Source organism: Peromyscus leucopus, chromosome 11, assembly GCF_004664715.2.
Source record: "Peromyscus leucopus breed LL Stock chromosome 11, UCI_PerLeu_2.1, whole genome shotgun sequence".
In the NCBI taxonomy this organism is placed as follows: domain Eukaryota; kingdom Metazoa; phylum Chordata; class Mammalia; order Rodentia; family Cricetidae; genus Peromyscus; species Peromyscus leucopus.
In genome coordinates, this window is record NC_051072.1 from 42,745,413 (window position 1) to 42,817,501 (window position 72,089).

Sequence of the window (72,089 nt, forward strand, 5' to 3'; positions counted from 1 at the left end):
GCTTTACTTGGGAATGCACTATGTAAGATTCAGCAATGAAGATACCAAACATTTAGCACCGAGACAAGTTATTTTCCTGGAAACATCCTAATTTCTCTCAGAGTGTGATGACCATTCCCATATCTTGTTTTCATTTTCCTCATCTAATGCTTAAGGTTAACAGTTATTGCTTTCCCCTGGAATTCCTCATTGTTGCACTATAGATCTAAATTCAAAATAGAAGCATATGGGGAATTCTGTTTTCTGTACTCCATATGTTTACGCTGCATTTAAAGTCTTATCCAGATGATTATACCTTAACACAAACAGTTTGCCTTGGCAAAAATAGTTTTAAAAGACAATTGGCTTGTATCTAGACTAAAATCTTGGAACAAAATTTGTCAAGAATGAAGATGGGTGCTTTGGTTTCTTCTTTCTTTGCTCCCCTCTTCCTAAGTGGCTTTATCCAAAGCCATTTGTTAAGACTCAGTAAAGCAATCAGCAATTCAGTTGGAGGTATAGGAGCTGTAATAGCCTAGGCAAAGCATTTAATAAAGCTGTGTTGAAGTTAAGGGCTCTGTGTCTATTTCTCTCTCTATATATATATATGTTGTTAGTGAAATGCTGGCACTTGGTGTGGGAGCCTAAGTAGTGTGAGGGTGGCCAGTCTGGTGAAGGTACCAGGAGCCCAACTGTGATGGAGCAAATTCCTGTCTAGGCTGGGCTGTGGGAAGAGAGCATTTGTACATGTGTTCTATATAGCAGTAAGCATTATAAATAGTGAGTAGAAATAAGGAGGACCCAACCTGGAATTTTGAAACATTAAGAAGGATTAACAGAAAGAAGTTCATTCAGAGATGAGGGTGTGAGAACAGCTGTTGGCACAGTGTCAGAAGTATGATAAGGGTGTCCTTTCACTAGATAAGATTTATTCAGAGGAGTGTGTCACAGTAGATATGTTTCACACATGATCAGATTATGGTACTGTAAGCACAGTAACATTTGTAGTAATGATAAAGAGGATCATTTCATAATGATAAAAGTATTTTTTTTTAGTTAGGGGATGTAACAATCATAAAGGTTTATGCACTAATAAAAGAGTTGTTGAATACGTGAAGGAATTATAGTGAGAGATCCTAATGCTACCTCTGAAAAACTGACAGAGAAATATTGAAGAAAGCAGGAAGCCCATAGACAATGTGAAAAATACCACTTGCCAAAACTAGTTGGCATCTTCTGTAGAAGAGTCCCCCCTGATATTAGCAGGATGCAAATTTTTTCAAATGCACAGGGAGTAATTTATCAATTTAGTGCATGTTCTAGCCATCAAACAAGTTTGTATAAATTAGAATTATTCAATTCATAAAATAAATTTCTTTGATTAAAATGTCATTAGATTAGAAATTTACTTTTGAGAAAAAGGTAATTGAGAAGTCTTCAAATATTTGGAAATAAAATATCATATTCAAATAATACATAGGGAAATAGAAATCAAAGAAAAAATAGGTATTTTTAGCTAAAAGAGATAATGAAAGACTACCAAGGGATTCACTGTGGCTAGTTGAGTATTTATAGTACTAAATATCTACATTACAAATAACAAAGATCTCTGTGATGGTTAATTTTGTTTTAAGTTTGATCAAACCTGAAATTGAGTAAGAGACATACCCATATCAATGGGCAGGTTTGTGAGTGCACATCCTGGAAAGATCAACTGGACATATAAACCCTTCCTCAGAATGGGTGGCAATTACTGATGGCTCAGACATAAGAAAGTCCAAGGGAGAAGCAATGGTAGTATTCTGGTTTAAAAAAAAAATCAATAAAGCAAACAAAAAATCCCAAGAGAAAAATCAACAAAACTAAATGTGGTATTTGAAAGCATCAATAATATGGATACATTTCCAGCAAGACCGACAAGAAAAAAAAAAAGACAAATTATTAAGGATCATAAAATGCTACACTTACAACCATGATGATAGATTCAATATCAGATGAAATACATTCCCTGACAAACAATAACACATTTCACTAAAGGAGAAATAGAGATGCTGAAACCTGCTATTTTGCAAAATTAGTAGGTGTTAAAAAGAAAAATAAAGATGGATAGCTATGCAACTGAAAAAGAAATTTAAACTATGAGAGAAATTGAAATTGTAGGTAAAACTTTCCAACAATGTAAACTACAGATGCAGAAAGCATCAATGGTGAATTATAACAGCTTCTTAATTAAATAAATTGAAATACTCGAAGCATTTCAGAAAATTGAAGAGAATTGCTTACTTCCCAGGCATATCAGGAGGCTAATAATGTGCTGCTATCAAAAACAAACAGCCATTAAAAGAAATAAAATCTGTGAAACCATGTCTCCAATGATTTTTTGAACAAACATCATAATTAGATTTTTAAATGTTAGATCCAATAATGTATAACACATCTTTGCCATTTAAGAATTTATTACTGGAGTATAAATTTACTTTTCTGTTTGGATATCCTTCATCATAATGTTAGAAATGAAAAAGAAATATATAATTATTTGAATGCAAACCTAAAATGCAATGAAAAACTGAACATAGTTTTCTGTAGTTCTGTAGTTGCTTTAGGAAGGGAGAGTATTTTTTTTATAGGGGGAGAACTAGGACATGACAGAGTTTATGAAGAACAATGAGAAACTTTCAAGCATGGTATACATGTTCACTCTCTTGATTGTGATGATGGCCTCATTGACTTGTACATATACATCAAGACATACCAGAGCATACAATTCTTACAAAAGTAGTGTTTTACATGCCTATTATACAGAAATAAATGTTAATATTTTTAGGATGATCAGGAAAAATTGGATAATATCTGTAGATTAGGTGGCAGTAATATATTAACATTAACTTTCCAATATTGATGATTGTATAAGAGTGTTTTGAGACACTGAATGTATACTGAAATTATCTCTGTAAGACTGTATTTTTGATGTCTGCTTATGATTGAAGACTTAGACTTACTAAATTATCTACTTAATTGCCACAGAGATTTGTTTTCTCATTAAAACTTTTCTTTCAATTCATTTACAACATTCAGAAGGGTCATCTGAGCTCAAGGGCAAGTTATCTCCTATTAAGCAAAGCCGAAGCAAATTGGAGACTGGGGTCATTTAGAAAAACAATATAGAGACTTTGCATCCCCTACAGCCACATTTCTTGTAATGGTCACCACAGGTCATCCTGGAAAGTGTTCATTTATGTTCTACAAGAAATGCATTTTTCCTTCAACTTCTCTTTGGCAGTAGGTGCTTTGTGTGCATAATACCAATGAAAACTCATCACAAACTAAGGGCATAGCTGTTTTACATTTAATTTGCAGGGTAGGAAAATGTGGCTAAGGGAGGGATGAATTTTGCTAAAGGCTATAAAATTATTAAACAAAAACTCAAGGTGCAAACCAAGATGTCCTTTCCCAAGGCCAAAATGCTTGTAAGGAAATTTCCAAAACGTTGCTTGAAAACCAAAAGAAGAATGTGCTGTATTTTTTAAAGAATGAAATTAATGTCAGAAGATTTAAGTTAGCTAATTTTTTTTTACACTCAGGGCATTGCTACAGTAAACTTAGATGTCCTCTAGTCCCACCCTTGCCTTTTAAAAGACATGTCCTGGTGTTTTGAAGGAAAGGGAACAAAAATGCTTTATTGATTAAAAAAAATCCCTTATTTTTTAAAATTTATACAATGAAACATGATATATACCCTCAATTTTGTCTCCTTTAACTTCCACAATATCCTCCCCAACATGCCATCCCAACTTCATGACTCCTTTATTCTGGTGACTAATCAAATCTGTAAGTAATGCCTATATGTGCACTATAATGCATAGGGTATGGCATTCACTATTTCATAGGAAACCTACCAGTGGCCACATTATGAAAACACAGTGTAACTTCCATAAGCAACTATTAACTGGAATGTGGAGGCCAATAGAGGTTTCTTAGTGAGATCTGAGCTTGCTTCACCCAGCAGTGCTGCATTAGAGGATTGCTTGACCACATGTGTGGTTACCAGGTGATTGGAAAGAGTCTGCACTTGGCTGAGCTAGGGGAAGTCTTTTGCTCCACCTCTTGGCTTTTCTATAAATAGTCCTTTAGATAAGACAAGAGGGGCTGGTAGATATGGATCCAGGCCCTCCTGAGGCTATCCTGTTTCTATTTGTTTCTCTCCCCTCTATCCTTCTATCTAAATCTCTTATCCCTCTCTCCTCAAGAATACCCTGGGGTAAAATGCGTGAGCTGGTCCCAGCTGATCTCCCACACTTGGAAATAGCTTTTCAGTCCTCAGTTAGTGTCTAGAGACCATCTGCACCATCTGTGCTGCGATTGTTAGTGCTGGTCTGATCTTGTTTGGGTCTTGTGCAGGTAACACAACGCTTGTGAGTTCATGATTTCAAAAGTTATGTCATTCCAGTTGTTGGCACTATTTGGGTAGGTTTGGATGGTATGGCCTTGCAGGAAGAAGTATGTTAGGGGGAAGGCTTGGGGTTTAAAAGCCTCATATCATTCCCAAGGCACTCTCCACTCTCCATGTATGCACTTCAAGTTATGAGCCGTAATGTCTCAGCTTCCAGTTCTAGTTGCTATGTCTACTACACGAGGACATCCTTCTCTACCATTATGTACCCTAAGCCTCTGGAACTATGATCCCAAATGAACACTTACTTCTATGAATTGGGTTGGCCATGACATTTATCACAGTGGTGGAAACATAAGTAATACATTCCAGCTCTTACATTTTTCAACCTCATCTTCCATAATGTTCCCTGAGTCTTGTTTGCAGTAGTGGGGTTATTCTTATTCTTAATAAGAAAACTGGGGGCAGTTTCTTATTCTTAGCACTTGATCAATTATGCTCTCTCCATTAACTACCACATTGCAGAAAAAAATCTTTCCTTTAACTCTGAGAGCAGCTCAGGTTTATGGTTATAAACATGGGTATTTATAAGGCATTTTGACAGCATGACTATATAGTAAAATAAAAATATCATATTTTGACTATAATATAGTAATGGGCATGAAATTTTTTCCTGTGAAGCAGGTCTCAAATCCAACCGGAAGGTATGTAGCTTTGTTGTACCATTATTGCGTCTGTAGGTATATCTTCCCTCTGAGGCCAATTCTGCAGTATTCAGCATTCAGCACTGGGTAAGGCCATTGATGTCTCTTGTGCTTCGGCAGTCTGTGTAGCACCTTCAGTATCTATGAATGCTATATATTGGGAAGGAAGTTTCCTGGTAGGTTTGAGATTGATTTCTATTTGTCCTGAAATCAAAGTGCATGGTATCTTTAGCAATTGGTATTTATCATATAGTAATAGTGAATAACCAAGGAAAATGCCAATAGTTTGTGTTATTTTAGAGATTTCTGAGGCCTCCTACAAATAACTCATAAGAGATAGCTCATGCTTTGTTCTGCAATTTCCATTTAATAACGTCTTCTGAGGGGCAATATTTCCCATCCACACAGAGTAATTGTGTTTGAACACCCAACCCATTTCTAAATTGTATGTTAAAATTAGTCTACTAATTTAGTGAGATTAATTATTCTTGAGCCAATGGCACATTTCCAGCACTTTGACATCTCTTCATTCTCTGCTGATAATCCTGTGTAATCTCCAAGCAGTTACTTGCATTCTACTGTATTAGTGCCTTTAAATTGGTGTCTAAACAGGGGAGACTTTGTGGAGATTTCTACCTTATTCTCTGCGATGGTTTATTTGATTGTCAACCTGATAGGATACAGAATCACCTTGAAGACAAATATCTGTACACATCTATAAGGGATTTCCTAGATGAAATTAGTTAAGGTGGGAAGTCCCATTCTAAATGTGAGTGGCACCATTCTGTCGGGTTGGGACCTGGACTGAATAAGAAGAAAACAAACTTAGGCCAAGAAAGTCATGCTCTCTGCTTCCTGAATGTGGAGACAGTGTGAGTTGGTCCCCCAAGATCCTGTCATTTTGACTCCTCAACATTACTTACTATACCCTCAAATCACTGTGGTAACAAGATGAGTAACCAGTACAGAAAACTGGCGTGTACAAGTAGGGCCATAGCTGTGAAAAACCTGCCTATCATTCATAGGACTTTGAAACTGGTTTGCTAGAGGAATGTGGAAGACTTTGGAGCTTATAGCTAAAAAACAACAACAACAACAAAAACCACTAGCCATTGTAAGCATAATTTAATGAGCAATTCTGGTGAGAGCTTTGAAGACAAGCAAGAAAGAAGAGGCCCAAATCGTAAGATTTCAGAGGGTAACAAGAACTTTATCAAGAACTGGGTTACAGGTCATTTGGGTTTTATTCAAACAATATGGATGCATTCTGCACATGCCTTCAGAACTTATATGAGCTGAATTTTAGAAGTAATGAATGAATATATTCGGTGGAGGAAATTTCAAAATATGATAGCAGTCAGGGCTGTGGCATGGTTAATGCTCACCATACTTAGCTAAGTCTAAAGAGACAGAGTAATACATGGAACAGAAAGACATAAAATGTTCTGTTTGTTAAGGCAAAGTGATCCAGAAAGTTTAAAACTACAGCCTAGGTGGTTCTGATAAAAGGAACTGAAAGAACTAGAGACAGACATCCTATTCTGTACAGGGAATTGCTGCTCTTTGGACACAACCTTACCTACCAAAAGCTTCAAGTTGGCAAAATGCAAATCAGTTTAAAAGGACAGAGTCTACACCGAGAATGCTTTCTGGTTGTGGAAAGATTTTACCCAAGGAAGCATTTCCCAGGGTCAGCACATAGAGGCTGTTGTCCAAGAGGACTAGGTTCTATCTCCAGCTGACAAAAGAACTTGGAAGTGTAGTTCATGTTCTACTGTTTCTACACTCATCAAAGATGCACGATTGAAGACATCTAGATTATCAGAGCATAACTCAAGAGTGCTACTGAGACAAGCAATACTTAGCAGGGTCAGAATGTCTGGAAGGGGAACATATGAGGCCACTATGTAAAACTGTGATGGTCAAAGCTAAGTTGCAATGAAGATCTCAGGATGTGATTTGTACTAGAAGATGAGATATCCATCGAGAGACATTGAATGCATAAAGTGAAGCTTACTCAAGAGACTCTTGTGAGTGCAGCAGGCAGCAGAGCTAGGCAGGGTGGGGCGAGGAAAGTAAAAGATGTGTTCTGTCACAAGCTAGAGATGCCATACATGGAGTTTCAGGATTTGCATTTCTCTTGCTGGGTTATGGTCTTGCTTCAGTCAGACCGGACGCATCTTTCCTTGATATTCCCTAAAATTGGCTCTTTTGGAATGAGAATGTTTACTATACACTGCTGTATATTGGATGCCTGAAAATTGTTTGTTTTTTTAGGGGGTGGTGGTGGTGTTTCCAAACAAGCATATAAGTAACATTACACTGACTGGAGAAGTTGTATTTAGGGATATGACTTATGGAGGGTTTTGAGGAAGGAAAGAGAAGGGGAAATGTTGCAATTATATTTTAATCTCAAACATTAAAAAAAAGCACCCAGAAAACAACAATTAAAGAGAGATTGCCAGAGTCTCAGAAGAGACTCTGCATGTGTATTTTTAGACATGTTGGAACTATTAAAGACTATGGGGACTTTTGAATTTGTACTGAATGCCTTTTTGTAGTATGAGACAGCTATGAGTCTGCTGAGGACAAGAAGCGGGAGATTAAGTCTCAAAATGATATATTTGGGTGTTTAGCTGGCAAGGGTGGATTCCAATGATTTATATTAATTATCAACTTGAAAGGATTGAGATTCAACCCAGAGACAAACTTTGTGGGATGTCTTGGAGGGGTTTTACTGATATGTTAATTGAAGTAGGAAAATGTACCCAAACTATCAAACTGAATAAAAAAAGAGAGATATGATCATAAATATCCACCACTCTTCTTCCTAAATGCCAATGCAAAATCAATAGCCTCCATCAACTACTGCAACCAAGCTTCCCCACTGTGATAGGCTGTACCCTTGAACATGAGTAGTGAACAAAAATGAACAAAAATTTTATTTCCACAATTAGCTTTCACTTGGGTATTTTGTCACAAGAAACAAGACACATTCTTTATCTACATTCTCTGTTGTACGACCACTGAGATATAAACTCTGTATCTAAAATTGGATTAAATAAGTGTTCTCACTAATAAGTCCTTTCATTAAGTAAATAAATAAATGAGTCAATAATTTCAAGCCCCTAGCATAGTACCTGCTCATAATATAGCTTCTAAAAACATCAATATTATTAGTGTTTATGGTAGTTCATAGACTCATATCTTTGAATATTTGGTCCCCACTTCGTAGAGGTCTTTGGGAGGATTAGGAGGGATGGCATTTTTGGAGCAGGTCTGTGTCACACACACACACACACACACACACACACACACACACACCATCACATGAATAAAAACAATTTTTAAAACAATGTATGTAAAAATTGAAAATTTTACATTTTAATTTCTTTGACTATTTCTTTCCTAAAAAGTCTTCTCTGGCCTAATTAGTTTATTAAAGGGCTCAGGATCTAGGTTATGAGGCTTGTCACTCATTTCTTGACATTTTAGTTCAGCCTTTCCTCTCCCTTTTCTGCATTAACTATTCCTTTAATTTCAATTAAAGGGAAATTTGGTTTCCTTCTTTGCTTAATTGTCTACGAGTAATCCACACCAAAGCACAATGCCTTTACCCCTCAAAAGATAGTGAGGCCTTAAGTAAAGTAAAATACCAACCCCAAAGAAAACTCTAGTACTAGCTATCTTTCCCCAGATCCCAATACACTTATTTAATATTTTCCTTCATAAAATGATTTTCTTTGTAGTATCCTTGTCCAAGAGATTGAAACATAAAAGAACCTGGGTTTCTAATTATTTGTTTGCTAAGGTAGTTTCCAAGTGGTATGAAGGTACTGTATAATTCATTTTATAGAATAAAGTGCCATGTGCCAAGTTGTAGATTAAGGACACTTAACATATGTGTCCATGTTCTCAGTAGGAGTATGGACGTACTTATCCATGGGAAGATGTAGGAGGTTAAACTAGCAACTTACGTGAGTTTTAAAGCAAAAATGGCAAAAAAAAAATCAAACAAAAAATATTTTCTGCAACTACAAAGGACACAGTAATTAGGTAATAGTCTGTATCTAGCAAAATACACTTTATAGTTAACTTTTAATATTTACATAGTAAATTTCTTTTATTTCAAACAATCCTTATTATATAAATCTGACATGAGGACAGAGAGAGACATTATAAAGGACAATTAGGACTAAAAAAGATAAATTAACTTTCTGTCTTCTACTATTTAAAAACAGGGATATAAAAACAGTGTCTTCATTGATAATTAACCTCCATATCGCATCTTGGCAACCTGAAGCATACAGAGTCTCCGTGACCTGTTCTTCTCAATCCCTGAAGTTTTATTGGGGAAGTTCTGTGGTTCTGGCACTCCAATATCCCAGAGTCTCTGCTGCGGCTGGAGCTTCATCTCCACAGCTCTCACAATGATATCTCATGGCCTCCTTCCAGGAACTCTGATCTTATCACACTCTGTGTATTGCTGTCTGAGACGACAGAGCAAGACTCCATGATCTCCACAAATTTTCATTTTCTATGCCTGAAAAACTAGCACCCAAAGGATATCTGTACCTAATTCTGCTGTTGACTGGAGGTGTAGCCTAGCCTCCTTGAACTGCATCAACTTATGTGTGCTAACTATGGGGAAACTCTTCCAGGACAGTTCTTTATTTTGAGGAATAGGGAACCCTTCATCCTATGCTTTCATCTTTCATGTGCATGATCTTCATAACATGAAGCCTCAGGAAACCTTTACTGTTGTCTTAGTGCAACACAAGATGCTACCATTCAGTGATACTCTTCTAAATACTTAGAGTTGCTTTCTTAGCACCATCCTGAGGCTTTCCCATTTTGAAATTTCCTCTGGAAAAAAAAAAAGGTCTATTACTTTTATTTACATTTAAACTTCACTCACATTCTTAGAACACAACCAGAATAAAGATTCTTGGTCAACATATCACATGAATAGACCTTATTCCAGTCCCATAAAGTTGCTGTTAATTCAGCCTTTACTGTATGTGTTTCTCTCAGTATTCCTGTCTTCCATGTATCTTTCAGAAGAACCCATTAATCTCTGCTTCCAGAATGTCATGGTCTTTCTAGTCCAAAGTACTCTGCCTCTCGAGTGCTGGGATTAAAGGCGTGTACCACCACCACCACCACCACCACCACCACCACCACCACCACCACCACCACCAATATCATGATTTTTTATGAATACCACTTTTCTTTTACTTGTATACACAGTGGTGAATCCTAGTGAGTATCTGGTGTTCTAGTTGCAACCTTTGTCTTAACCTCTAAAACATTCCTGCAATTCTGAACAAAGCTATGGCAATACAAATGAAAATGTCTAATATTGTTCTGTCCAGGTCATCAAAGGCACAGTAGACATCACACATAAGAGTTGTCATAAGATTTTGTATTATTTTTAGCATATGTTATTATGAAAAGTTTCTCTTTGATGGAATATTAGACTAACACACAAATTGTTCTTCAGCTCTCAAATAGTATCAGTGGTTAGCTGATAAGAAAGAAAAATATTAGTTTGATTAAGATAAATGCTGGAGGTGATATATCATATACATCGAAATGAAATCAACAAGTTTTATACCATTGAACATTTAAATTCTCAATATTAATTAGCAGAGCAACTATTGATTTATTGACTATATTAGAGCTATCATTTCTATAACTGTAACACCCGACATAACTTAAGGGATGGATATACCTACTCTACAAAGATAAGGTGACCATATGTCTCTACCAAGAAAGAATATTTTGGCTCTGGGTTTGAAAGCATTCAGCCTATAGTTCTTGGCTCCTTACACTTCAGTAGAACATCATGGCAACAGTAATGTGTGGCAGAAGAGCTTATTTACATGGTTGTAGACAGGAAGCAGAGAGCAAGAAAAAGGCAAAGAATGAACAAGGGACAAGACACACCCAAGGATTTATACCTACTTACCCACTCTTCCCACTTGAACACTACCTCCAAAAGCCTGGAGAACCTTCCCAACAATGTCACAGCAACCAATTTCAACACATGGATGTTTTGTGGGAAACACACACAAACCACAGGTTTTGTAGATACATTTCTGTGAGTGAGCATTAAACTTTAGTTTTTAGTTGATTCTATGGGCATAGTTGGAACTCAGAAACATGAGGTGTTAAAAATATCTGCCACATTCCCTTTTCTGATTATAATAGTTAAATGACCTAGAAATATATCTTGACTTTTTAAAATTTCATCCTAATGCCACATATAACTTTGAAAGGCGTCTTTATTTTATTTCATGTGTAAGAGTGTCTTGCCTTTGTGGCTGTGTACACCAACTGTGTGTCTGGTGCTCATAGGAGCCAGAAGAGTGTGTGCTAGATCACTTGGTCTTGGAGTTGCAGCCTATGGGAGCTGGAAACTGAATCAGTTTCTCTGCCAGGGCAGTAAATGCTCTTAACTGCTGAGCCATCTTTCCAACCTATGCCATAATCATATTATACCACTATCACACAGGAAGTGTTTCTAGCTATTGTATTACCATGAAAAAGCCACTCTCAATGGCTTATTTCACAGTATGTAATCTGTACCATCATAAATTATAAAATAAGGCAATGCTTTTAACTGAGTTACTTGAATATCTAAAAATAGAGTAGTATTCCTTGTTGTGACTAGCAGTGATTAACAAAGTCATTATTGGTTAGAAAAACCTAAGAATTCTCTATAAATTACTTTAGTTAAGGGACATGTCTTTGCATCATGCGATTATAATGTTTAAACATTAATGAATACTATTATAAGAATAAAATAAAAGAAGAATTCAAAGTAGATCTGGCTGTAGGTAGCTTAATGAAGCATTTCCAATCTAGTCATAAATAATTAGAAAAATTACAGGAATTTAATAGCTTGGGTATCACATATACAGATGTGATTTTTAAGAAATACTAGACTTTTATATTTTAAGTATTTTCATTCGTAATTTGACACTTGAAAGATATAAAATTGATTATATTAGTCACACCAAAATTTAAAATAAACAATAAGATATTTCTAAAGAACATATATCCTTCATGGTTGCCTTAATTATAAAATTTTCTATTTTAAATTTCAAGAAATGTTTTTAATTAATGTTATTTTTCTCTCTTGAGTCCACAAATTATACATTAATTTTCTTTAAAATAATATAACAGCAGCCTAGCATCAATAGTTATGTATAGGCTTAAATACTTGGACAAATGGTCAAAATATGTGCATAATAGTGATAACCTCAAGACTACAAGTTTTCATAGAAAATCAACACATCATCATTTAGAGATAGGGATTCTATGATAAAAACAAGAAAATCCCTTGTATTTTCAGATATGTTCCAATACATACAGAGATGAATGATCCCAACTCTCAAATCCCAAACCATCAACACGCTTTAATCATCCAAGCATCTCTCACTAAGACTCCACCATAGTAACTATGCAATTAAGATTCTCATTAGCTAATAGTTTTTGAAATAAATTCAGGTTCATTATTCTTTTTCTTGGGGTGATATTGCGAGTGCCACCGCTGAGCCCTATGCTAAGCATCTCCTATATGTCTCTAGAAGCTACCCAAGTATTTCTCAAAATGTTCATTCAACTTTGCCTTGCCGCTTGTGGTCTCTGAGTTTCAGTTGTTTGTCAACACTATGTTCTCTGCAACCCATTACTTTTGTTGTGTAGTATTTTAACTTAATCAAATTACATTTTTTTTTATTTTTCTCCTTCTTATAGCACAGGTTATTTAGAAATATTGTTACTTTCCGAACATATGAAGACTCTCAAAATACTGCTCTGTTATTGACTTGATTTGACACACTATCCCTGAGAACATAGTTTGCTTCATAAATTTTTTAAATGAGTTAAGTGGGGTACAGCATGACTGAAAATTTACAATGAATTTTGGAAGGCTGGAGAAATGGCTAAGAGGTTAAGAACACTGACAGCTCTTCCAGAGGTCCTGAGTTCAATTCCTAGCAACCATATGGTAGATCACAACCATCTATAATGAGATCTGGCGCCCTCTTCTGGCAGAACGTTGTATACATAATGCATAAATAAATTGCCAGGCAGTGGTGGTGCATGCCTTCTATTCCAGCACTCGGGAGGCAGAGCCAGGCAGATCTCTGTGAGTTCGAGGCCAGCCTGGTCTACTGAGTGAGATCCAGGAAAAGTACAAAGCTACACAGAGAAACCCTGTCTCCAAAAACTAAAACCAAACCAAACCAAACCAAAACAACAACAACAAAACTCAATAAATTTTGGAACTAGGATAATATATTATTACAGTAAACTGGAAACAAGTGACATATGCTGTATACTGATTAACTAAATGGATAATTCAATTTTGGTTGTCTGAAAACAATAAGTTTACCTATTAAAGTTTTTAAAACTGTGAAAGATTTTAAGGAAAACTATTCTAAATGTATGTAGTCATGTTAATAACAAACATACTTGACAAGCTAAAATCCAAAGAAGGCAATAAATGTATAAATAGTTCTGGAGTCTAACCAATTTAAAGAGAGAATACAGTTATGCAGAAAATTCTGAAGAAGAAGGAGGAGGAGGAGAAGGAGAAGAAGAAAAGGAGGAGAAAAAAGGAAAAGGAGGAGAAAGGGAAAGAAGAAGGAGGAGAAGGGAGATAAAGAAGAGAAGGAGAAGAAAAGGAACTTTTGCACACATCACAAATGTGTCTATTAAAATACAACCATCAGATGTTTTAAACCAAATCAAAGATGTTGCTATCATGTCTTTTTTTTTTTTTTTTTTAATAAACGCCTCTCAAAGGATCAAGATGACACCTTAAACATAGATACTTCTAAAGAGTTTGGGCATGGTCTGCCATCTTACTGTAGTGCTCAAATATGTAAAGTCAAGTATAGAAAGAGATGCAAATCTAGTAGAGAATCCAGTCACTGGTCTTTCAAGAATTGAAATTAAATACGTGGAAAACTAGCAACGTTTTTGAGCACACCATAATGGCAAACATGTGATGTGATGAGACCAACAGAGGCTAGGATTGCACAAAATGTAAAACAAACCTCTGCCCCTTTAATCATCTGTAGCTAGAAATCGAGGAGGTAGCTTTCTCCCAGGAACCAAGAGCTCTTTCGGCAATGCTCTGTTCACAAGTATGAAGAGGGAGAAGAGAAAGGAAGGATTGCCAAAGAGCACACCCGAGAGTTTGGAAAATAGTAAAAGAACACGGGAAGTGACTAACAAAGAAAGAAACTAAGCTTTGCTGTAAACTATCACTGTAAGAAAAATCATTTAGTCTTAAGAGAAATCAGACGCATTAAAGCTAAAACAGTAAGATAGTCTGCTGTGGGATGGTCTGTATGGCAAATTGCCCTGATTGGTCAATAAATAAAACACTGATTGGCCAGTGGTCAGGCAGGAAGTAGGTGGGACAAGGAGAGAGGAGAATTCTGGGAAGCAGAAGGCTGAAGAGGAGAGACACTGCCAGCTGCCGCCATGACCAGCAGCATGTGAAGACGCCGGTAAGCCACCAGCCACGTGACAAGGTATAGATTAATGGAAATGGATTAATTTAAGCTATAAGAACAGTTAGCAAGAAGCCTGTCATGGCCCATACAGTTTGTAAGCAATATAAGTCTCTGTGTTTACTTGGTTGGGTCTGAGCGGCTGTGGGACTGGCGGGTGACAAAGATTTGTTCTGACTGTGGGCAAGGCAGGAAAACTCTAGTTACAATAGTTACATATAAATCATTTGAAAATACGTCTTATGATACTATATATTGTTAAGAATGTTGGGAAACAGGCACTTCTATTCAATACTGCTTATAGTTTGAATTTTTACTTAGTATTTAGCAGAAATTTATATATTTTAAAATGTTCATAATCCATTCGTGTGTACCTATAGAATGTCTCAAATGCATCCCATATTCAAGGTGCTCAAATTTGCTTTTTTATTCTATTTTCATAAACTAAATTTTGAAAATTCATGGGTGAAATAATGTGGTGAATAGACTAGATATAAACTGGTGCATTTGTAAAATACTATATAGAAAATTATGTAAACCAAAACTGTATTTCATTTTCAGGATTGTAGCCTAAACTGTAATAAAGAAAGTTAAAAGGGTTGGGTTTTATAGTTATATTTTATAACAATTTATTCAATTTGAATACACAGAGAAAATTGACACAGGCATATTGGTATTTGATTATTTTCTGTGGCAAGTATTGATATATTTCCTATGTAATGCTCCACTCCTCTGTATGTTTAATATAGATTAGCTAAAATTATAACTGCAAATAAAATGAAGAGTAATATTGTGGCATGGTGAGAACTTTAAATCATTAGAAAGCAGTGTTTGTTTAATAGAATTTTACTGAATTTGCAAATAGAAGGTACTTTAACAGGAAAAATAAACTATATAAGGAAGATCTCTGAATATTTTATTTCTAAGTCTTTAATATATAGAAAACATAAGGGACTTAGAGCCAGCAGTCTTGATTACAGTCTTAGCACCATTTATTAAGAATAGGATATGGAGGATTCCAACACACCTCTATGGAACTGTCAGTGTTCTTACCAACCAAAAGAGGAAACTATCCATACTTTGAGGAATGCTTCCAAACCTAACTAGTAGGTGAAATAAGGTAGCAATTATGCACTCTGTGGTGTGACATGTGTTTCCCATAGAAATATATGTATGGCTAAGGGAAATTAACAAATCAATTCAATTACACTGGTTTAAAATCTCTTAAGACTTGGTTAGGCTGACAATTATACAAGATCGTACTAGCTTGTGTCAAGCTGACATCAAAAAGTAGCCAGCACAATTGAGCCTATGTCAACTTGACACACAAACACATCACTGTCAAACCCTAACCTCTCCTTTTTTACTTATCCACAAGATTTCATATTAATATCAATATGACAATGTGAAGCATTCCATAGTGTAAAGTCCCATAGCCTTTAAAAATTCAAACACTTGATAAGTTCATTCTCTTTAAAATATCCACCTTGCACAGCCTTGATGCAGGCGGGGCTTAGACCTGCCTTTACTGAATGTGCCAGGTTCTGGTGACTCCCCATGGGAGGCCTTACCTTGTTGGTTGAGGGAATGGGAGGTTGGGGGTGAGGACTGGAGGGGTGGTAGAAGGGAAGAGAGGGAGACCTGTAGTTGATGTGTAAAATGAATGGAAAATTCCTTAAAAATAAAAATAAATAAAATATTCAGCATATCTATAAAATTCCAAAAATCTCTGTAAAATTCCCAAGACTTTCTAAAATTCTTGCAAAGTTCAAAGTATCTTCATTGTGGGCTATCATATGAAAATCAAGATAAATTATATACTTTCTTTTCTAAGAAGAATGAATGGGGCATAGTCATGACCAAATCAAAGGAAAACTAAAATTCAAGTGCAAAATATTCAGTGCGTGAAGTATGAAACACATTTATGATCCTCTGGATTCCATACAGTTTCATTTCCTGAGTTCTGCAGTTCACAGTTCACAGTACGTGGAGCTTGTCTAATGGTCTCATGCCAGCTTCACTCCCTATCTGCTGCTGTTCTTGACTATCATTCAGTACTACTGGCATCTGGAAATACTGCAGCTGGACTGCGTCTCCATTAATAGCCCCTCTTCAGGGGCTCCGACCCTGTTACATATGCCAAGCTTCAACTTCTCTCCACCATCTCATCATGTTTTCAAATCCATGCAACCTGGGAAACTTACAAGTGTGGCTGACAACACAAGAAAAAATGCTGGGCCTCTCTGGATGCAGCTTCTGTGTGCTTACTCTGAGGAAACACTTTCTAGAAGAGTTCACCTCAGCAATCTTGGTTTCTTCTCAATCATCACTGTTTTTGTTTGTTTGTTTGTTTGTTTGTTTGTTTGTTTGTTTGTTTTCAGCTCCAGCTGAACAGCATCCATTGTCCCAGCAAAGCAAAGGTTTCACTTTAGTGGTTCTGGTCTCTTGTTAATACTACTGACTCTTCAGAGCCAACTGACCAGAGCTACATATTCTTAACTCAAAATATCATATAAATGACTTTGATAGTCTTTGCTTCCCTCTGAAACTTGACAGGACAGGTCTCCACCATCTACATCTCTTTCAGCATCCTCTTCTCAAAGCTCCACAGAACAGCTCAGTAATCTCTGATTACTCAAGCTTTTCCAGTAAAAAAAAAATTGCAAACACCTCAACAATTCTTCCCAAAACAACATAGTTGCATCTGTTATAGCAATATCCCACAATTGGTATCAACTTAGTAGCAACTTGGGAAGGAAAGGGTTTATTTCCACTGCCAATTCCCTACCACAGTCCATCGTCACGGGAAATCAGTGCATGGATTCAAGACAGCAATCTGTAGGCAGGAACTGACACAGGTCATGGAGTATCACTGCTCACTGACTTGCTCCAGATTCTGTACATGGGAAAATTTGAAGTAAAATTCCATTTGGCTACTTGTTTTTTTTTTATTTTTAATGTCTAAGCGTATTTTCTTTACTCTAGTATGTGGAAATAACACCAAACTTGTATGTATGCTGACAGGATTTGAAGTAACACACTTGAGAGATGTCACTAATTATCTGTGTGATGATTTGGAGATATGCAACTTTTATTAACTAGCTCTTTTATTAAGTTATTTCATATTGCCATATCAAAGTTCCTCATCTAAAAAAATAAAATATAGGGATATATTATCTATGTATGATAGCACAAATAATTTAATAAAAATTCAGTAAGTTTAATTTGTTTACTGAATGCCACATTAATGACTCAAATTAGTGAGGGGTAGATATTTAGAAGAGTATCTCTTGCAATAGTCTAGTGAAACTCTGTAAATAAATCAACGATTCTGTGAGAGCACATTCCAGACTTGAAGCTTTTAAAAACTAAATCAGCCATTGTTTCATTAATTCAGATGAAAATATTATTATTTATCAGTATTAAATTAATATCATATTGAGGGGAATCTGTCAAAATTAAAGTGAGCACACTGAAGTACTGTTAAAAAATTGTCAAGGACCTTTCTATTCATCAGTGTAGGAAAGCACTCAGCTGATTTAATCCTTTTGCATATCATTAAATTCACAGTAAGAAGTCTTACAATAAAGGAGTTATTATCATCTTATAGAAACTCTTTCATTACAAAATATTATCTTTGAAAGACTGAGTCCAACTTAATTATTATCATTTAATAACGTTGTTAATGGCAGTGTCATAAAACAGAAGATAGAGTAATAATGTGTGGGCTCTCTAAATGTTTTCTTTCACTGAGATTTTTTTAATAAGGCTATGGTGTCTTAGTCACTGTTCTATTGCTGTAAGAAACTCCATGACCAAGGCAACTCTCATAAAAGGATGTACTAAATTGTGTGCTTGCTTAAAATTTCAGAGGGTTAATACATTATTATCATGATGAAGAGCATGGCGATGGACTGGTGTGGTGCTCAAAAAATAGCAGATTGCTTTATCCTGCCTAATCTGTAAGCAGAGATAGATAGATAGATAGATAGATAGATAGATAGATAGATAGATGGATGGATAGGATAGATGGAGGAGAGAGAGACAGAGAGAGAGAGAGAGAGAGAGAGAGAGAGAGAGAGAGAGAAGAGAGAGAGAGTCTGGGTCTAAGGTGGGTTTTTGAAACCTTCAAGTCCACCCCCAGTGAAGCACTTCCTCCAACAAGGCCACACCCTCTAATCCTTCTAGGTGGGTGACTAAGCACATGCAAACATATGAGCCTATAGGGGCCATTGTCATTCAAACCACTATGCATGGCATATGATAATTTTGCTTCATGATTACTGGGCTTTTAAAATTATCCTGGTAGGTTCCTGATCTTTTATCTGTGGAGATACATGAAATGAGACACTAATAAGTTTGGGCTTACTGCAGTAGTAACAGAAACTTTCTGTGTACTGAATGAGTCTCATGCTTAGGCACTTGGCATACATGGTAGTTATCCCTATACTAGTCATGCAAAGATAATATTATCCTCTTACTATAGAGAAAATGAAGGCTTGGGTGTATTTTCTCTCTCTAACTGATTAATAAGTAGTTGCATACAATAGAAAACCAGTTTTTGCTTTGTGGTGATATTATTGAAATTTCATGTTGTTTCTATGCTCTCATACAATTTCAACAAGAAAACAACTTAAATGCAGATGCAGTTTTTCCAGAGGTTGTATGGGTTTGAGAAAGTAGAATGAGAAGAGACTTATTATAAAAACTTATCCTTGGAATTCTGATCTGGTTTTTACTTGGTCTCTTCTTAACAGTCCATTTTGATTGGTGTCTAAATGTACATGGGACATACTAAATAATGTTTCACATTTAGGAACAAGTCAATCCTAAAGAGATATTGAAGCAAAGACATACTTAACCCCAAATAATATATTGAAATTTATCCTTAAGTAACAAGCACAGGGCTATCTTTCCAGATCCTGGGAGGATAAAATGTTTCTTTGTCCTCGAATCATCCTCAACTCCTCACTCAGAACAGTGACAACCAGGGGATATTTGACAGTCGGCATCTCTCACATCTGTCACCCAGCTCCTGTCTGTTTTTTCTCAGCCTCCCAAAGCTGAAGGAGGTATAATTTTGTTTTATCCACCATCTCTTGCATGCCCAACATTTCAATTATCCCCAACTAATTTATTATGTCTTCAATCTATTCAATGAGAGAGTTAAAACTTAGAAAATTATTTTTCTTTGAAAGTTGCCTTATTTTCAAGCCAATGAAGTCTATAGAAAAGTGATATCTTTTAATACAAACACTTTTCTTTCTTTTCATATTCCTTCTGCAAAATCCCCAATCCACTTCATTTACCTAGGTCTCCACAAAGATATATCTCCACAAAGATACATTGGAGTAAGACAAAAGTTACATATATGAAAATATAAGATCATATGTTTCACATGCACACACACACATGCTCTTTCTGAAAGTATCATCCTCGTTAATTAACACATAGCATTATCATGTTGACACAAAAGTACTTGATTTTCTTTCCCCTTACCAATATAAATGGGCATGTAAGTGTTGCAATCAAAATCAGTATTGTTATGACTTAATGAGTTCCATATGCATTTCATAACACTTATGTTTCATTATCTCATATCCAGTTACTAAAGTTTATTCATTTTCTACACATTTTAGGTCCTTCTAAATAAGTAGATTTTTGAGAAATGGGAAAAGCATACAATGTGTAGTGACTAACTCCAAGATGAATCAGTTCAGTAAAGATGACTGATTTAAAAAGTCTTTCAATTTGGACTTGTGCCATTTTACTGTTTTCTTTGTCATCTGCAAGGCTTAATGGGGACAAGGAAGATAGCTTTCAAAAAATTCATCCCTAAACATCTTTAATGCTAAACTTCTGTTAAGCACAATCTTGGATCGTGAAGCTCTGACATCAAAGCATTGAGAACAGGTGTTCATGACTCCTCATAATTCTTTTGAAGATTCTGGTAAAGCACATCTGGTTGGTTTGATAGGCATTTATGCACACACATTTGTTAGATGAGAGAATGAGACAGGTGTGTGTCTGAAGCTCTGAGCACATTCGTGGTTAATGGGCTTAATTTTCTGCTATCCATAATACCACCCTTTCAGGAAAACTGATGAAAGGAACACACTCTTTCAGAGGGTCTAGTTTAAGGGAAAAATAATGTTTGTCTCCAAGATGGATTCACTGAGCTATTAAAATGTTCATCATTATGCAAAATGCTAATTTCACTTCAGCATGCAAGTTGCTTTTCCATTTTGATTATGCTTACAGTTGCCATCTAGCCAAGGATTCTCAAAACATTTTTACTCTTTGGTGTGTTACTTTGGAAGCCAAGAACAGTATTTTCTGTTCAGAGATGTTCATTCCTACTTGAGATAGAACATAGGAGTTAACTCTTAAGAGGTTTTGAAACAGTTGGTACTAGGATATTAGTCTGAGAAATCTAATATTTTTTCTAAACTGATTGCTTCAAGACAATCACAAATGCAAAATGTTAAAATTCAAAAGGATAAAGGGATAACAAAGGTGAATTTCTACATTGATTCTTCCTATAAAGGAAAACAGCACAAAAACATTAGAAGGAATTTTACTCACAGGGAAAACTGAAACCAAGTCAAGCCCCTCTTCTGCCTAACCCCACACAACTGACTTTCACTTTGTGAGTTCTATACCTTGAACTGTGTCCGTCTACAAAAATGTGTGACTAATTCCCACTGCCACTGTATTGGGAAGAAAGAGCATAATTAGGGCCAAGTGAATCATACCCTGAGGTCACAATGAGAGGAATCATTTTTCTCTGAGTATATACACAACAGAATAGTGCACAGAGTGAAATGAAAGTTGCCTGTTAGCCAGAAAGATCGACCTTATCAGAAACTAACTATGGTAGTTCACTGACTTTTCACTCCTAGCTTCCTGAATTATAAAACTGAAGATAAATCCGGTTAAAGACATGAAAACTATTACATTTAGCTATGACAACTGAACAGATTTGCATTGTGAACAAGGTCATTTTGTTTTTGTTTTAGCTTTGGAAAAATATAATGGCATGCAGTCAGAAAGTAAACTGAAGCAAATTCTTTTAAAAATACATATTTTTTGTTTTCATTTATGTGTAAGTGTATGCATGTGTTTCTCTGTGTATGCAGCGTGTGTGGGTAACCACGGAGGCCAGAGGAAGGCATCAGATCCCCTCCAGCAGCAGTTATAGACAGCTGTGAGTCACCCAACAAGGATGCTGGGAACTGAACTGGGAACTGAAAAAGCAGTCAGCATCCTTTACCACTGAGCCATCTCTCCAGTCCTAGCAAGTCTTTAATGCATAGAAGTTTGTTTAATAAATGAAAAATATGCATGAAGTTATCTTCTGAGTAAAACCTGGTAGGCATGTTCAACCTGTGGCCTGCAGTCATGTGTATCTCGGTAATATGAGTGAAGCTTAATGCAAAAATAACAAGCTTACTTAAAGCATGATTGTTTTCTTAGTATTTTTTTAACTTAGCAATGAGGTTTCTAAGGATGAACTTCGTAGATGACAACATTTGTCCTACAATGCCAGGAGATCGGACATACCTGAAAAGTTTCTAACTTATAGGTTATCTTATATCTTCAGCATAACATGGCTTTTAGCTTATTTGACTTAAAGACATTCCCTGAGCAGAAGCCTGTAGTAAAACCTGAGAGCTGTAGAGGTATTTCTGTGAGTTTCATCCAAGAGGGGTGTAAACCCAAGCACTCTTCCAAAGTCTCCATTTCAGAGATCCTCTGCTTTGTAACAGAGTGACTCTATAATGGCCATCGTTTCTTGGTTCCTACATTCCTTCAGAAGTTTGGTTTTTTATTTTTTATTTTATATTTTTATTTTTTATTTTCCACCTCAAGAAATGAATGTAGATTGTCGACCTTCAATTTTAATAAGCATAAAATATTTTATTGCTCAATGTACTAAGTCATTCTGATAGCAGCAGGGGATTCGTTTTGAAAAAGATCTTATCAGGTACATGGAGGGCACTTGGGGACAAAGGTAGATAGATGCTCAGTAATTGAGTTTGAGTAGTGTTACAAAAACCTCATCCACCAGCTGACTGCTTTTAATGTGAATAATTTCATGAGTTAACAACTGGTAAGATTTGAAAAATAGTTAAAGCCATCTAATTTTCATGAAGGAAAAATGTAGAAAGGAAATAAGGAAAGATGAGGTAATGAACTAAAGTTAAACAATATGTGGGGAACATGCAAGTTTCCAGCCATGTTCAGGAGAACAGAAAGGACAAGGAAACTGTACAACCAGGTCAGCATTATTGGCTCTTCATGAAGCAGAACCCGGAAGTCACTGTGCAGAAATTCTGCTCAGTGACAAAAAATAAAATTGTTTTCCATCTGTTTTATAGCATTCATTGGTTTATTCATCCGAAGATATTTGCTTATTGTTGACTATATGCCTGGAATAAGTCCAGGTGATTGGGATATTGCAGTGATATCAAGAACATGTCTGTGAGACATTAGTAAAAATGTATACACCTGATTGAAAGAGAGTCAGCACATTAGTGGATGAAATGTGAAAAAAAAAACATCATTTAAGCTGGCTTATCTGCCATCATAACAAAAACAAAGAAAGAAAATATACAATGAAACAACATCTACATGTTTCTCTGGGTTCTACCTTTATCTTTGCCAGACTAATTTTTGAGTATTGCATTAGTATTTATTTAAGTCATTGAATTATGATTTTATTTCTTTTGTTCTAATGGTTCAATAGCTACCCAATGGACCACAATAAAATTCTGCACACATCATATTAGTTTACGATAAGCTGGCTGACTTGTCACCCTGCTTCTTATCAAATCTCTTCTTTCATTGCTTATCTTCACATAATTAGTTCCAATTTCTTCATCCTCATCTTGGGTCCTGACAAACTCATTTCTTTGCAGAGTTCTTAATATCTTCTGACTTAATCCAGGACCTTTGAAAGAGTTGTCTCTTATTTTTCAGAGCTCAAGCAGATGTTGCTTCTACAAAGATATTCTAGAAGAGAAAAATATCCTTCATTATATCCACTTTTTTTTAACACTTTATCATTATATTCTTCTAAACTTCTTCCTAGAATTTGATTACTTAAGATTCATTATTATATTTATTATTTCATTTTTCTCATTGCAAAAGTTCTACAAAGACCAAAGTGTCTCCTCATACATAGTACTCTGTCTTCTGAACCAAAGATGGTGTTGATACATTAATCAAATGAGAAGCAGGAAAAAAACGATGAATAAGGCAATGTACTCATATGCCATATTATTGTTTTCCAGTGGAGAGACTCAAGGTTTAAAGAGACCTACAAATGTTGTATTATTATGTGTTATCTATCTATCTATCTATCTATCTATCTATCTATCTATCTATCTATCTATCTATCTATCATCTAGCTATCTCTTTATCTATCTGTCTTATTTGTAGCACTAAAGTTTACTGGGGCATCCTAGCCCAGGCACTGGGCTTATTGGTGGTGTTCTTGATGTACAAAGCCCAGATATTTTGCCAGATCTTCTTGAGCAAGAACACTAAGAAATTGACAGCCAGGTGGGTGTTGTAGATCAACTCATCACTAGTCATCCTCATGTGGCTGACAGCAACAGCCAGACACAGCACCTTCTTCATCTGCAACTTGATCATGGAGTTCACCTCATTGATTCTTGACACCATGTTTTTACTGTGTGTCAACAGGGACAGGAACTTGCCAGCCTTCTTTAGGCCTAGGCTTAGGATACACCGGTTCTGCTTGATCAGAGACTCGGAGGCCAAAATGGCATCATACTTCTCGGTCAGCTTTTTGAACAACTTCTTGTTCTTATTAAGCTTCTTCAGCACCTCAAAATCCATCCACAGCCTTGGCTTCATCACAGTGTTGCTGGTCCCCCAGTATGCACACCGAGAACATGGGACTAGTAGTAGAATTAAGCCTAGTGTTGCCCAAGAAGCGTTTGTCCTTCTGAGGGGCATAGTGTCCATCTTTAGGGTGGTCCTCAACTCCACCATTTCAAGAAACTGTGCTGCTTACATTGGCCTATGTGGGCAATTTCCTGTACCACCTCAGTTTTTCCCAAGAGACTTTGCTGCTTGTGGCTGTTCAATCATGGAAAACCAGAAATGAGTGAGATATATTTAAAAACATCTTGGAAATAGCTCAATGAATTCCAATCTCTCTTACCCACTCAATAGTTACCTAGTGCATTTCTTCAAATAGAATTATCCATATGCAAAACTCAAAAACATGCTATATTTTAAACTAATATTTCCAAATAAATAATTTGACATCATCAGTTTATTTCAGACTCTAACTAACAGTTTATTTCAGACTCAGTATCCAGTATATTAATTTATTAAAAATCTACTAAGTACTAAGCTCCACTCACTAATTTTTATTTAGAATCTTAAAAGATTTCACATTCATATTTTTCAATTTTATTCAATTAGCAAAATACAACCAAAAATGCATTCAATTGAGTGAGTATATTAATATTTTTAAAATTTTATTTACCACAAAAAGAAATTTATTTTACATTGATCGTAATATACCTATGAATATATTTTCTTATTCTTATACTCAAAACTTTAATATATTTTATGAGTTCCTTTGGTATGTTATGATATAATTTATCCTATTATAATTTCCATCTCATATAAAATTACAGAAATATAATAACTTGGTTTTGTGACCCACAAGTAGGTCACAACCTACAATTGAAATATAATGACAAATGGAATCCAAACATTTAGAAATACATGTCTACTTGGAAATGTGTATGTGTGTGTGTGTGTCTGTGTGTGTATGTATGTGTGTGTGTGTATGTAACATGTGATGTTTTTGGTGTCTGTGATGATTGCTAATTCAGTTATTACCTTAGGTTTGATTGCTTGGTAAGAAAATACAAAGGCAAGACTTCAGTATTGAGTTGACTATATTACTATAGTACCTATTTTTTTCCAGAAGCTTGAATACATGCATATGTGCAACCATATATATGACATGGTTATAAAGTACTCCTGAAAAAAAATTAAGGTATGAAATTTGCCCAGATCTATCTCTCTCTCTCTCTCTTCTCTCTCTCTCTCTCTCTCTCTCTCTCTCTCTCTCTCTCTCTCTTTTATACACACACACACACACACACACACACACACACACACACACACACCAGACTCAGCTGAGTTAACTCTTAAAAAGGGAAAATAACATATAATTGTTGAGGTAATTTAGAACTTCATTTCTCCACCCAGGGCAAGAGATAGAACTCGGATTCTATAATTTTAATCGAGAAGAAGTAGCTGTGTCTCAGTGGTTCTACACAAAGCCTATGGAAAATCTTCCTTTTCTAGTGTTACAGTCCAAAGTTAAACAAGGGGGCAGGGTCCATTCTCGATGTCCACCAAGGCTGTTAATTTTTACAGCATTTCCCCTCCAGAGTTGAAGTCCTTAAATCATTGAGCAACCGGACAAAGGAGCAGAGGCTCCAAATACTCTGGCATTTCTGGCCTCTACCCAAACAACAGGGACAAGGGCATTCTGGCTCCTGACCAAAGACATGAATTGAGGTCCATACCATTAAACTCTCTGACCAGTTTTAATCTCCTTCTCTCATCTGCTCCCTGAAGAGGTGACTCTATGTTGTCAGGAAATTTGGACAATGACTGATCTTGCTGCTTACTGCTGTGTAGTCATTGGATATGTCAGCTGGGAGACCTCTACAGTGAGCCTATCAAAGGGATCTCAGAAGTGTATCAGTGGTTCCATTTGTACAACAGGTGAAGTAAGGGGAGGAAGTCTTTGATTGACACCTGGATAGAAAAAAAAAAAAAAGAAAAGGAATAAAAAACAAATAGGATATTAAGGAAACTGGTGTGGTAAAAATAAGCAGACTTTCAGGCCTTGGAGCATAAAACTGGGGTCCCAGGTAGATGGAATTAAATTGTCACAGAACCATAGGAGTGTGAATTGACTGTAAATATAGGTTATATATGTAGTCAGTCTGGGAATTTTGCAAATATTTTGCAAGTACAGGAAAAACTTTTAAGGCTTCTTTTTAATGGTTTTATAGGTAAACTGTGATTTATTTTAAATTATAGCATTCATGACATCAAAGCTTAATGTTTATGAGAGCCTTTTGTATATATATATATAAAACGTTTTGTATATCACACATTTTATTTGTCTATTAAGAAGTCTGAAATTCTGTGGTTTCTAAATTTTTTCAAATTTAAATTTTTATGATAAAATCTTATTTTTCTATATTCTTAAACTTGTCAAATTGATTATAATAGTTTCTAGTCTACAAATGTTCAAGTCTTTAAAATATACAGCAGATTTGCAAAAAATGATCCATCAAACCATGTAACCATTAAATTTATATATTACAATTAGGAAAGTTAACATATTATATGACAGTTATATTGTACATTCCCAAATGTGTACAACAGCCTTAATCAATTGTAAAATATTTCTTTCAATTTTTTCTGGGTTTTCTTGATTAAAATGAAATTAATTAGAAGCTACTAGAAAATGTCTGTTGTAAATCAAGTCAATATGGAGTCCCTCTTGGGCCCTTTTTAAGTTTTGCTTTTTCATTATGGCAATATAATGCAGTTGATATAACAGGAAGTTTTTCAAAACTTGTGGGTACACATAACAACAATATAAAGTATGTGCCAGGTAGAACATGTTATAATCTCATTGCACAGTGTGCTACTTTATAAAGACTTCCTCATCCAGTTTCTCATCAGGAAAAGCAGTTTTCCGGCATTTCAGGTTAGAAGGACATGTCTCAATGATATGAAAAGGAACCACTTGGAAACACTGAAAAGAAGACAAGTAAAAAAGTAAGGTTAACCCAGATGAACCATTAAAGCAAATGGTTTACTTTACATCTTTATATTAAAGCAAATGATTTTTCACAGCATCACTTCTGGAGTAATGAGGTATAAAGCCTCTGAAGATTTACCTCCCTGAAAACAATGAGAATGCTGGCGAGAATGTTAAAACCAAATCAATTCTTTTTAGTAGAACAGTGATTTTTAATAATTTTGCTTTCTCTCCTTTTGTTGCCATTAATTTTTTTAAAAACAAACTTAAAATTATTTATTTATTTATTTATTTATTTTACATCTCAACCCCAGTTTCCCCTCCCTCCTCTCTTCCCATTCCCTCCCCCCACCTCCCCTTTGCTCCTGCCAATCCACTCCTCCTCCATTTCTGTTCAGAAAGAGGCGGGCCTCCCATGAATATCAATGAAACATGGCCTATCAAGTGGAAGTTAAACTAAGGGTCAAGAAAGAAACAAAGAAAGAAATTAAAGACTTCCTACAATTCAATGAAAATGAATGCACAACATAATCAAACTTATGGGACACAAAGAAAGTGGTGCTAAGAGGAAAATTCATGGCTCTAATTGCCTGACTAAAGAATTTGGAGAAATCTCATACCAGCAACTTAACAGCACACCTGAAAGCTCTAGAACTGAAAGAAGCAAACACACCCAAGAGGAGTAGTCGGCAGGAAATAATCAAACTAAGGGCAGAAATCAATAAAATAGAAACAGAACAATGCAAAGAATCAATGAAACAAGAGTTGGTTCTTTGAGAAAGTCAACAAGATAGAAAAACCCTTATCAAAACTAAAAGGCAGAGAGGGAATAGCCAAATTAACAAAATCAGAAATGAAAAGGGGTACATAGCAAAACATACTGTGGAAATTTAGAGAATCATTAGGTCATTCTTCAAAAACTTGTACTCCACTAAATTGGAAAATTGAAAACAATTGGGCAAATTTCTTGATAAATACCACATACCAAAATTAAATCAAGATCAGATAAACAAATTAAATAGACCTATAACTCCTAAGGAAACAGAAGCAGTCATTAAAAGTCTCCCAACCCAAACAAGACCAGGGCCAGATGATTTTAGCACAGAATTCTACCAGACTTGCAAAGAAGCAATAATACTAATATTCTTCAAATTAGTCCATAAAATAGAAACAGAAGAAACATTGCCAAATTCTTTTTACGAGGCCATATTTTTTTTCCAGGATTTTAGAAATAGCAAAGGCCTTCTGAGGAGTTGTTTTTGTTGTTGTTGTTGTTTGCTTTTCTTTTTTTAAGTAAAGTCTGATTCTGGCAAAAACTGAATTTTGTAGAATTTTAACATGTTCAAATGAATATTATTCTCTCCCTCCATGGTGACTTTAAATGGAGCAGCATCAGTATGCTGTTAGCTACTGAGGAGCTAACAAACATCAGAGCAAATGAGTTTGAAGCTTCTGAGGAGGCTTGTTTGCATTGCTATGTTGAAATTCCATTCATACATTTCATTCAGACCACTTGTCTAGTAAGAGTTGCTACACTTGTCTTGCTCCAATTGTTAGATGAAAAGCTTAAATCTCCTTCCTGCTTGGTAATAACTTGGGCTTGTCCTGTGTAGCCTGTTGTTTGAATAAGAAATGTCCCTTGTAGGCTAATGTATTTGAATATTGGTCTCTAGTTAGTGGCTATGTTTGGGAGGATATAGAACTTGGATAACAAAGAGGTGGTGAATGGGCTTCAGGAGTTTATAGCCCCATCTACTTCCAGTCCATGCTGTCTGCCTTCTGGGTAGAGTTGAGATGTGGCCTCTCAGCTTCCTGTGCTCATGCCCTCCTCGTCCTTATGGACATCTAGCTCCCTGGAGCCATAAGCCAAAATAAACTCTTACTTAAGTTGCCTCTTGTTATGATATTTTATCAGAAAAACAAAATATAACTAATACATGGTCTTTAATATGTTTTAGTACATTCATTCTATATCTAGGTGGATTCTTGGTTTTGCTTTTGTTTTTTAAGTTTTTATTCATGCAATGATATGGAAGTTTGTCAGTTGCTTGTTCTAGATCTATTGGAAAGATTGTAATTGTTGTCTTTTATTATATTAAAGCTATATGTGCCATTTACTCATTTATTAATTTAAACCATCTTCAGCATTGCTTCTCATATTGATATTTCTACCAATAATCAGCTTTTTATATTTTGGTGTTTTCAGATAGGGTCCTAGAGCTCAAAAAAGAAGTAGACTCAAGAAACTATGTTCAATTGATATTGCAATTGATAACCACTTGCAAATAAAAAAATAAGTTTTCTCCAAGGGAGAAACAAATCATTCTTAAGGGTAGGCTCTATGTCCAGCAGTAGATGGCCAGCACTAAATAAACTCAGAGTCATCTTTGGAGGTTCATTGTCTTGTAATGTTGTGACAGGCATTTTTTTAGCCTTACAAGTGCAAGTGCTCTGTGTATATATTATGGCTTCCAGTTTTGTGTTTTTATAGGATTCCTGTGTGTGCAAATATGTATTTCTCTGCATCTATAATTGTATTTCTTAAGCTTTTTCTTTTACTCCTTTTATTGTTTGTTTGTTTGTCTGTTTTGTCCTATTCTTATATGTTTGTTTCTGTTTTACCTTATTATTATTTTTTTAGATGCATGTTTGTTTTCTGGGAGGTAGGGGGGAGTTGGGAAGGGTAGGAGCTGGGAGGTGAGGGGGAACTGAGAGTTGGGGAGGATCTGGGAGGTGAGTATGAACTGGGAGGTAGGGAGGAGTTGGGAGGTGGGGAGGAACTGGGAGATGGAGAGGAGCTGGAAGGGGGAGTGTGGTGGTATTGTGTATTCTAATAAATTTATCTGGGGTCAGAGAACAGACAGCCACTAGATACAAAGGCTAGAAAATGGTGGCACTCACACCTTTAATCCTAGCATTCCAGAGATAGAAATCCCTCTGGATCTCTGTGAGTTCAAGGCCACATTGGAAATAGCCAAGCATGGTGACACGCCTTTAATCCCAGAAAGCCAGCCTTTAATCCCAGGGAGTGGTGGTAGAAAGCAGGAAGATATATAAGGCGTGAGGGCGAGAAACTAGAAGAATTTGGCTGGTTAAGCATGTGGCTGGTTAAGCTTCAGGCTTTTGAGCAGTAGTTCAGCTGAGACCCATTCCGGATGAGGACTCAGAGGCTTCCAGTCTGAGGAAACAGGGCCAGCTGAGGAACTGGCAAGGTGAGATAGCTGTGGCTTGTTCTGTCTCTCTGATCTACCAGCATTGACCCCAATACCTGGCTCCGGGTTTGATTTTATTAATAAGAACTTTAAAGATTCCTGCTACAGGGGAGGAACTGGGCAGAAAAGGGACAGCAGAAACCATACCAGAATATATTCTATGAAAAAAATTCATATTCTTCTTTACTATTATCTTTTTATTATTTAAAATAATTTTTAAATTTAAATACATTTTAATCATATTCATCCCCTCACCCAAGTCTATCCAGCTCCCTTCTTCCTCCCTATGGATCCAATTTTAAATGCTTACTCAAAAATCAAACCAAAAACTCAGTACAAGAAAAACAAGAGAACAAAATACAACAATCTCCCCACAAATGACCAAAACAGTCAACCAACCGAACAAACAAAAACAAACTGTAACCAAATAAAAACACACATAAAGCTGTGGAGCCCATTATTTATTAGTCAATCACTGAACATGAGGCCTTCCCTGGAGTAGGTGATATTCTCAATATCATTTCATTGAGAAAACTGATTTCCCCTCTCTCAGCAGGTGTAAATGACAGTTGAGTTGTTAACCTTTACCCTGGTGACTAGGTTTTCATTCATCCATCCATCCATCCATCCATCCATCCATCCATCCATCCATTCATTTATATATTCACTCACTGTTTTCTAACTTTCTTTTTATTATTTTTGTATATTTTACACCATGCATCTTGATCTCAAATCATTTCCCCATTCCTTCATACCTGTCCTCTTCCCTTGCAACACCCCCCCCTCAAAGTAAAATAAAACTTAAGAGAAAAAAAAGAAAAGGAAAGGAAAAATCTTGTCATGAAAGGTTGCCATAGTGTGACACAGTGAGTCACACAGTAAACCCTTTTGTCCATACACTTTTACTTGCACATGTTCATCACAAAGGGCTCTTGGTCTCATTCAAGGTGTCTGGATTCTGCTACACTATCAATACTGTGTAGTGAGAATTTATCCCATCAATTAGCTTTGAGGTATAAGCCTTAGGGCATGGTTTCTGATCTGTGTACATGATCACTTAAAACGGGGAGTTGGTGGTTGGGACCCTCTTCTTCCTCTTCTTCTTGGGGTGGATTCACATGCCTGGATCCATCCACTCCCAAGCAGAATGGACCACAGCTTTTCATCTGGTTCTACATTCATGAGTATATTTTCCCCTTTATTACTTTAATAATCCTTGTTACCCCCTTAAACAGACTCACGAGGATTTCTCATAATAATACTAGGCCCTCACTAGGACTCTTGGATATCCTGTTGTTGCCCTGTGCATAGAGATCCTGCAGTTTTGGGTCTGCAGGACTGGCCCCTTCACATGCTTCTGTAGATCATAGATGGAGTGGATGTTCGGGTGATCTAACAGATAACCCTGGTTCTGGGCCTGGGTCCTTGCAGGGTTAGTCAGCTGGCTAGCTCTCTGCCATCCTTACCTCCAGGGTAAACTCTCCAGCATTGCCCTGGCTAGTTCATCCTTGTAGCAATGAGCAAGGGGCGAGGCCAGTTCCCCTGCTTTCACGCCCCTATGGTGGACTCTCCCATACCTGGACCATCAGGGCCAACTCTGCTGTGTGGCCCATGTGAAGCACAGGGACCGGTCTCCTAAGTGCTGCTGCTTGTGAGGGGCAAAACCAGCTCTCCCACCTGCCATAGGTGGTAAGGGAAGGGAAGGCATCTCTACCCCAACCCTACCACCATATGACAGATGAGGACCCTTTCTCCTGAGTGCTTCAGCCAGTGAGGGTCAGAACCAGTATTCCTAGTATTGCAGACAGTGAGGGGCAGGGCCAGCTCTGTACAGCCCTGTCCTCTCTGCCTTCGGTAGTATCAGGATCCAAGGACATCAACAGAGACCATGGCTTCAGCAGAGCCATGAACTCAGACATGGGCGCTGGCACACCCCATGCCCAGACATCACCATGGCTCTGAGTGCCACCCATCTCAGCCCACTCCTCACTTCTTTCTCCTCAGCTATGCCTCTGTCCACATACCACACCACATCACACATGTGTTCACCATAATAGTGCCTGTCTTCCTGGTGCTACAAGGTGCTAGGTGGGCCCATGTTTTCTTCTCAGAGTCCAGGACAGACTGTCCCAGGCCTGAGTGTGTGTCTCCTTGTCCTGCTCAGTCTGACATGGCAATAGGCAGGACCATGCTTCCTCATCACAATGAGATCAAGGTAGTGCCCAACAGCCATGCACCAGAGGTTGGTGTGGAGATGTTGCTGGAGTCCTCTCGAGGGCAGGGGCTAGAAAGCCTGAGCTGCATTTCATTCACTTACTGTTTAAAAAAAATATAACAAAATAAAACATAATAGCCCAAGAGAAGGCACAAGAGTCAGAGACCCACTTGTTTACATCCTTAGGAATCCCATAAAAACACTGAACTGGAAAGCATAATATAAACACAGAGGAACTGGTATAGACCCATGCGGGCCCTGTGCATGCTACCATTGTCTCTAAATTCATATGAGCATTGCTTATGTTGATTTTGAGGGCCTTGTTTTCTTGGTGTATTCCATCCCCTCTGTCTTTTACAGACTTTCTGCCTATTTTTCAGTGGGGTTCCCTGAGCCCTGAGTGGAAAGATTTGATGGAGACATCCCATTTAGGGCTGAATGTTGTAAGATCTCTTACTCTCTGCATAATGTCTGGCTGGGAGTATCTATGTTTGTTTTCATCTGCTGCAGGAGGAAGCCTCTCTGATGATGGCTGAACAAGGCATTGATCTATGAGTATAGCAGTGTATCATGGAGAGTCATCTTATCATTACAATTTTCTTTCTTTCATTTTTTTTTAACCACTGTTATTTGATTTTGCCCTGGGTCCTTAGGCTATCTAGTCTCATGTTCTTGATTACCCAAACAGTGTTGGATATGGGTTCCATCCTTGTTGAGTGGGACTTAGATCAGTTATTGGTTGGTGTGGTTGTTTGAATGAAAATGACCCCCATAGGCTCACAGGGAGTTTTACTATTAGGAGGGATGACCTTGTTGGAGTAGGAGGAAGTGTGTCACTGAGGGTTGGGCTTTAAGGTTTGAGATGCTCAAGCCAGGACCAGTAGATTATTCTCTTCTGCTACCTGCCAATGAAAATATAGAAATCTTGGTTCCTTCTCCAGCACCATGTCTACATGCATGCTGTCATTCTTCCCGCCATAATGACAATGGACTAAACCTCTGAACTGTAAGCCATCAGCAATTAAAAGTTTTCCTTTATAAGAGTTGCCAAAGTATGTCTTCATAGCAATAGAAACCCTGATACCAGTGACTGGTGTATTGTTTTGACAGGCTAGACCATGTTTTTGTTTGGAGGAATGTAGACTTTGGGAGTTTTGATTAGAAAAGCAGCTGAATGCTTTAAGCAAAATTTCATGGGCCATAATAGTAGGACCCAAATAAACACACAGAGGCTTATATTGTTTTTAAACTATGGCCATGGCAAGCTTCTTCCTAGGTAGCTCTTATATCTTAAATTAACCCATTTATATTAATCTATAAGCTGCCATGTGGCCATGGCTTACCAGTCTGCTGGCATGTTGTTCCTTCATTGGCAGCTGGTGTTTGCTCTGCCTCTTCTTTCTCTATGCTTACAAAACACCTAATTTAGCTGTTCATTAAGCATTATACTGTCTATTTTGTGTCTATTTCCTTCTGAGACCCCATATGCAGAATATCCAAACTATTCTCTTAAAGGCACATTCACAGGTTCTAGGATATAGAGTATGGACATCTTAGTGGGAAATATTAATCAGCTTACCACATCATAAAAAGACTAAATAATAAAATAATAATAATAAATAAGTAAAGTACTAATGTGTTTAAACATGCAGTAATGTACAGGCATGCTAGGTGAAAGAAGACATCAAAAATGACTGAATGCTGTATGTGTCATTTACATTAAATGCCATTAATGGGCAAATTTATAGAATCAGGAAGGCGATAAATGATAGCCAGGGACTTTGAAGAAATTGACAGTAACTGTCAACTGTTTATATGTGGTAGACAAAGTGCCCTAAAGTTAGCTACTTTTGTAAAAGAATTCTGTGAATATAATAAAGCCACTAAACACTTTAAGAGGATGAATTTCATAATATGAGAAATACCCATTTTATCTCAAAAGACATGTTATGAAGTAAATGAATGTTTTAAATGTCATGTCAGCCTTCTTTTCCCTAGATTTTTGCAATATTTCTGGTTTTCTTGTAAATGTTATGAAACCATAGTCAAGACTGAAGATCTCTGTCATCATGCAAAATTATAAACCAAAAAGTAATAGAATAGATTATATACTTGGAAAAATTCCCTACTGTAGTCTCATACTATTACATATGTATACACACACACACACACACACACATATATATATATATACATACATATATATATATATATACACACCTATATATAAACATAAATATACACATATAAATGCTGTGGAATGTCTTTCTGGATGCTGTGAAAATACATTGTTCTGATTTATTGATAAATAAAACTGTTTGGCCTAAGGCAAGGCAGCTTAGAGGCAGGAGGAAAATCCAAACAGATGGACAGAAAGAGAAAGAAGAGGCAGAGCAAACACCAGCTGCCACTGAAGGAACAACATGCCAGCAGACTGGTAAGCCATGGGCACATGGCAGCTTATAGATTAATATAAATGGGTTAATTTAAGATATAAGAGCTACCTAGGAAGAAGCTTGCCATGGCCATAGGTTAAAAACAATATAAGCCTCTGTGTGTTTATTTGGGTCCAAGCAGCTGCAGGACTAGCAGGTGAGAGAGATTTGTCCTGACTGCGGGCCAGGCAGGACACAGGAAAACTTTCAGCTACATATAAATACACACATAGGCACACATATATGCACACATATATATTTAATGTTACTCAATATAGTAATATATATATTCAGTAGTAAACCTAGAAAATAAAATATAATTTCATATTCAAAATAGAATATATGGAGATTTATAAAAATAAAGTATAAAATACAAATATATGTGATATATTTAATATAAATTATTGGTAAAATAATGGCAATCTTCAATGCCCAGAAGTATCACTCTGTAGGAATATGCATAGACTGTTGCCAGGCCAGTGACTGCATTTTACTAGAATCATAATGGTAAAAGTCACATATGAGATAAAGCGTCTTTCAGTTGAAGTTGTGACTCCTGGAGGATATGCTCTCAGTATATATTTCCCTATGCATAGGGATGTTTAATCAGCAAATTAAACAAGTTACAAAAAAATTAATCAACTAGAATATAGAAATAAATAAAACACAATGAAATAAAAAGATAAGAATGCTTGTAAAATAATAATTGGAGCTCTCTGAAAGATAATTCTGAAACTGTTGAGAAAAATATATAGAAGAACCACGCTCAATTTTCACAGTTCTCCAGAACTGCTAAAAATACAATAACAAATTTGAGAATGAAAATTCAAAATGAAAGCTCTCAACATCTGTATGATAAAATTAGAAAATAGTATTGATAAAGGTACAAATTTTCAAAATAGACAGAATAAAAGGTTATTTTTAGGACTGATAGAGAGAAAAACAGATCTCCTGCTCACAGCAGTGACATCCACAAGACTCTGTAGTAATAAATCTGGGACTTCAGAATGGGTGAAATAAAACTGCATATTAAGAAAAATCATATCTGGAAATCAGCAAAATATAAGCACTTGATCAAATCCCTTAAATGTGTTATGGACACAGAGGTGCAAGTCTGATATTTGTAGAACACAAATGTCATTATTTTCTCTCTTCCTTTGTTGTATCATTTGTTGTATTTTTGACTTCTAATTTTGTTTTTCTTCAAATCTGAAGATTTTGAAAACTTTTATATTAACTTCTCTCATCTTCTTATATTCTTAACATTATTTTATTTTATTTTTTTCCTCAGTTACGTTTGCTGTGGTCACATAGATTTATAACCATATTTTCTTGCTAGCATGCAATTTTACTTGGGTCTTGCAGTTTCAGTGGGTGCGTCAATGACCATAATGGTAGGCAGAATGGCTACAGCTAGGAATAGTGCTGTAACAGAAACTGAGAGCTCACATTTTGATCTGCATGTGGGAGGCAGAGAGCTGACTGGGAATCTCAAAGTCCACTTCCAGTGACCCATACTTTCTTCAACAAGGCTAACTTCCTAATCCTTCCCAAACAGTTCCAATTGGTTACAAAGCACTTAAATACATGAGCTATGGGGGCCATTCTCACTCATAATATTCTTACTTGGGGCATTAGTTTTCCATCTCACAGATGATGTTTTTATGGTTTTTTTCCTTTTATTTTATTTTACAATACCATTCAGTTCTACATAACAGCCACAGATTCCCTTGTTCTCCCCCTTCCTACCCCCTCCCCTTCCCCCCAGCCCACCCCCCATTTCCACCTCCTCAAGGGCAAAGCCTCCCCCAAGGACTGAGATCAACCTGGCAGACTCAGTCAAGGCAGATCCAGTCCCCTCCTCCCAGATTGAGCCAAACGTCCCTGCATAAACCCCAGGTTTCAAACAGCTAATTCATACAATGAGCACAGGACCTGGTACCACTGCCTAGGTGCCTCCCAAACAGATCAAGCCAATCAACTGTCTCACCTATTCAGAAGGCCTGATCCAGTCGGGGGCTCCTCAGCCTTTGGTTTGAGTATTGAAGTATTTTCCACATTTTTATAATTGCTTTCTTACATGAATCCCTAAAGTTAGAGATCCTGAGACCAAGACTAACAGCTAAGATAACTAACATCATTTATTATTGTAGCTTTATACCTTCTTGATTTTATCTCCTGAACATAGTAATTTCCTTTGTTAGCAAATAATTAAACCACCACATTCACTTGAAATTTATTTCTTTTATCATTTAGGATCTATAGCATGAAAAAATAAGTTATCTATCTTTTTATTGTCATTGTTTGTTTTACTGTAGATCCAGTCCAGAGTCTTGTGCATGTCAGTTAAGCATTCTACTCCAGCTCTTCAAAGCAGTTATCTGATTGTTACACAGATTGCAAACACTTGTCAAACAGCCTGTGACACTGGAGATTCCCTTGCTTTTCAGGTTTCTAATGTCATCGAGCTCTGTTTACCATCCACACTTCCTTCATCTCCGTGTCATATATTTATTTTCTACTTTTCTCTCTTTGACTTTTTTTTTTGCATTAGAAATTAACAGGCTAAACCCATTCTTTGTCATCTCTAATATGACTGGGCATGTCATGTTTACATATTTAGGAATACATACATTGTGCATGTGTGTGTGTGTGTGTGTGTGTGTGTGTGTGTGTGTGTAAAACAGCAATTACTGAGAAAAATAGGCCATTGATTTAAAAGAGAGCAAGAAGAGGTATATACAGGAGAATTTGGAGGGAGGGAAGAAAGTACAGAATGATGTATCATAACATAATCTCAAAAAAAGAAATAAAAATACACACACAAAAAGAATCTCAGACTTGAAAATGAGACACATCATGAGATTACATAGGGATTATCTCATAGCTACCATCATACAACCTATTTTTCTACATTTCCAGACAAATCAGATGTGAAGAAAATGTACCTCTACATGTCTTGTGAATGTGTGTGTTTGAAAAGGATATGTGTAACATAATAACAAGTAACATTATGTGAACTGAGAAGATTATATTTAAGAATATATATTCCATATATATATACACATATATACATATATACACATGCAATAACAATTAATGAAAAATAGGCCATGAATTTGAAGAAGTATTGGGAAGTAATGGTGAAGTTGGAGGAAAGGGAAAGCAGATATGTAATTTTATTATAATCTCAAAAATAAGAAAAGAGAAAAACTTAACTATATATCATACATGTATATACTGAGATGGTTAATGGTGTCAGCTTAATAGGATCTACTATCACTGTGGGACCATCTTGAGCATTTCTTAAAGCACATTGTAGATGGTGCTGAGGTGGGAAGGCTCATTGCAGGTCTGAGGAGGGCAGCTCCAGTGGCTGGGGTCTTAGACTGTATACAAGGAGAATGTAAGCTGAGCGCCAGCATTCGTGGCTCTCCGTTTTCTCATTATGGAAAGGACGTAGCCAGCTGTTTCATGCACCTGTCAGCATGTCTTCTCTGTCGTGATGGACTGGACCACCAAGCAGCCATCCTTTATTGCCTTTGTGGGGTATTCTTGTTGTAGCCATAAAAACTGGAGCTACTATAGGGTGTGAACGGTACTGCAGGCAAAAGTCACTCAGTGGTGCGATTATGTAAGCAAAAGAAAAGAGGAACTGAAGACCTATTAAATCTGTTTGTGTAGACAACATGAACATAACAGATATTCTAAATATACACTGATTTTTACTTTCAGTGAGGGTCTCATTTGTGTTCCCAGAAATACTTGGATTTAAAAAAAATAGATGTTAAAATCACAAATACAAAATTAGGCATAAAGATTAGCTTTTAATGAGAAGGAGAAATCTTAGGAAGTATAGATGACTATGCAGAAAAAATTTTAAAAAATGTGTCTTATGTGTACTTAAGATGTCTATCTAACATATTTCTACAATTTCTACAAATGTGTTTACCTAACATATTGCTACAATGATTTTGTTGTTTTATATCTTTCAACTTACATTTTGGTTAAAATTTCATATTGCAGAAAATATTAGAATGATAACTTTTGGCAAAGTTAAATGTTTCTTAAATTACTGTTAATTGTTTCTTAAATTTATTTTACTTGATGTGATTACATACTGTAGCCCAAACTCTGTAGCCTAGAATTCACCATATAGTTTATGTTGACAACAAACTCATGCCAAACATCCTGTTTCAACCTCCATAGTACTAGGATTCTAGGCATGAGCCATCATTATCAATTTTAGTTATTGAACTTTAGAACCATTTCTTTCAACTTGATAATGTATGAGAGGTAACAACCATTTTAATGCTAAAATTCTTGTAAATTTTAGAGTAACCCCTCCAAGTGTCTTTCATATATAAACCATAGTGTCTTAGAATATTTATACCTTTTTTCAATAATTAGTCTTAAATGCATTTTCCAACTTGAATATTTATCAATTTGCTTTCTCTCACGATACTCTCTAGAGTGCAATATTATGAGTTTTGCATAATGAAAATGAAACTGCCTTTTATTAAACAAGGTTTATTAATAATTAAATTGTGGTTCCTCCTCACAAGCCAGGATGAAAGTCTGGGAAGTAAGGGTTCTCTAGTCATTCATTAGAATGCAGCTGTTTCCTTGACTGTACAAATTGTATCTTTGTTTATTATTTATTTTCTTTTTTATTATACTATTTGGTTTTGAAAATATTTCCTCCTTTTGTAAGAGAAGTAAGGATGGACAGAAAGTTTGGGAGGCAGAAGTGAAGCATCAGCTTCCAGACCCTGAAGTCATCGCAGTTAACTGGTAACTATAGTTAGGAAAAGAAGGCAAAATTTTGTCTTTACTTTTCCCTACTTCCAAACTAGCTGTCTATAAGACTATGGGCCCTGCTTATCAAACCAACACCAATGCCACATACTTTATTGTTAGCTGAGGGCAGCAATATCCTGAGGACCCAGTAGCTGCCCATCAGCCTCACATCAGACCCCTTAAAAATCTCATGCAAACAGCTCTACATGCTTCATGTTCATTTGCTAGAAGGGCAGGTGTCTTCTCAATCCCTCCAGTTCCACTTTTAGACCTTTAGTTATAACCTCTAAAATGCATGCAGTTTTTTAAAGCCCTGTAGTAGATCTCTTATTCCATGACACAGAGTTGTTCTTCTATTATTAAACAATGGATATCCCTTAATACACAAATTAACCAAATACTGTCTCACACACATAAAAGAAAATATAGTTGAGAATAGCTTTTCCTTCATTTGGAACTGTATGTATCCTTTTGCAATCAGATTCCTTTTATGCAAAAGTCTTTGACTGCTTGATGAATATATGTAGGACTTTTGTCCACAAACTCCCTGTGACACAGAAGAAAATTAATGATATAAATATCTGGAAATTTTATTAGGAAATTACAGGGCCTGTCACATTTAGATTATCAAGTTTGCTTAGATTCGATCTACATATAGGATTCCTAAAGCATACTAATCATCTACACACAGAAACATGCACTTTATAGACTGTTACTGTACTTTACATACTGGAAGTGATAATTAACACTTTTACACAATTCTTATCAATGCTTGGAAAACTGGTGTTTTTACACTTGTGTAACTGTAAATATATAAAATATTCTTGTTCAGACAGAATATCTGTGTTGACTGACTCAAGGAGAATTTTTTCACAGTTTTTTGATGCCAGTCATCGTTACAAGACTTTTCCATGTGTTTGCATAGGCCAATCAATGTATTCTACATTTTATTTTGCCTTAAGTACATGTTTCTGCCTCTTTTCACAGTATCATCTCTGTCTCTTCATCTTCTTTTCCAGTGTAACTCAAGTCAGCATTCTGGTGTGTTAGGAACATCCTTTGAAGCCACATTCATGCTAGCAAGCTAGACAGTGCTTAACTGGGTCTGGAAGCAACTGTGATCCACCCTAAATACACACCACAAACTGAAATGACATCTCAACACCTAGTGGCAATGGATTTAAAGTATGATAATGCTGCAAATACTATCATATGCTTACAATGTTCCCCAATATATTCAGTAGATCTTACATTTCATGCTTTTGATATTTAGCACAAAATGTGGTGATATTGTGTTCCCCAAAATATTGTGCATCCTAATAAACTTATCTGGAGTCAGAGAACAGAACGGCCACTAGATACAGAGGCCAGAAAATGGTGGCACTCACACCTTTAATCCTAGCATTCTGGAGGCAGAGATCCATCCAGATCTCTGTGAGTTCAAGGCCACACTGAAAACAGCCAGGCATGGTAACAAGAGCCTTTAATCCCAGGAAGTGATGGCAGAAAGGTATATAAGGTGTGAGGACCAGGAACTAGCCTGGTTAAGCTTCAAGTTTTTGAGAAACAGTTCATCTGAGACCCATTCGGATGAGTACTCAGAGGCTTCCAGTCTGAGGAAACAGGATCAGCTGAGGAATTGGCAAGGTGAGGTAGCTGTGGCCTGTTCTGCTTCTCTGATCTTCCAGCATTCACACCAATACCTTGCTCCAGGTTTGTTTTTATTAATAAGACCATTTAAGATTCGTGTTACACAAGCACATGCAAAAAGTCATCTATGCATCTCTGTATTTGCTGAGGAAGCAAGGTTCTATAAGGTTTCACCTTAGTATAATACAATCTTCTCTATCTATCTTCTTCACCACCTATACCATCTCTTAAAGATCTACATTTCATGTAGGCCTCTAAGTTCTTGCTCCATGCATCCTGATGATGCATGGCTCTTCTTCTATTCCAGGGTGAATATATGGCCCTGGCTAAGAGTTTAATAATCAAGACCAATCACAGCATAACCAAACAGTGGCAATAGATTCACTATTGTTGTAAACTGGCTTCTACAGTAATTGGCTCTGTCTAGTTTCTCATATTGGTTGATTTCCCGTTCTTTCTAAGCTGAACTGTGCATCCTTTTTTCATTTAAATATTCTTTTATTTAGGTAATATTGCTATGAAGTTGATTGAAAAATGTGCAGGGAATCCAAATCAGTTATCACAACTATGACCAGAGAATCCCAATTTCAGTATATGTACTTGCATGTCAATTGGCTGGATACAAATGGTACTGTGCCAGGTGCTATCCCAGGACAGCCACTCTGAAATTAGTGTTTCCAAGAATACTATGTACAAAATGGACCTTCAATAAGTGCACACTGGAAAGTGTTCATTGAAGATCAATAAGAGCAGTAAATTAAATGCTGGTGGCCTGGGTTAAATGCATTTCAGAGCACTGAGGCAAGGTCAAGATACTAATTGAATTCATACCCAGAAGATTTAGCCAGGGAATTTCACATCCAGAAATTGAAAAGAATCATGATCTAAGATTGATCCACCAAATCATCTTCTGGATTTTCATGTTACAAGTCATTTTTTCCAGGCAGGAGAGAATTACTGGCAAATTTTATATCAAGTAGGATAGATAAATAATTTCTTACTGTGTTAAGGAAATTGCAAGAAAGGAACTTGGGTTCTAAGACATCAGTACAGAAGAGTTCATAACTCCACTCAGAATTCCCTACAAGCCTAGCTTCTCTGGAGATACACTTATATCTGCACAAAAGAATGAATTTAACTTTGTTTAAAACTAATGGTTGTATTGTTAACAGACAAGCTAAACTGATCAATATTGCTAATACAGAGCAGAGCATATGTTTGGGATTTTTCAAACTTGATTTTCTTCAGGCGAGAGGAGAAATGTGTACTTTCTATGGAGGTGGTAAATTTTAGGTTTCACATGACTTTTAGTATACCTAAGATTGAAACAATCACATTGTCCTCTCATGCTCTGCTTCCATGTCTTTGTCCAGGAATGTAATCAAAAGTACATGTTTTCATCAAATGATGAGATAAAGACCAGCACAACAAACAAATCATCAAAACCATCCTACAAAATATAAAAGTTCTACTTGAAGCTAATACTCTATTTCTGAAGAACTTCTACACTTCAGACACTTGATTACACTTGATGGAATCAAGCTGGATCTGACCTGGCAGTCCCCTCCCTAAGGATGGCCTCTCATACTATCCAAAGATTCTATGCAAGTTGTCAAGAGGAAAAAAAACAGCCAATAGTCATCCCCATCTATAAAGCCTGTGAACCACCAGTCAGCAAGACAGTCCCAAGGATACAATAGTGGCACCTGTATCTTAGAGGTAACTAACAGCCTTTTAATTCAACATAAGTCCCAATATATAGGAGGGAATTCTTGTCTGAAACTGTAAAACTAATAAACTACACCTGGCTGATAAGACCATAGCTCCTAGAGGAGATAAAACTACTGGCCACTTTTTTCAGTCAGTGTAAATCTTAACTATATTATACATACTTATCCCTATAGTTACAGATAAGTGTAACTCTCATTTTTAATTAAAGAAACTTTATTTTAGTAGACAGAGACTATTACAAAAAGACTCAACTACTCAGAATGTAAATAACAATTGATTGTGGGGTTCGCAACAATCAACAACATCAACAGCACAATCCCTGTACCTAAGGCTCAGGATAATATCACAGAATAGAGGGCAAAGGACCATGATACCTGCTTCTAGACATTGTCTTCTAGATAGGATAGGGAAGAGGCCCTCAGGAAACTTTGAAAATATGGTGGCTCTAACAAGACCTGAACAACAACACCAGTTAACAATGCCTTTGTGATGGAAAAAAAGCTCACACCACCCTACCCCTAAATGAAGAGCTATAGTCAATTAATGGTTGTTAAGAGAAGAAAAATCTGTCTGTTCTAGAGATGTACTCCTGATAGGTCATCCAATCCCAAGTGGTCATCCCTACACACATATACATATGAGCAACAATAAATAGATTCAGCAGCTTATATTTATATTAACTTGGTATATACGTGTCTTAGTTAGGGTTTTTATTGCTGTGAAGAGAACCCATGACCATGGCAACTCTTATAAAGGAAAACCATTTTATTGGGGTGGCTCACTTACAGTTTTGGAGGTTCAGTCCATTATGTCATGGTAGGGAGCTTAACAGCATGCAGGCAGATAAGATACTTGAGAATCTTACATCTTGTAGGCAATGGAAGTTGACTGAGATTCTGGGTGGTATCCTGAGCATAGGAAACCTCAAAGTCTGCCCTCACAGTAACACTCTTCCTCCAACAAGGCCATATCCACTCTAATAAAGCCACATCTTTAATACCGTCACTTCCTATGAGATTATGAGGGCCAATTACATTCAAATACCACAATACAGATAAAAATAATAATTAAAGAAGAAGTCATAAATTTAAGGGGGAAAGTTAATTGTTGGAGGAAGTGAATGAGAGATGGAGGGGTAGAAAATATGAAAATACACTATTTGTCTGTAAAATTTTCAAAAAAAATTTAAAAGTATATACAAGTTCTGAATGTTACGAGAGTACCATATTTTTCATCTGGAAATCAGAATTGGCATTTTTTGATAAAATGCAAGCCAATGTCACAATTCATAGCTTGTTGTCAAATCGTGGTTACAGTTACAGACGCTCTGAGGTATTGTAAGTCCAATCTTTAAGTGGATTTTTAGGCTATATTATCATGATTTTGAGGCTGTCCTAAACTACATGGTTGAGACCCTTTCTAAAAACAACCAACCAAAATAACAAAAAGAAACTCAAGGGAAAAAAAGCTAGTAAAGCTGTAAACTTTAGGACTGTTGAAGATTCCAGACAAAACAAAACCAGAGTGAAAATGAACCTCAATAAGCAAAGGCCCAAATGAGGAGTAAGTACACATGGTTCTTTTCCTCAAGTCACAAAATAATAGATGCTGTGGACAGAAACTTTTGAAATCAAAACACCAAAAATAAGAACAAGCCATGACATGTGTCAATGAGGTAGTGATTTTTGGCTCCTGGGCTCAAAATGTATTTCCTACATACCATGCTTCTAAAACAACAGTTCCAATACTATTCTCTATTGTCTGTGTATTCCTTTCTCACCTCAAGTGAAAGTGGTAATGAAATCCTATTGTTGAGTCATATAGGGATCATATTCTAAGCAAACTTCTTCAAGATAATATATTTAAAAATTCCTTAAAATTATGAAAGTGACCAGATTGCAAACCATGTATCCAAGAGGACATGAGGTTAGGGACTAGTATAACACATGCAAATTAACTTTTCTTTTTAAAAATTAGTAAATAGTGTGAAACCTCACATTGTTATTTAGTTTGCTTTAATGTTTGTCTTTCAAGCATGGTCATTTATTTCCAAAGAAATGTTCAAGGTTAAAGCAATAGGTAAGCCAATGTGAAAAGAGCAGTCTCATAAAACCATGAGCAGAATGATGGATAAAAGTGACTGTAAGGTTCCACAGCCTTGAGTCTGCGATTTGCTTTTCATAATTGCCATAGACTACAATTTAGCTGTAATGATTCAGACTCAGTTAAAGTTTTAAAAGCAGTTAAATATGTCCTACTTTTTTCACACAAAGGCTAATAACATTTCTTCTTTAGCTATCAGTAATGTCTGCTATCTGTTTTAAGATTAAGGACATTGGTTTTAAATCTTAAATAATCTTCTTTGAAACTATGATTAAAAAAGTTGTCTCCTAGAATAATTATTTTGTGCTTTTGCAAGTCAGCCAAGGAGAAAATAACCTAGATAAAATATAAACATTGAATCTTAGCAGTTTGAAGAAAATGCTGATTTTATTTGCAGTTGTTCAAATAATGTTAATAGAACATATTATTATCGTAATTATCATAATTGCATAGTCATATTTTTCACTAAATAATATGGGGTAGTATCATTTGAGAAATTCATAGTTAATTCAGAGTCACATCTGAAATGAGCTTTAGAATTTTAAAATAGACAAAAGGAAAGTATTCGAAGTAAATTGAAGTTAGTTTTGTATCATGAAAAATTACTTAAACTATTCTGGAATTCTGGAGTCTGGGCATCATTCTTTTGACATGCTGGTGTATTTAGCCACAGCACTCCTCGACAGAGTGTTAGATGTACAACCAGGGAATGGGGGCTGTCCAGGTGTAAAAACAACAGAAAATTGACCTAATTAATCTTTCATCTCTGAAAGCAAGTGAATTATAAGTACAAGACATGAGGGGGCATTAAGCAGAAACTGATGATGAGACAGAGGAAATTGGATATTAGCCTTATTATGCATGGCATCCTCTCTGATTTGCTGCCTCACAGCTGCAGGAACCTCAGTGTTCTCTGACATTAACGTGGTACCAAGGTGGGGTAGTTTGCTATTATGCACATGGCTTAAACATTGGAATATGATTTGAGGAAATAAAACACAACCTAGTAGCCTTAGTGCTCTGGAATTTATATCTTTTGAGAGTTCTGTTTTAAAAACATGTTTAGTTCTGTTCAGACAGGTTTAGCTACTCTGAAAATAATTTTTAAAAGTTGACTTACTGCAATATATGTGTTTTTCTCTTGCTTATAGTCCAAAGTCAGTTAGTGGTATTTCAGTGTGAATAGTGATGCTTTCTGTGCTCTTCAATGAATACAGAGCAAAAGCCTTTCACAAGGGACCTACACAGGGACAGAGACAGATTCACAATACAGCTTCACACAGCACAGATTCATACTCATATAAGAGACAGACAAGGAATAAGAGAAGACCCATGAAGACACAGCATTCAGAGTAGAGATTTCAAATCTGCACTGGCCTTTGGTTGAATTGCTCCAAGGGAAAGTGCGTTTCATTTCTTTCCCTTAAAGCAATACCATAAGCCGGGCGGTGGTGGCGCACGCCTTTAATCCCAGCACTCGGGAGGCAGAGCCAGGCGGTTCTCTGTGAGTTCGAGACCAGCCTGGGCTACAAAGTGAGTCCCAGGAAAGGCACAAAGCTACACAGAGAAACCCTGTCTCGAAAAAACAAAAAACAAAAACAAAAAAAAAGCAATACCATAATGCCTGCACTACGGATGACCAATCCATTAAAACCAACACATTTTTTATATTTTCCTTTATGTATAAAGTGCAGGCTTACAGTAATCCCTCACTCTTTCTAGTCTCCCTCCCAGTCTTATTGAGCTCAAGCCCATTATTTTCCTTACCATTACCTTTCAAATTTCTTTTTAGACCCACTAAATTTAATCAGGATAATCTGTGAACATGAGTTTGGAACTGTTCATTGAGGACTCATAGACTTTTCATGGGTATACAACTCTAAACAATTACTGAATCCATCAGCAACCTGAGTTTCTTAGACGGGGTAGTGCCTATGGACACTCTACATTCAGAATTGACTGTTGAAAAGTCTGCAGACTTGTGTATAATAAAAATTTCATATAGATATAATTTTTGTGAAGTCATAACTGCATGACAATATTGACTGACATGTTCAGAAGACAGTATTTCATCTTTCTTCTCCCTGTCTTCTCACTCTTACATTCTTTCTGCACCCTCATCCATGGTGATACCTGAGCCATACAGAGAGTGGTATACTGCCCTGTTTAGGACTGAGCACTCAACCTTTGCCACTCACTCTCAGAATCCTAAGCAGCCATTGTCTCTGAATTCACTGACATTCAATGCAAAGAGAAGTGTACTTGATTGATTCTGGGAATAACATTTGTCAAGTGATATAAACAAATATTTAGAAGGCAATATGGAACTGTGAAACTTTATCAAGATAAAAGCACCAATTTCTCCTGTTATAATACTAAATTCTCCTGTAGGGTCAAAGACCTCAACCATGGATTTTGACCAGGTTTCCTGTACTATGTATTGATTCCTTCTGTGCAGCGAGAAGGTCAGTTGGTTAACCCCATAACAGTTATGCCATGATTTTTAGGTAGGCATGTCTTGCCTCAAAGGTTGGTGGTGTTCATCATAGTTTCATGGCTGGGTAAGAACATTGATTTGTTTATTCCCTCAGCAACACATGTAATAGTTTTGGGTACTATGAAAGATAGCCAGAAAGGAAGAAGCTTCCAGATCATTTCTAACTTAATTTCTCTGTATCTTGAAGCCAAGGTGCATGGTATTTCTAACAATAGGGCCATTTCAACTAGTTCTTGTGGACAATAAAGAATGGTGGTAGGAGACTATATCTTGGGGACCTGAGAACTCCCTGTTCAACAACTCATGGGATTGCATTATGCTACTCCTGGCCTTTAAGAGTAGAGTTATCTAGGTATGCAAATCTCTTCCTCATAAATAGCTTTTAAAACTTACATTTTTAATTGGGTTGCAAAATAGTAAGATTTCATATCTTTTTATTTTATGTATCCTTCATTTTGGTTAACCATCCTTCCCCCTTCACTTCTCCCATTCCTTTACCCTAATCTCTGTTTAAACCTTCCATCAACCCAAATTGCCTTTCTCTGTTTACAAATTTGTTTTTTTATTTAATTTGCTTTTTCATATTCATTTTGGAATCATTTTGTGAGTTTTGTCCTTTGGTTGTTTTTTTTTTTTTTTTTTGACAGTCCTCATCTTGTGACTTTTTAAAAGTTTGTATGATATATGATTATACATATATATATGTATATATGTGTGTGTTAATATTATATATTTAACACTTTAATAATAAGCATCATTTAATTAATCAGCATGGAATTACTTTCCATTTTTCTCACAAGAATTTCAGGGGAATTCAGTGTGACAATCCTCTATGGGTTTTGCCATATTTACATGGAGGATTTAATGACGGGGATCTATAAGCTCTCTTTCTCTGGTATCTTCCGTTTTGGTGTAATGATGAGAATAATGGTTTCTAAGATCTCTACACATTAGAAGTCCATCAGGCTTTTGAAGAGAAACTGTTTCATTGCTGGATACCTTGAAGTATGGTATGTAATTGAAAATTACCCATTACACTCTTTATCTTGGTCTGAATGAGAGGTACCTCATACCTCCTCTTGGGCATTTGAATACTTTGTCCCCAGTTGGTGGTGATGTTTGGGTAGATTTAGAAGGTGAGGTCTTGCTGGGGAGGGTTGGGGGTTTTAGCGCCATGCCCACTTCACTTTTTACTTCCTGCTGGCAGTGTAGGGTGTGAGCCCTCTGGTTTTCTCCAGCCACTCTGTCTGCTGCTTGCCTCCACATTTCCCTGCAGGACAGGCTCTTGAACCGGAACTCTAGTTCAATCTCATTGTAACCGTAAGCCAAATAAACCTATCCTTCTATAAGTCACCTTGGTTATGCCGATTTGTCATAGCAGTAGAAAACTAGCTATAACTACATGGCTCCTTTATTTAGATCTCTTCTGCTGCATTTTGTTAGAGAACATTTAATGTCCTTTATATGTGATAGTTTTGCAAACATTTGAAGGTATTTTACTAGTATATCAGGTACCCCTCCCCCCCCACAGGAATTAAATGCGACTCTCAAAATCAGCTTGCATGAAATGGTCACTTCATTATGTCCAAATTTTATTACTGATATTAAAAGTCACCTAAGCTATATTACCTTTCTCATTCCCTTCCAGTCATACATACATCTAAATTGTTTCTCAGTCTTTCATTTTCTTTGACATATAATCAGTGCTATCTTAGTGCCACAATCTTCCCTGTAATTTTACTTTATGATGAGCAATAAAATAAATTGCTACTTATAAGTCCAGGTGTTACCAGTGTAGAGGAAAAGTGGCAATTTTCTAAACTTTGATTTTCTTTCATATTTCAGTCTTTAATTTCAGTATATAATGAAGTTTGTGATTATATATAGGAAATGGAAATAATTGTATAATGGAAAAGGGAAATAAGAATGTACAAAAAGTCTGGAAAAACATGGATTTAACTAAAAATTCTACAAGTTAAATATCAATGTAAAAATACATAGTAGGGTAAGGCATAATTACTTCAAAATTTTAATATGTGGTTTTTCATTAGTAAAGCACATAAAGTATCAAATTAAAATATTTTTCTCTAATTTTAAGTAGTTCTTTGAGAATTTTATACATGTTTTGATCATATTCATTTCCTCTTGCCACTCCTTCCAGGTCTATCTCCACTTCTCAAACCAACCACTATGACCTATTTGACTATTTGAATGATGAAGGCCAATTTATTCTTCCTATACAATTGTGGGCATCTGACCTTCAATGGAGGATGATCAACCCATAGGAGACCATACTATTACAGAAAACTGACTCTATTCTCCCTCTTCTAGTAGCTATCATTTGTCAATATCTCTGTAGGTAGGGGTGAAACTTTATTCCCAACTTCTTTCCCCATGCTAAAATTGTTCCTGGCTTGAGTGTATGCAGATCTTTGGCATGCTATTTCAAATGGTATAAATTCATATAAAAAACTTTACTCCTGTTCCTTGATGTTATCCGCTGATTATTTGGAAAAAAAGGTTCAATAAATATATATTTTATTTAAGGCTTAATATTCTACAGTTTCTAATAATCTGCACTTTTTTTTTACAAGCAATATAAGCAGATTTTATACTTTGAGATTTTGTACACTTTACACAATGCAAAATGAGAAAAATATGAACACTTATAAACTTACACACAAATAATGTATCTACAAGGTATTAAATTACAGAGTGAAAGCCCCCATTGTTGGTCAGATAGATGCCAGAGTTTCAAGCTTCTGTCAAACATAACTCTTTGTATCTATCTCTGTAACCATAGTGGCATTTTTTAATAATACCCTTGAGAGGTAGCATCAATATACTATTCTTACTGGTAAACTCAACACAGAAGAAAACTTTTGTTGGTCTGACTCTTGGAGCCTCAATCAGCCTCAGTTCTTGTAAATTTGATTTGTTTAGTCTTCCCTATAAAATCTCTAACTGCCCAATGCTTGACATGAGCTCAAAAGTTACTAATGTTATTTTAAATGATATCTCTGTGTTGATCATTATCTATTGCAAATATAAGTTTCTCTAATGACAGCATACAAATGCACTAATCTAAGGGTATAACAATAAGTTGTTAGGAGTAAGTTTAATACTATGTACATTTAGCAGAATAATAGTAGTAGATGCTTCTCTAGGGACTATGACCTATTCTACCTACAGGTTCTTTGCCACAATAATGGTCCCCAGGTATGAGTTTTATTTTGTGGAATGGGACGTAAACTCAACATAAAGTGGTTGGTTGCTCCCACACTACTTGTGCCGTTATTGTACCAGTGGGCATGTCTCTTGCCAGGCAAGCCATTGTAGCTTGCAAGATCCAATCCAGGCAACACTGGTGATTCCTTTTCTCCTCATGAAAGCTAGCCATTAGGGATGAAGATTCCAGGTGCATATCAGCTTGAATTCTCCATGTTCTATCAAGTGTGTGGTGTCTTCAGCAATAGGGTCCTACTGTCAAGTTCTGAAAGGTAACCTAGAGCACCAGTAATAGCCTGTAATGTTTAGGGGTTTATGATCTCATCCACATCTGTCAACAACTTTAAACCAGGAAGCACATTCCTGTCCTGCTCACTGGGCTTTTTATTCATTCTTCCATGTCATCTAGTTGGGATACTGTTCTCCAATTATAGGATAACTCCATTTAAACTACTCTTCTTATTCTCTCTCTCTCTCTCTCTCTCTCTCTCTCTCTCTCTCTCTCTCTCTCTCACTCTCTCTCTCTGTGTGTGTGTGTGTGTGTGTGTAATTTCTATATGACATTTTCAAAATATCTTTAGTGTTATTACTCACCACATTCACTCCTATACCTTGCCTTCCCATCCCACACATTATTGAACACTTCCTATGAAATCATTTGCCTTTAACTTTTTATAACATTGCATTTTATCTCTCTCCTTTGAAATCTCCCTATCATGGGCCCTTACTAATTTCTACTATTAAGTCCAGGTGTTACCAGTCTAGAGGAAAAGTAGCAAATTTCTAAACCTTGATTTACTAATTTACTTACTAATTTCTTGATCTCTGTTTATTCTAAATGAAGCACACCTATCTGAAGATTCAAAACATGTTCCCTAATTTCTCTTTTATCATGTGCATGATATCAGATTTTTATGTTTTATGTTGAAATTCTAGATCCATTTGTGGCTGAATTTTGTTCAGGGTGAGAAATAAGATTCTAACTTAATTTTTCTACAAGTATGCATCCAGTTTGAACAGTGCCTTTTCCTGAGGGTGTTATTTTTTTTCTCCAATGTGTATTGTTGGACTACTTGTCAAAAAGATAAGGTACGTTTAGGAATATGAAACTATAAGTGGGTTGTAGTGGGAAACTGTTTCAACTTTGCTCTGGAAGTACCACCCCCACTGAGGCTTAACTAACTGTCACGCCTACAAGGTGGAGCCAAGAGAGGACCCCTGAAGTCATGATATCTCAATGGGTTGGCTCTCTTGGTTCCTGGACCATGGATGCTGGAGGTAGACCAAGCAGAGTTCTCCAGAGAACACCTCTGGACTGCACTACACCTTTCCCAGACCCTGTAACCTATCCCTCCACTTGTAAGTTACCCCACAAAATAAACCTCCCTTTTAACTACTTAGAGTTGCCTTAATATTTTAACCAATATCTGGCACCCAATATGGAGCAAATACCAAAGGCCTGGGTGGCTCCCACCCTCAGCTTCCTCCCTGGCTGGCAGGTACTCTGTTGGGTCTGAGCAGTTGCATGACTGGCTAGTGAGAGAGATTTGTCCTGACCGTGGGCCAGGCAGGCCTGGAAAAAAAAAAAAAAAAAAAAAAACAACCAAAAAAACAACTTCAGCTACAGTGGGTCCTCAATTCTATTTCCTTGATCAATTTGTCTCTTTTTATGCCACTACCATACTGTTTTTATTACTATAATTGTAGTTAGTATAAATCAAAATCTGGGATGATGTTGGCTACACCTGTTCTTTTATTGTTCAGAATTGTTTTGGCTGTACTGGGTCTTTTATATTTGCACATTAAATTTAAGATATATTTTCATAAATTTCAGTGAATAATTGGCATAAATTATGATGGGAATTGATTGAATCTATAAGTTGCTTTTGGAAGGATGGCCAATTTCACAATATTAATCCTGCAAGCACATAAGTATAGGGTGCCTTTCTTTCTTATGTTATCTTCCTCAGCTTTATTTTTCAGTGCTTTAAAGTTTCACTGTACAAGCTTTTCCCTTGATAGTTTAACTTGTGCTAAGATATTTCTGAGGTTGTTGTTAATGAAATTGTTTTCCTGATTTATCTCTTGGGATTGTTGTCATTTGTATATAGGAAACCCACTAATTGTGTGCTCCTTCAGAAACCAAACAAAGCTATATGAGAATAAATACAATTTTGACTTTTCAAAAAACTAGGATGTATAGCAAATTTTTGTGTCCCAAATGGTGGACAACTACTGCCAAAACTGAACACAGAGACAATTTTCACACTCTTCACCATAGTGCTCATGGTATAATCATGTCACTCAAAATATTAGAAAGAGCAGTATTCAGGAAGTATCATGACACATTTGGTCAAAAGACTTCAAGAATTAAAATTAAAATTTATTTGGGAATAGTGGAATAAAATTTATGTTGAGAGATAGTAAGAAAATGGAAAACTGAAAATTTTAAAGTTAATGGTTGCAAGTGTTCTTCTTAGAACTATAGTGCAAAAATCAGAAGCTTGGAAGACATTTTTCATAGAAAATGTTTAAATATGTTGTGGACAATTAATATTGTTTGGTATCATTGCAAAAATAGAAATTAATTTAGTCGACAGTTTAAAATTACAGTATATGCAATAAAAAGACATCACCAATCTTTAAAGTTTGAATTTTGAATATATTATTGTGGAGATGTATTCTGCTTTTGCTAGGAGTAGGAGTTTCATTTAGTATTCCCTTCTATTAAACATTCAAAACTATGTACCACATAAAATTAAAGAACAATGTAAGGAAGAAAACAACAGAAAATAATTTGACCTCTGTGTAGACTGTAAAGGGTTTTTATAAGGTCAGCCTTGAATCAGAGGCAAATAAGATGCCACAGGAGGATGGGGAAGGCCAGAGTGGCCCACCAAGCTGAGTGTATGAATACACTTCCGATCTTGGCCTCACCTGAGTTCTCTGCCTGGAGAAATCATGGAAAAGATAGATAAGTCATAAAATGCTGGTCTTCATTTCACCCAGCCAATCAAAGGAGGCAGAAAAGCATAGAGCCTTAGGGCACAGCTTTGAAGTGGAGTGATCTGTGTGCAGAAGCTAGTCCTTGACACGCTTGTGTTCTTTAAAAATTTTACTAAAACCACATATACTGGGAAGCCAAGGGCGACTTTAGGATTCTGAATTGCAGGAAAAATATTTAAACCATTTTGTTCTGTTGGGGCAGTAAAAGCATTTCAGGCATGCTTTCTCACTATTTTCTCCTAAAAAAAAAAAAAAAAAAAAAAATCAGGATCCCATCACTGCCTTGAAATCACAACCCTTTAGCCCCAAGCCTAATTGCTGGCATTACAGGTGTTCTTAACATTACACTTACAGTTATTGTCTGTTTTATTCAAAATATTAAAAATGCATATGTAAATGCCTATTGGAAAGTACAAGTCCTATTTAATGGGCATATGATAGAATTGATTTATAACCAAATAGAAGCTCACTCTTACAATACTTGAATTTGAGACTTTGAATCTATGCAGCTTGGCAGAGTATAACAGAAAGCAAAATTCTCCATGAAATGCTTATTTAACACTTTCATTCAATTCTTCCTAAGCCAGCATTTCCAAAGTGTAGTTTCAGACACTGACTAACAAAATGTGATCCTCAGCCAGCACTTAAAAAATATCAATAAAACATAACACAGGCAGACACCTGAAATCTCTCAGTTTCCCACTGGGAAATTATATTATAAAATATATTACCAAAGGATATCTACCGTCCTGTATGAATGATTAGTTCATATAGTTAAGTAGGCAGAAGAATATAGAATTCACCAGAAAGAAGAATCCTATAGTGCACAGCATCTCTTGGTCTTTGCACTACACTGAAGCACATGTTGCAGTATTAAGACCACATTTTTGCACAGTAAAAAGTTGGAAGCAAGAATTCTAACAGTTTATCCATGATCTTACAGAAATCATATTTGCCATATGACACTTACTGATCATTTTATCTGCTCATGTCTGGACTGTGGGAGGCAGTGGTGTGGAACCCTCTAATGTGTTCTCCCCTTTTAAAACCTTTGAGCTAAGGAAGACAAAGTGAATTATAAAGCCAGTTTTATAGAGTTGGGGCTATTTTAATTTTGAAGCCCTGTAAGAAGCAAAACATGGTTAATAATATCTTTACTAAGACACACACTTAAATAATTGGAATAGTATCTGGCACAAATATTAAAATATTAAATTTAAGTTATCAGTATTATTTTTGGATATGTTAAAAGTTATATTTTAAAGATTGTGAGCAGAAATCAAATCTTCTGGTATTATCTTCACAACTTATAGGACTTAAGTTTAACATTACTTTAGTATAAAGCCATAAAATTTAATTCACTTCAACATAAATAGCATTTTAAATTACTAATAAAAATGGGTAAAAATATTACACTAGCATTTAGGAGAAAAAGGAAGGCAGCTTTCTATGAGTTCAAGGCCAGCATTCTGTGTAGCAAAGGCCAGTGAAGACTACATAGTAAGTTTTTATCTTATAAAAAATGAGAAAAAAGAAATATTAATACTTGCTTCAATAATTACAGTAAAAAAATGACCATTTCAAAATATTCAAATTGTCATTGCATGCTCATCATAGTAAAACATTTCTCAGTAGCTGAGAAATTTCTCTACGGCAAGTTTTGTGTCAAAGGTTTGAAGTCTACAATTTCACTTAATCTTTACAAAACTCTGCATTGGTTATCCTGATTTGTGGAGAGATGCTTTAAATATTGATGTCATTTTGCTGTCATAATAATCCAGAAGGTGACTAAAATCATCCCTGAGCGAGCTCAACTCCAATCTTCATTCTAGAATTTCTTGCTCTTTCCTAGTTCATACCATGTTGCTGTGAATTGTTCTCCCATCAGATCCCAGGATGTGTCCATGACATAGGCAGAAAAAGAATCAACACAGAAATATTTGGTTTCCACTGAATGGAAGGGAAGGCACTTATGTTCAACTTTTTTTTTTGGTCCCTGTGACCAAATGCCTGACAGATCAACTTAAAATGAAAAAATTATTTTGGTTCATGGTTTCAGAGCCTTCCATCCATGCTTAAGCAAAGCATCATGTCAAGGGGTATGTATAGCAGAGGAGCTTCTTTATCATGGGCAGGAAGCCCAAAGAAAAAGCTGGGTTGCTCGCATTTAGAGAACATTCACCTTTTCCTCCTTCATTTTGTTCAGACCCACTGCCCATGCAGTGATCTTGTCCATATCCAGAGTGAGTCTTCCCCTTCAGTCAATCCTCTCTAGAAATTCCCTCTGAGATGCACCCAGAGGTGTCAACATCAATCCCCAAGGCATTTTTCAGCCCATTAAAATTATCAAATAATCCAGGTGGCGGTGGCGCATGCCTTTAATCCCAGTACTCAGGAAGCAGAGCCAGGCAGAGCTCTGTGAGTTCGAGGCCAGCCTGGTCTACAGAGCGAGATCCAGGATAGGCACCAAAACTACATAAAGAAACTCTGTCTCAAAAAAATATATATTAAATAAATCAAACACCAGAGAGTATCCATTACTTTTATTAAATGGATTGGAAGATATAGCACGAGGCCCACCAAAGGTTAACTCAGACTCTGTTTTCCAAGCTGTTTTTGTAAGCAGTTGGAAGGAGTACAGAGAGACTCTAGGAGTTATATAAAGATGTCTGTCTGTGGAGGGGGTAGAGAGAAAGAATGGCTAGAAATAGAGAAGGGAAGAGTTACAGCATGCTGCAATTGCAGATAGGCTACTTACATGCTACCTGCATGCTTGGAAGGAGTGAAAATACTCTAAAGAGACACCTGTATCCTTCTCTTTGGTTATGAGACTGAAATAAGGGACTCTAGGAAATAGAGTATCTGCTAATCTTATGATGGGTGAAGACAAGGGCTGAAGCCTAGTGCCTGTCAGAAGGGGAACTGATGTCCCAAGAAAGAGATTTCATAGCGGAACAGCTTGCTAGACCACCTTGCAGGGTAAGCTCAGACAATGATGGTCAGCGATGGGTCAAAGATAGGCAGGATCAGACCTTGACTGGGGCTGTTTAAATACATATAACTCTCACTCATCCCCCATTTAAACCGTGAAGTCCTGTCAGGCTCCTGAAGGTGGGCATTTGGTAGGGGGCCTCCTCTAGAACTCTTGTCCCCTTTTGCACTGTGGTCACATTGATTAAATCTCCTTTTTTTTTAAAAAAAAAAATGACTTTCACTATTAATTGGTCTATTTTAATCAGCTTATCGAAGATGTGTGACTGCACCTGGCTTGATAGGGCCGCCAGGGCTACAAGCTCTGATGCTGAAGGCAGTGGTAACAGTGGTGGCTTGCGTATCTGGCTGTGAGAAGCAGAGGACCCATCAGAGCTATTCCTGAGTCTGCAGGGAAGCTGTGCTTTGGAGGGAGGCAGGGCAGAGCACCAGGAATAAGCAACTGATTAAAACAACAGCAAATCAAACTTTGTATTTTAAGCATGATTTGCTGGCCACTGCTGTAGGGAATTTATTTACCTAAGCACCTTTAAACTCAGCCAAAGCTCTGAGAGGAAAAAAAAAAAACTGCCTCCATTTCCATTTTAAAGATGAGAACACTGAAGTGAACAGCTTGCCCACAGAAAAGCAACTGTAGAGTCTGCAGCTAGGCTCTCAGTAAGGGGTCCTTGCATGTAACTGTGGTGGAGCCTTGTGCCACCAGCACAGCCACCTGCTGTCAGCCATGTGCAGATATTCTGTACTTTATTTTCAGCATGGTTAGGTAGAGGTGAAAGAGGCTTCACTTTACTGTTGATTTGAATAAGTAGAGACAGGAGTGCTCTTCTGTGAAGGGCGTAGAAACAAGAATCTTAATCCTCCCTACCCACTCCAAGTAGGGAACCGACAGAAAACGGCTTTCATTGCATATCAGAACATGGCACTTAGGAGCACGAGAATGGATTAAGCAATTACCACTGACTCTCTTAGATTGATGAACACCTCATTTTCAGTCTAAAACTGACTCCACGTATTTCACGATCGTTTCAAATTCTAATTTGCTTGGGACAAAATTCAAGCCTTATAAACCTTGATTGGCTCTATTTGCCAGCGAGTTTAGCTGCATGCACAAGGAGGCCACTTACAGTATCAGAGCCGGTATGCAGCTAATTATACTTGTAAGTCACCAACAAGAACGTGGAGTGAAGGAGGCGGGACAAGATGTGGAGCTCTGTCGCTAGTGAGAGTCTACTCTGAGATCTGCGGCTTCATCCCAAGCAGTGGCGAAGTTATGAGCCTCTAAATATTTAATTGAAATGTCTTCAGCCACTTCAAAGTTTATTGTTTTGTCTTTCATGTCAAGAAAGTAGAAGGCACAGCATCATAATTCTTTCAATCTGAGTGAAAAATGGACGAAACTTATTTAAGCAATTGGAAAGTAGAACAATGCTTATTCCACAGAGGGGAACCTCTGTGGGTATCAGCTATGTTCAGGGTGTCCGTCTGGTCACTCATCCCACGTCCATGCCAATTTGTGTAAAATGTATCAAACTCTATGTACTTGTAGTTGGGTTCGATGTACTTCACATGCATTTAAAAGAAAAATTAAAACAAAATTCCATTGCTTACTATAAAGGGTGTATGGTGGTATTTTATTTGTACTGAAATGTGATTTTATTTGTATGCTAATAAATAAGTTGTGGCTGGGTGGTGGTGGCGCACGCCTTGAATCCCAGCACTCGGGAGGCAGAGCCAGGCGGATCTCTGTAAGTTCGAGGCCAGCCTGGGCTACCAAGTGGGTCCCAGGAAAGGCACAAAGCTACACAGAGAAACCCTGTCTCAAAAACAAAACAAAACAAAACAAAACAAAAAACAAAAAACAAAAGAAAGAAAGAAAAAGGAAAGAGAGAGAGAGAGAGAGAGAGAGAGAAAGAAAGAAAGAAAGAAAGAAAGAAAGAAAGAAAGAAAGAAAGAAAGAAAGAAAGAAAGAAAGAGAGGAAGAAAGAAAGAAAAAAAGAAAGTTGCTTGGGGGTCAGAGCTAATAGCAAGCCATAGCAGAGCTGGGCGTTTGTGGCATACACTTATAATCCCAGCACTTGGTAGGCAGAGCTAGGTAAGTCTCTCTGTGTTCAGGGATACAGCCAGCACTGGAGACACATGCCTTTAATCTCAATACCATAGAAGACCTGGAGGGCTGTACATACAGGCAGTGGCGAGGCAGTCATATGTTTGTGTTTACAACCAATGAGAAGGTAGAACAGAAAGACTATATAAAGACAAACACACAGGAAGTAGGCCCCTTTCGGAGAGGTCTCTTTGCAAGCTGCAGCAGGCAGGTAAGGCTCTTAGCTCTGATCTCTTGGCTTTCTTCTTTGCATTGGTTCTGTGTTTCTTATTTAATAAAATGGTTGGTTGCATCTACATTTGGTGCTCAACGTGACAAGAATCCATTAAAAAGCGCTTGACTTGGTGGCAGGTCCAGTTTCCCACAAGGGTGCTGACTCCCTAGCCCCAGCTGGCCTCAAACTCGTGATCCTCCTGCCTCTGCCTCCTTCAGCAAATCCTACCAGCGTGCACCACCACAATCAGCCACGTTGGGCACCAAATATAGATGTAACCAACCAGGGTGAATGAGTAAATTCAGGTTATATAGATTAATGCCATGCTGTACAGAGTTACCCATTGAAGGAATTTCTTGTCTTGACAATGGTAACTAGCCACTTTGTAAACTGGGTGGTCATTCACCCAAAGCACAGGCATATTGAATGAAGGTTTAAATATTTTATGACTCAACCCTAGAGCTGTGTGCTAGAGAACTGTCAATTATCAGTTCTGCCCCACTTTCTTAATGGTCTTATTTAAATTACTTAGTTACACAAGGAAAGATAAAAATAAATCAAGTTAATATTACTCATAATACATTGTCAAAACCAGAGTAGCTCTGAAAACTATTAGATTACCATGAGAGTTGGTGAGGTAGACCATAACTAGCAGGAATTTGTAAGAAAATGTGTAGATTTATTTTAGATCAGTTACTGTAATTAGGAGGAACAGTGAATAGAAAAATGAAAGCAAATACCTAGGGAATTCTATGTCATATCTGAATCCACAGAGGAATAAAAGTTTTCTTAGGCATATGAAGTTCAGTAAGATAGTCCACTCTCCAAAGTTCAGTGGCTGTGTTTATATGCCAATTATTTCCCAACCAACTTGAGATTGATTATTATTCTAATTTAAATATCGTCAACTAAAACTGCAATTAAATTTTTGGAAAGACAAAAGTGATCCTAAATTTATATGAGGATGTCAGCATAAGACTCTTCAAGACAGTTCTGAAATGGGTGGAAATGAAAGGGAAATTTCTCATCAAATATTAAAGGGAAGCTATGAGTAATACCCAATGTTAACAATGCTGGAATAGACTGGTTAAGTGAAGGTGGCAAATAAGAAGTTCAAAAATTGATAAAAATGCCATGAATCTGGTGATTGCTTAATATGTATTAAAATGATATTATAAACATGTTGAAAAGATAACCACGCAGAGAGATGACTTTTTATTGCTATGTTTAAAAGCTCACCATGATAACCTTATACTTGACTCTGATGTAGAATATATAATTTCTTTAGTCATTACTTGCATTTTAAAGTGATATACTTTTCAGGTACAATTTTTGGCAATGATTTTTTTTTTTTACTTTTTAAATTTATTTATTTTACATCCCAACCAGTTTCACCTCCCTCTTTTCCTCCCATTCTCTCCTCCCCCCAAAACCATTCCTCCTCTGTTTCTGTTCAGAAAGGGGCAGGCCTCCAATGAGTGTCAACTAAGTAGACATATCAAGTTGTAGTAAGACTAAGCACCTCACCTTGTATTAAGGCTGGGCAAGGCAACCCGTATGAGGAATAGATTCCCAAGAGCCAGCCAAAGTTTTAGAGAGCCCCTGCTCCCACTGTTAGGAATCCGACAAGGGGCTTCCACTGTTAGGAATCCGACAAGCAGATCAAGCTACACAACTGTCACATATAGGTAGAGGGCCTAAGTCAGTCCCATTCGGGCTCCCTGGTTGTAGGTTCAGACTCTGTGAGCTCCCAGGTTAGTTGTTTCTGTGGATTTTCTTGTGATGTCCTTGACCCCTCTGTCTCCTACAATCCTTCCTCCCTGTCTTCAGCATGATTCCCTAAGCTCAGCCTAATGTTTGACTGTAGGTCTCTATATCTGTTTCCACCAGTTGCTGGATGAAGCATCTCTGATGACAATTGGGGTAGTCACCGATCTATGAGTACTGCAGAATATCATTAGGCATCATCACATTGACATTTTTCCTCAAGTTTTGTTTGGTTCTAACCTAAGTCTCTAGGCCATCCAGCCTTTAGGTCCTGGTGCTCCAGGCAGTGTCAGAGATGGGCTCACTCTCTGGGTCTCAGGCTGGACCAGTAATTAGTAGGTCACTTCCATAATCTATGTGTCACTTTTACCCCAGCACATTCAATAAGCAGGGCAGACTGTAGGGCACAGGTTATGTGGCTAGGTTGGTATCCCAGTTCCTCCACTTGAAGTCTTGCCTAGTCACAAGAGGTGGCCACTTCAGGCTACATATCCATTATTGCTAGGAGTCTTAGCTGGGGTCAGACTTGGAGATTCCTAGGAGTTTTCCATGTACTAGGCTTCTCCCTGACCAGGAGATGCACCCCCTTCCAGTAGTCTCTTTCAGTACTTTCTCCATCCATCCACTCCCTACCTGATCCCTCATGTTCCCATCCCCACCCTACCCCAGTCCACCCACAAGTTCTCTTTTTTTTCTTCTTCCCAGGGAGGTCTATGTGCCACCTGCTTGGGCTGTCCTTGGGTCTATGGATTGTAGCATGGTTTTCCTTTCTTCTACAACTAATATCTATTTATAAGTGAGTACATACCATGTTTGTCTTTCTGGGTCTGGGTTACCTCACTCAGGATGATTTTTTTTTCTAGCTCTACCCAGTTGCCTTCTGATTTCATGATTACATTGTTTTAAAAGCTGTGTAATAATCCATTGTGTAAATGTACCACATTTTCTTTATACATTTTTGGAGTGGGACATCTATGTTATTTCCACATTCTGGCTATTACAAATAAAGCTACTATGAACATAGTTGAGCAAGTGTCTTTGTGGTATGACTGAGCATCCTTTGCATATATGCCCAAGAGTGGTATAGCTGGGTAGATTCCCAAATTTCTGAGAAACTACCTTATCACTCCCAAAGTGACTGTATAAGTTTGCACTACCACCACAAGTGGAGGAGTGTTTCCCTTATTCCACATCCTTTCCAATATAAGCTGTTATTAGTGTTTTTGATCATAGCCAATCTAACAGGTATGAAATGGAATGGCAGAGTCATTTTGATTTGTACTTCCCTTACAGCTAAGGATGTTTCTCAGTCATTTGAGATTCTTCTGTTGAGAATTCTATGTTTAGATATGTACCTCATTTTTCAGTTGGATCATTTGGTTCTTTGATGTCTACTTTCTTGAATTCTTTAATTATTTTGGAAATCATCCCTCTGTCAGATGTGCAGATGGTGAAGATTTTTCCCATTCTGTAGGCTGTTGTTTTGTTCTGTTGACAGTGTCCTTTGCCTTACAGAAGCTTTTCAGTTTCATTAAGTCCCATTTATTAATTGTCAATCTTAGTGTCTGTGCTATTGGTGTTCTATTCAGGAAGTAATCTCCTGTGCCAGTGCATTCAAGGTTATTTCCCACTTTCTCTTCTATAGGTTCAATCTAACTGAATTTCTGTTGAGTTCATTCATCCATCAGTACTTGAGTTATGTACAGGGTGATAGATATGGATCTATTTGCATTCTTTTACATGTGAACATCCCTTTATGCCAGCACCATTAACTGAAGATCTTTCATTATTTTCATTGTATAATTTTGGTGTCTTCATAAAAAATCAGGTGTCTATACATGTGTAGATTTACATCTGGATCTCTGATTCAATTCTATTGATATGTCTGTCTACTTTTAGACAAATACCATGCTGTTTTCGTTACTATAGATGTATAGTAGACCTTGAAATCAGGGATGGTGATACCTCTGGAAGTTCTTATATTATACAATATTGCTTTAGTTATCATAAGTTTTCTGTTTGTTTGGTTTTTTTCATATAAAGTTGAGAATTGCTCTTTCAAGGTCTATAAAGAATTGTATTGGGATTTTGATGGGGATTGTGTTAAATCTGTAGATTGCTTTTGTTAAGATGGTTATTTTTGCTATGTTAATCCTACTGATCCATGAGCATGGGGGATCTTTATGTCTTTTGAAATCTTCTCCAATTTCTTTCTTCAAAGACTTGAAGTTCTTGTCACACAGGTCTTTCACTTGCCTGGTTAGGCTTAACTCAATATATTTTATATTATTTGTGGCTATTGTGAAGGGTGTTGTGTCCCTAGTTTCTTTCTTAGCCCATTTAAAAATTTTTTTATATAAGGACTTCTGATGGGGGCGGGGGTAATCTTGTATCCAGCTACTTGGCTAAAGCTATTTATCAGCTGTAGGAGTTCCCTGGTAGAATTTTTTGTGGTCACTTATTTTTACTAGCATATCATATGAAATAGCCATACTTCAACGTCTTCCTTTCCAATTTCTATCCCTTGATCTCTTTAATTGTCTTATTGTCCTATCTAGAGCTTCAAGTACTGTAATGAATAGGTATGGAGTGGACAACCTTGTCTTATTCCTCTTTTTAGTGGAATTGCTTTGAGTTTCTCTCTATTTAATTTGATGTTGGTTGTCAACTTCCTATATGTGGCTTTTTATTATGTTTAGGTATGTTTCTAGGATCCCTGATCTCTCCAAGACTTTTATCATGAAGAGGCATTGAATTTTGCCAAAGGCATTTTTAGCATGTAAGGGAATGATCATGGGTTTTTTCTTTCATTTTGTTTATATAATGGATTACATTGACTGATTTTCATATATTGAACTATCCCTGCATCTCTGCAGTGAAGTCTGCTTGATCTTGGTGGATGATCTTTTTGATGTGTTCTTGCATTCAATTTGTGAGTGTTTTATTGAGTATTTTTACATCTATGTTCATGAGGAAAATTGGTCTGTAATTTTCCTTTTTTTATTTTTTGTGTGGGTTGAGTATAATGGTGACTGTGACCTCATAAAAAGAATTTGACCATGCTCATTCTGCTTCTATGTTATGGAATAATTTGAGGAGTATTGGTATTAGTTCTTTTGGCAGAATTCTGCATTAAAACTGTTTGGTCCTGGTCTTTTATTAGCTGGGAGACTTTTTTCCCACAGGACACAGTTTCTCTGTGTAGCCCTGACTGTCCTGGAACTAGCTTTGTAGAACAAACACACTGGCCTCAAACTCACAGACATCTATCTACCTTCCTCTGTCTTCTGAGTGCTGAGATCAAAGGCATGGGAAGCTTTTAATGACTACTTCTATTTCCTTAGGGGTTATAGGTCTACTTAAATAGTTTATCTGAGTTTGAAAAGGAACACCAGTGTGCCCCAGCAGGGAAAATCAATTTTGGAAATGATTTTCTAATCTAAGCTACTGATGGCTCCCTGCTCTACATCACTTTTAGTTTTCTATAGAGGATGCATAGTTCAGAAAAGAACTTGTAATTTTGCTCAGAAAGATTGAGTTAGTACTTGAAACTTTGTCATTTCCCTTTTTCTCCACCCTGTCTTTCTTGCTTTGGTTTGTTTTGTCTTGTGAACATTGTTAAGAGTTGCTTTGGAAACTTTTACACATCTAGATTTTTCATGCTAAGAAAATTTAGGGAAACTGTATTAATAAAGAGAGAAGAGAATCCAGTAGGGAGAAGAGGAGGAGGAAAAGATTCTTTAGATTTGATCATAATCTTATTTGCTACTCTCCTAGTCTTGAAAAGTTATATACACTTTGACGTCTTCCTTTTTCCCTTTGTTCTGTTAATGTAGCCCTTGATAATTTATCACAAACTTTCCCTAACCTGTCACATTACCTCCATGGTCATCATCTCTATTAGTTCTTATATCATAGAATACAAACATATGCAAGTCTCTGTCATCAAACAAACAAGCAAATGAACAAACAGAAATATAGATAAACTTTTCATCCCTCTGACATTGAGGCCCCTTTATCTTGTCCTCTTCAAAGCCAGTCTTCTTAGGAACCCATCTGTTATGTTTGAATGTTAAGTGGCTGCTAAAAGCAAATATATTAACAACTTAGTTCCAAGCTGATGGTACTATGATTAGCTAGTTGAATCTTTAAAAGGTGGGGCATAGTAGAACCAAGTGAGTATCTAGGGGATGTGCTCTTGATGAATTTATGGGGACCTGAGGGCTTCCTCTTCATATCTGGTTCCTAGTTACCATGTATTCTCCACATGGTGTTCTACCTTTCCATAGTCCAAAAGCAATGACATAGAGGACCATGAACTAAAATTTCTGAAACCATGAACTCAATTAGTTCTTTCCTTTTTAAAAGTCTTTTGTTTTAAATATGGTCACAGGGAAAGAAATCATACAAAAACAATGTTTTGCATCAGGGATTAAAATTAAGATAACTATGATCACCCAGACATTATGAATATTTGCACTTTATTATTTGCATTTCTGCCTTACATCTTAACAAAGAAATCAGAGGTTTCTGTGAGCCTAGTAATATACATATAGCTCATGGATAATATTAACTTTAGGAATTAGATAATCTTCCTGAAAACTGAAAGCATAGAATGTGTCAAGGAAGACCTATACTGACTCCATAGACTTGAGAAAGGTGAAATTGGTAAGAAAAGTATTGTATTAGCAATAATTCTCCGACACAGGAGCAACACATTGAATTCACATGACAAGCTCGTTAAAAGAACATCACATCACTGACTCTGTAGGTAGGGAATGAAGATGGATTTAAATGTCTTCAAAATTTCTAAGATGTATTATTATTTTTAGTTTGATAGAGAACCTTTGAGAACACCATTATAGAGTGAAAAATAATATAAAACACAAACTTGGAATTGGTAAGAAATGTGTGTTTTGTTTATTTTTTTTTTTTAAGGAATCAAAAGAGACTTGGTATTTTGGAGTGGTAAAGCCAAGTTCCAAGAAGGAAAAGATAAAAGATTGAAAATAAATCATGGCAGGGTCAAGTCTTGTATGGTTTTATGAGTGGTTTTGAAAAATCTAGAATGTATATTTTGTAAGATCAATAAAAAGACATTGAAATTTTAAGTAGTAATCTGACATTAATTATCTCATTACATCACTTTGCCTATCATGTGAAGAATAAAGAAAGGACACAAAAATATCACTTAGGAAATGAGGTATAGATGGGTGATGACAAAACCTAAGTTAGAGCATCCATGGTAAGAACTGGAAGACTGAGCAACTAAGACTGATATGCTAGAAGAAAACCATAGAACTTAACGACTCACTTTACTTCCAACTTAACTACATGGAGACTATCAACATAAGCTGAACCCAGAAACCCACAAAAAGCCAGCTTGTCATCCTAGAATAAATCAATTGATCAAACAAATTTCTGTGATGTCTGTTGGTGAGTAGCTATGGGCTAGTTTATAGTAGTTCTTACATTTATATTTATTCCCCAAATTGCCGCAGTCCATGGCATATTATAGAATATGGCAATTAATAATTCAAATGTCAACCCACAAGATGAACAATTCTCTGATGGAGGAACCTCATTTCAAACAAGGCTTATGGGGCCACAAACTCTGAAAACTGGTTGCTTCTGTCCATAATTTCACAAGTACAAAAGATGGCTGTGGAATCTCCCCATTATTGTGCATTTTCATGTAATGTGTACCTATAATCTCATGATTACATCTCAATCTTATGGGCATTTATTCTGTGAACTGTCTAAACATGATTTCTTAAGCTGTATAATTTTTTTTGTTTGTTTTTTGAGACAGGGTTTCTCTGTGTAGCTTTGGAGCCTGTCCTGAAACTGAGTGTAGCCCAGGCTGGCCTCAAACTCACAGAGATCTGCCTGCCTCTGCCTCCTGAGTGCTGGGATTAAAGGCATGCACCACCACCACCTGGCTTAAGCTGTATAATTTTGATGAATAGAAATAATACTAGGATATTTTTCATGGCTCAGGCTGACATAGGAAAGTAACAGTATTCTCAATTACAATGGCAGCTTTTTACACAATTGGTTAATTTAAGACCTCAGGACAAATTCAAAGTAGACTAGTTAGCCCTGAAAATGAATCACATAAGGACAGATTCCCAGGTGTCTGGTTGTGAAGAAAGGTCAGGCATAAAGCTAGTGCCAGTTCTTCGCTTGTAAATCTCTAGCTGATAACATTTAAAGGCATAATTCCCTGCACAGACTCTCTCTGCATGGACTCCTAATCTCAGTTTTATAATACAAGACTCTAGGCTCGGCCAACTAACTGTTTATGTTTAGGTCCTAGGATGCTTTTAAGGTCACTGTGTAGTGGGTAGCCATTCCAGCTTGGATCTGGAAGTTCCAACCCCCATTGAGACTCTGGCAACTGTCACGCCTATGAGGTGGGGCCAGGGGAGGCGCTTGGAGACCTGAGATCTGGATGGGTCAGCTGTGCCAGGACCCTGAATGGTGGAGGTGGACCGAGCAGAGCTCCAGAGAACACCGCTGGATTGCGATACACCTTCCCCAGACCCTGAGACCTACCTATCCCTTAATTTGTGAGTTACACCATCAAATAAATATCCTTTTAACAACGTGGAGTGGCCTTAATAATATCACCAATATCTGGCGCCCAACGTGGGGCCCAAACCCACGACCCTGAGATTAAGAGTCTCATGCTCTACCAACTGAGCTAGCCTGGAGAAAGTGCAGTGCAGAGTGCTCAGGCCTTCCTGCCTCTTTCCCATCTTTGCATTACAGCCTGCTCACCAGGGAGCTTAGCATTGCCATGGTTACTCGCTTCCAGCCTCCCCAGCTGCCTGGTCAGTGCAACATTCCAAGTCCCATAGAAACCATGTGATTTCACATGTGTTACTAGAATGGCTCTGCTTCTTATTGTTTATTCAAGAAATGTCGTGTGACCCTCAAAATGTAACTCATATATTGTCTAGAGTTTTCCATTGGGAAAATGTATAGAACCGTGCAAAGACAAATAAAGAAGAAGAGATTTCAAGATGCAGTGATAAAGTTACCAACAGAATGTGTGTGTTCATCGCCCCCCCCCCAGAGAAAAAGTTTAGTTCTCTCTGACATCATGGATTTTTTTGCATCTCCTGAGCTGCTGGAGGCTGGCACCCCAAGGACAGGGATACAAAATAAGTTAAAGCAACACAGAAACTGATTTTATGTGTCCAACTATGTAAGTGAAAATTTTCCATTAAATATGTGATTATTAACCATATCGATCTTTCCGCTAAAGTCACATAAAATCATTATTTGACTCCAGATGCCAGATACTATTTTCTGCAGAATTTCAAGTTTTTGTGGTTTCCTGAATGTCTCTTTTTAGAAACTTCCCACTATTGAATTAGTTCTCATATCAATACTTGTCAAATAGAGATTTATAAATTGAGATTCCCAACTCACATCTAATGAGTGGTTTGAAGAACCATAGTTGATGATAAAAATCAAACTTTTGATCATTCAACAATGGATAAAAAACATGTTAGATGGCATTATTTAAATCTTATGTTATACATTTGTGGAAAAGTTAAAGTTTAAATGCTTTAAAGATGTATCTTATTTTTATATCATTAATAATGATAACATAAATAAAACTCAGTGTCAAGAAGAACTGTTAAATAGATGTTCAACTGAGTCAAAAGAAGCTTAGAAGCTCGTCACTTAAAGAACCTGAGAACAAGTCAGATGGACACAGGTTAGATTAAAGTCCAGCATCCACACCACTGGATTATTCTTCTTCAGTATCATTCAACACCTAATTATTTGTGAGACAGAATCTATGATATAGAAGCATAAATATTTAGTATCCTTTTATGACCAATTAAAAATGTTTTTACTGAATTACTCAGCAGTACAGAACAACACTTTAATATTAAGTCTACTTTGCTCCCTCTCTTTTTTAATGCTTCCTTAATCCTGTTTCATTAATTACTACTGCTGCCTGGAGTACTCATTAAATAAGCAATACATTTTCAATTCATTCCAATGCTAAAATGAAGATGTGAAATTATTGCTATATAGCTCTTGGGCAAACTTAATTGACCTAGGCAGGACTATTAATCTGTTTATATTGTTGGCAAATAGATTACTTCCTGCCCTCAGGGTTTCTTAGCCCGAATAGATGATACTTTCTTGAATGTTGACACACAAAGAATTTAGCATTTCCTTTTTTGAAAAAAAAAAAAGATAGAAGACTTCATTACCAAGTTCCTTACCACTTCCCTTTCAATAAAATTGTAAAAATATTAACTTAATATGTGTGTAAAATTAATTTTAAATGAAGCAAAACTTGGATGAAAGTAAAGTCTGTTTCTCAACAAGTCTACCCAAAGGAACTTTCAGGGTAGCCCACGAATGAAAGGAAACATGCTCTGTGAGAACATCAACAAGCAACAAGGAAATATTAAAATAATCTGTAAAGAAAAAAAAAGTCTTCTGTTTTTAAATCCCCTCAGAAGAGCTAGTGAATGGTGAAGTTATATAAAAACATTCAACTGGCAAAGTTATTCTTAACAGAGGCAAAGAGCAGTGTATAGGATGATCAGGTCTGCAAAACATCTGACTTCAGGGACCAAAAGAGATTTAAAGGAAATTATATGGTGGATCATTGTGTTGCTTGGAAAGCAAGGTTCTAAAACTGATGGTATTCATTTAGGTTACGTGCAAAGGAAAAACAGAGACTGAGGTAAGGGAGCAAAGTAACTGTGTACTCTTGTTTTACACACACACACACACACACACACACACACACACACACACGATGGCATGATGTATATGTACATGCATGCCTGGATGTGCCTATGTGCTTAAAGTCACTGGGTATCAGAAAGAAGACAAATCATATGTGAAAGACAATGACTTAAGAGCTGTAAGTAGGAAGAATGATAATCATAGCAGAGAAAATGAGTTTATATACTTTTGTCTTCCTTATATTTTTAAAAACTATGTGTACTTTCATTTTCTGAATCTGATTTCTTGATCAATATACATTCCAGTTTATTTTAGCAATATGTAAAACAACCCTGTAATGCCATACTTCATTCATTTTCTCTCTTTGAAACAGCATCATACTAGGTAATCCAGGCTAGCCTCAAAGGAATAGTCCTTCTGCCTCAACATCTGGAGTGCTAGGAATGCTAGTTTATGAGACAACATCCTGCTAAAACTTACGTATTTTAAAGTCTGGAGGCATGCTAATTCACTCCCAAATCCATCCAAAGTAAAGGACCCACTCATGGCGGGTGAGCTTCATAGCTGTATTTTTTTTTTTTCTTGGTTTTGAAGTGGGAAAAAATAAAAGTTCTACTTGAGATTTTCAGTTTAACTTGACTTAGACATGGGAGGTTCCTGAGCTGTACAGTATCACTGATCTAGAAAAGTAAAAGAGAACTAGCACTTAAAACTCTGTGTGTGGCCGGGCGGTGGTGGAGCACGCCTTTAATCCTAGCACTCGGGAGGCAGAGCCCGATGGATCTCTGTGAGTTCAAGGCCAGCCTGGGCTACCAAGTGAGCTCCAGGAAAGGTGCAAAGCTACGCAGAGAAACCCTGTCTCGAAAAACCAAAAAAAAAAAAAAAAAAAACCCTCTGTGTGTGTTTCTGTGTCTGTCAGTCTCTCTCTCTCTCACACACACACAAACACAAGGAAAGTGAAAGAAAAATACACCAATTTTTATTATAGTAAAATATGCAAAATTAAATTTTGAGCACATATTTTACATTCCAAAGGGGGAAATGATTCAGCATATGGTTAATATAAATTGAAATATTTGTTACTTTTAAAATTTTATTTTAATTTTTGAGATTATAATATGAATATATTCTCCCTTTTCCTTTTCCTCTCTCTAAACCCTCCCATGTACTCCTCCTTAATCTTATTCAAATTCATGATTTCTGTTTTCATTAATTATTATTATATGCATATGCATCATATACATATACACCTAAATACATAATTACAATCTGCTCAGTCTGTATACTGTTATGAATTGCATTTTTAAAAAATACCACTATTGAAATTTTAGCTGGTGGGTCACTGTATCCCTTATATTTGAATATTTATAAATTCAGTAACAAGAAAGTAAAACACTATTTTTATTTTAGATGTAAGAAATTGTAATGCTTCATGAATATCATTTCAAATAACAGCTATTTTAAATTTTAACATGGAAGAAAATGCTTGTAGTTCACAGGGCTTTTGCTGTGGCAGTCCAGTAGTTCCACATACCTACAATATTCAGGTCCACATTCATACAGTAAGCTATAAATTCAAGTTCTTCATTTACACTGTTATTCATAAGAACACACTTCTTCAGCTCTTGCACCAATTTAGACAAGGAGCTACTTTACAAACTTGAGAGCTGCCAATTCTTGCTCTTACTGAGAAATATTTCAATAATCATATTAATAAATTGTTTTAAAAATCAACATTGTTGATCACAGTCCCAAACAGCACTTGCTTCATTAATGACAGTCCTAAGAGCATTTCAAGATGACTTAATACATGATTTTACACTCCCACAAAGCAGTGCGATTTTAGATGAAAATTAATCAGGAACCCCTTAGCCAAACTAACTAAAAAAGAGAGAGAACCAAGATCAATACAGGTGAAAATGGATAGCATGACAGCATATACTACTGGAAATCAAATGATCA

At 36.6% G+C, this 72,089-nt stretch overlaps 1 pseudogene; it reads right to left on the reverse strand.

Moving 5' to 3' along the window:
• Positions 1-24,059: 24,059 nt before the first annotated feature.
• On the reverse strand, positions 24,060-49,356 carry LOC114702909 (annotated as a pseudogene).
• Positions 49,357-72,089: the final 22,733 nt, after the last annotated feature.